Source organism: Perissodus microlepis, chromosome 3, assembly GCF_051167445.1.
Source record: "Perissodus microlepis isolate ML-2025 ecotype Zambia chromosome 3, ASM5116744v1, whole genome shotgun sequence".
In the NCBI taxonomy this organism is placed as follows: Eukaryota; Metazoa; Chordata; class Actinopteri; order Cichliformes; family Cichlidae; genus Perissodus; species Perissodus microlepis.
In genome coordinates, this window is record NC_140463.1 from 48,145,806 (window position 1) to 48,217,894 (window position 72,089).

A 72,089-nucleotide genomic window follows, 5' to 3' on the forward strand; every position below is an offset into this window, starting at 1 on the left:
TTAAATCAGACCTTTCTGTTAAAGCTAATGCAGACTCCACTGATCCACCCGCTCAGTGTGGACGGGAGAATAACCTGAACATGGCCTCTGGGACATCATCGTACTGATGTTATGAAGCGCTCAGTCAGGTTTTCTTCTTGATCAGACTGAGGGGCAGACTGAGTGTGTTTTGGTGCCTCAACATTCAGTCATATTCTGTAAAGCCATTTTCTGTCTGCATGCTGCACATAAACTCTTTGGACCAGAGTGCTGTGACACCTACACCTTACACCTGCAGGAGCTGCTCGGCCATAGAAAGCTGTTCTGTGAAGTGCACGGCTTTTTTGCCAGTGTTGATTTTATGGGTTTAATGTAATAACTAATTTTTCACATCATCGTCTGAGTCGTAATCCCAACGAGGAAACCTGGAATGTAAAACTTGATGGACGCTCCAGCTGAAGAGTGAAGTGTCAGACTTTTAATGGATCTTTCAAGCATTAGCGTACTTACAATGGCAGAAACAGTGCCACGTCTAAAGCATAGGAGCCATCTTCATCTCATTCTTCCCATTTCATGCAAGTTTTTTCTCATCCTCAGATGGACAGAATTTGGTTTGCTGACTTCATTCAGTCACACCATACTAGAGCATAAAAAGTGGAAATAAACTGGTCAGTAAGAAAGTGTGATGCTTGAAAGTATAGCGTAAGGACAGCAGCAGCACTGCATTTACAGCTGATATGATGACTTCAGCATCTTTAAAGAACTGTGAAGGAATTATCAGTGCTAACACAACCTTAAGCACGTGATGTGACCGTATACACTGCTTACACTCTCAGTATCCTTACTTAAAGAGAACATCTCAGAAAAAAGTACAGTTAGCAAGAAGCTTTGAGAACAAGGCAGTGTTATTGTATGCTAACCACCGTGGTGGTGTAGCTTGTCCTGATAAAAAGTGAATGTGGTCACATTATACTTGTTAACTAAAATGAAAAAATGAAATAATTCCACTACATGGGTAAAGATATTTATGATATTTATGGAAAGGATACTATAAAAGTAACACTGGCCTTTCCATGAGAGAAACTTGAAGTACAGTATGCATGTTGAGATTAATGTTTTTTTAATATGTTTTTGCTACTATGTGAAGATGTGATGTTATTAACAACACAGAATAGACAGAAATAAAGATTTTCATATCTCTTGGAGTTTTATGAAGAGTTTGTTGGGTTGTTCTTCTTTGAATGTCTGGATCGATGCTTCTACGATTTATATCTTAATCCTTCAATTTGTAAAAAACATTTTGAATTCCGTTTGAGAAGATAAATGAAGGTTCTTGCGTTCAAGTGGAGGCTCTAGCAGACTGAGAAAGTAACTGCATAACTGTGTTATTCCTGCACCCATAGCAGCAAGTAAGTGAAGGCAGTGATGAGCGCTGATGAGTTCTCAGATCACTCAGTCAGTCTCTGAACGTCACCTTTATTGTGATCGCGCACTTTAAGCTTTCATGCCTGTATTTTTGCACAATTGTGATAATACTGTATTGAAAGAAATCTGTGCACAGACGAACGTGGGGTGGCTTTGCTCAGGTAGTAGAGGAAGGTGCTTCAATCCCCGTCTGCATGCCAAATATCCCTGGGCAAGATACCAACGCAGAGTTGCTCTCCGAATGTGTGTGAACATTACACAGAAAGTGCTTACAGAGAAAAGTGCTTGCGTACACCTGAATGAGGCAAGTTTAGTGCTTTGAGTACTATATAAGAACCAGTCCATTTACGTCGCCAAAGCACTCAATACTCTCTTTACGAAGTTCTCTGTAGTTTGTTTCTCCAGCACCATATTTGACCGCGGTCTAGTGAGCCCTCACTTACGAAGACACAGTCAAGCTAGCCGCACCTAAAATGTTGTTGCACTATTCTTATGCACATTACGGTACGGGTGCCGACTGGCTTAGAAACGCAGTCTTTTGTGTCCTGACACTATTGTACTTCACAATCCACTCCCAGTTTTGGTTCATCTCCACTTTTCACCCTGTGACCCACAGCCCAAATTACTGTACGAGAAAATTTACAGTAAAATTTACCCAATATACAGTACTGTACTTTTAATATCCTCATCTTTGAGCTCAGATTACACAAACACTGTAAGAGGTGACAGAGATATTTCACTGGATTCTGACTCTAGGCCATCTCCACTTTTCACCCAGTGATCCACACACAAAATTACTGTACAGTTTTCCAGAAAATGAATACTAAAATTTACCAAATTTACTGTACTGTACTATATATTTTCTCATCTTTGAGCTCAGATTACAGGAAACTGTAAGAGGTGACACATATCTCGATAGATTCTGACTCTGGGTGACCCCCACTCTTCAGCCTGTGATCCACACCCAAAATTACTGTACTGTTTCTGAGATTGCTGTGTTAACCCTCTCAAGGCAGGCGTTGCAGATTTGCAGCAGTTAAAAGCTAACAACCTGATCACCCCACATACATATTTTATGAGTTTTTTTACTCAGAAGTACCACTGCAGGTATTCTTTTGTGCATTAGCAACAAAAACTTAATTTGAGCCTGAGAGGGTTAAGCATGAGTATGACAAAGGCTAAGAAAATATACTGCCTGAAATAATATCAAATTTAAACAACAAATTACAAAATTGCCACACCTGCTGTTATTGCCAGGTGTTCGATAGAGCATTATTGAGTCATAAAAAATACATATCATTGAAATATCATCAGTAAAAGAAACACTCTCACTATGTAAGACATGTTAGCAAATTCAGTTAATAAATAATGTATCAAATCTATACAGATGTTTGAAGGTATAAAGCAAAGCATGTTTGTTTCTTATGGCTTACAAATGTGTTTGCCTTTAACATAATTTACATTTCATTTATACAGTTTCACAGACTAAACAATGAAATAGGTTTCCTGAACTGTTCTTCGTGGCCCAAATTTTGAATCCTTTTGAGGGTGATGCATTATCCATGAAGGTGGGCAATTTGTTCATTGATCTCTGACCCTCGCTGACTCTGACGCCTCCTAATTCTGCTTCCAGCCTTGCTGATGAATTTGTTGTCACTGATGCTGTCACCAGTTGTACACAACATCTCTGTTTGTCCACCAGTCTAATCTGTAATTCAGGTGAACCCAGAATTACCTGCATCTTTGTAATGTTTCAGAAAATATACACTATATGTTGATGGGCATTGTCCCACTTTTCTTTCCTTTATAAGTAAGAATCTCTGTGGTTTTAATGACAATTCATATACAGATTGTGGAGGACATTTAATTCAACACTCAAAAAAGTTCCTCACCAGCAGACTGTAGCACAATTTCAGCCCACAGTTAATAAACCCATCCAATGCAGCGTTATCAGAGAAATTATGCAAGTGTTATGTTTGTATGTACTGGTAATCTATTTATCATTTATCATGATTCCTGCTCTGATGATTACTTTCTTCTCCTTCTGTAATTTTAATAGATAAAGGATGTTGAACATTAAGCTCCAAACAGGATGAATGAGGAAGACCACAGAGGAGAATCGTGGATGTAGTGAAAGAATACATGCAGATGGTTTTTTTCATGGTGGAGGAGCAACTTCTGATCCCATCTTAAAGAAAAAACACATAAAATTGAAGAGTAAAAATAATGACAACAATATGTCTAAATTTTTTATTAATTCTTTAGAGCAAATGCAGTCTTGTCATGGTCAGAGTTGCCCACTCATATTTAACTAATTCAAATACAATTACTGCATTTAAATGCTTATGTTCTAATAAAAGGCATTGTTTAATACTTCTGCCATGACAACCCAAATAAATCAATGAGAGGGAAACGGGAAGATTAGTCATCAGGCAAGGTTTACTGTTCATTTACCATGCCTTGATAACAGTAAGCTTAACAAAAGAAAAATGTTGGGGAGGAGAAACGGTGTTCTGTCCAAACATCCTACCGTAGCGTAAATTTATAGTCTTGTCTATCAATCCGTGCTAACTTATCAGAATATGCTACCTTACGTGGTTAATGGCTCTGTTGTATAGGTAGCATGTTCAGATGGCCCAATCACACTATTAAAACATGCTTCCTGCTGGGATTTATATAGGTAGGATGTTCAGATGGCCAAATCACACTATTAAAACATGCTTCCTGCTTGGATTTATATAGGTAGGATGTTCAGATGGCCCAATCACACTATTAAAACATGCTTCCTGCTTGGATTTATATAGGTAGGATGTTCAGATGGCCAAATCACACTATTAAAACATGCTTCCTGCTTGGATTTATATAGGTAGGATGTTCAGATGGCCAAATCACACTATTAAAACATGCTTCCTGCTGGGATTTATATAGGTAGGATGTTCAGATGGCCCAATCACACTATTAAAACATGCTTCCTGCTGGGATTTATATAGGTAGCGTGTTCAGATGGCCCAATCACACTATTAAAACATGCTTCCTGCTTGGATTTATATAGGTAGGATGTTCAGATGGCCAAATCACACTATTAAAACATGCTTCCTGCTGGGATTTATATAGGTAGGATGTTCAGATGGCCCAATCACACTATTAAAACATGCTTCCTGCTGGGATTTATTTAGGTAGCGTGTTCAGATGGCCCAATCACACTATTAAAACATGCTTCCTGCTTGGATTTATATAGGTAGCGTGTTCAGATGGCCCAATCACACTATTAAAACATGCTTCCTGCTTGGATTTATATAGGTAGCGTGTTCAGATGGCCCAATCACACTATTAAAACATGCTTCCTGCTGGGATTTATATAGGTAGCGTGTTCAGATGGCCCAATCACACTATTAAAACATGCTTCCTGCTTGGATTTATATAGGTAGCGTGTTCAGATGGCCCAATCACACTATTAAAACATGCTTCCTGCTTGGATTTATATAGGTAGGATGTTCAGATGGCCAAATCACACTATTAAAACATGCTTCCTGCTTGGATTTATATAGGTAGCGTGTTCAGATGGCCCAATCACACTATTAAAACATGCTTCCTGCTTGGATTTATATAGGTAGGATGTTCAGATGGCCCAATCACACTATTAAAACATGCTTCCTGCTGGGATTTATTTAGGTAGCGTGTTCAGATGGCCCAATCACACTATTAAAACATGCTTCCTGCTTGGATTTATATAGGTAGCGTGTTCAGATGGCCCAATCACACTATTAAAACATGCTTCCTGCTTGGATTTATATAGGTAGCGTGTTCAGATGGCCCAATCACACTATTAAAACATGCTTCCTGCTGGGATTTATATAGGTAGCGTGTTCAGATGGCCCAATCACACTATTAAAACATGCTTCCTGCTTGGATTTATATAGGTAGCGTGTTCAGATGGCCCAATCACACTATTAAAACATGCTTCCTGCTGGGATTTATTTAGGTAGCGTGTTCAGATGGCCAAATCACACTATTAAAACATGCTTCCTGCTTGGATTTATATAGGTAGCGTGTTCAGATGGCCAAATCACACTATTAAAACATGCTTCCTGCTTGGATTTATATAGGTAGCGTGTTCAGATGGCCCAATCACACTATTAAAACATGCTTCCTGCTTGGATTTATATAGGTAGGATGTTCAGATGGCCAAATCACACTATTAAAACATGCTTCCTGCTTGGATTTATATAGGTAGCGTGTTCAGATGGCCCAATCACACTATTAAAACATGCTTCCTGCTTGGATTTATATAGGTAGCGTGTTCAGATGGCCAAATCACATTATTAAAACATGCTTCCTGCTGGGATTTATATAGGTAGCGTGTTCAGATGGCCAAATCACACTATTAAAACATGCTTCCTGCTGGGATTTATATAGGTAGCATGTTCAGCATGTTCAGTGTGCGGCTTCGACCTTCCCCGTGGTGCTTACAATTACCCATGGCCGTAATGCAGGTTCATTCAATCTTTGGGAGTGCAGTACCTGGAACATACAACGACATGGTTGATGTAAAGACAATAAATTCAATGAGACAGGGAGGACACAAATTGGCGTTAAGTAATAATTTAGCCGATTATAAATGTGTTCGTTTGCATCTACTTTACAATTATGGGCACATGATATGATAACGATATTTTAGCAGTTCAATGATAAATGTATAACATTAATTATGGTGGGGGGTGGACAATGGCTATTACACTCGATGCACTCCAGCTGACTTACCTTGGTATGAATGACGACGTACTCACAGTTTGGCGGCTTGAAAATAGCCAAATCTTGCACCCAGCCATTTGTAAATTGGATGTGCGCCCCCAGTGACTTGTAATTACGAAACTGGTTCGCAGTGTAAGCGCTTACTCCACAAACAAGATACGTGAAGATATCAGGGTAGGACAGTGGCGGTAAGTCGTCTGGGTCTTTACTCCACTGCCGTATTTCATATGGGTCCAGATTTGCGATGCGCTCTAATTTTTTCAAGTGCTGCTGCTTCGCCTCTGGACGCAATCGGTCTCTATACCGTCTGTTTTCTTTTGAGCTGCTTTTAAGCATGGTTCTTGTCGTCGTCGTTCCAACACGGTGCGTTTGTTTTGATTTGTGGACCCGGAAAATGGCGCAATACATTGCGGCGTGAACCAGGTGTAGGACCGAACTCTCCCACACACATCACATCACTATAAGACTGGGCTCTCACACACATCACATCACCACACACACTCTGGTTTTTCTTCATGTACACTTCCTTATAATCTCTTTCTGCTATTTGCACATTTTTACTGTAAATTTCTAAGTTAAATCTGTAAATTTTGTAATAACCTGTAAACTGTAAATACTGTAAAACCACTGTCATTTAATGGTCGGGCATTGCACAGCTTCAAGCATTTCACCTCATGTCATACTGGGTATGGTTGTGTGTGTGACAAATAAAATTTGAATTTGAAAGTCTTTCCAGGTGAGTTTGATCCAGGAGGGTCTGAAGCCAGAGTCAGACAGAGACTGTGCAGAGACTGTAGAAGGACAGAGCAGCAGCAGAGCAGTCCAGATACACTGATGATCCTCTGTCAGATCCAGAGGGACACACAGGGATGATGCTGGACTCTACATTGTGTCTGACAGTGGAGCTGTTCTCAGAGCAGTTCACTCTGCAGCACTGACAGTCATCTGCACTTCTTCTCATTCCTCTGTCAGTCACTGCTGGATGAAGCTCTCCTCTCCACCTCCCAGTAACATGGCCCAGTCAGAGCGTCTCTACACACAAGCTGCTGCTGCTTCAACCTCTCTGGATCATCAGGACACAGCTCCTCCTCTCTCAGCACACACACCGTCCTGTTTACCATCATCAGCTCCACCTGCAGAGAGAAGGAGGAAGAGCAGAGGAGATAAACGAGTGTTTCCAGAGACTCTTCATCAGCTGTCAGTCAGTGATGCAGCACATCCAGTATAAAGAGCAGCAGGGACTTCAGTGCTGGGACTGTACTAGGACTCATTGTTGCTTCACTTTTTCTAATCTTTGGATTTTTATTGAAGTTGATGAAAATGTTTTTCCCTCCTAGTTTGAGTTTGGACTTTCATTCATTAGAAGAACCTTGGTGTGTCCACTCTGAGCTCTGTAGGAACCCCAACAACAAGCCCAACAATCCAGATGGACGGTTCCAGCTGTTAACTGGAGGAATTCCATCCAAACATCTGCTCTCACTAAATTCTTCCTCACCTACAGACTGTGTTCTTCACTGCTTTAAACTTGGAAATGAATGCAGTCATTGGTCTGCGTGCTGCTTTGTTCAGAGAGCTGATTGGCTGTTGACAGCGTTTGATCAGAGCGTGTCAGCCATTACTATGGTGACCATAAAGGTCAGAAACAGGAAGTGTTTGTGTCCAATCCTGAAGCCTGTCACCATTCTCCTCTCACAGCTTCACTGAGAAGCTGCAGCTTTACAGGAAACTCTGGATCTTTGTTTCATACTGACTGTGTTTAGTACAATACTGCTGACAGCACCACCCACTCACTCCATCACTCTACTGACCTCAGAGTATCCAGTCTGTAGTCTGGACTCTGCTGAAGATCAGACAGCTGCTTCACATCTGGATACTGCAGGTAGTTTTCCCACAGCTCCAGCTGTCTCAGATGGGAGGGGTTGGACTTCAGTGCTGCTGCCAGATAATCACAGCTGATCTCTGACAAACCACAGCTCATTAATCTGTATAAAGAATGAAAGATGTAAGTTTATTAGACAAAGTGTGAGCTTGAAATCATTCAGTGTTTCATCATCTGTTCAGAGCTGAAGAAGGTTCAGAATGTAGAAGTTTAGAAAATGGAAACTCCAAACAGCTGAAGCCAACAGGAAGCAGCTTCAAACAGGAAACTGTGCAGAGTTTCAGACTATATGTCCTGATGCAGCCAGTTGGATTTTGGAGATTTGAATCTCTGTTCTGTGACTAAGTCCTTGAATCATTTCTTCCAGTTGGTCCAACAAGACAGACTAAGTGTTGGACATGTGTTGTGGCTCCATTAGGGGAGCTTCTAAATGTGATGTGATGGCCCCTCTGGGTCTGTCAGGTCACAGGACTGAAGAGAGCTCAAACTGGGCACACAGTTGTTCCAGTCTGGACCAAAGACTCTATACTGGGACTGAGGGACTGCTTTGACTGCACCCACTGGGACTTTTTAAAGGCTCATGTTCTCACTTAGATCATCGATTTCTACTTACATTTCTTTCTGGGGAAAATGGGGATTACTTTGGAAACAGGAAGTATTTTCCCCAATAAGCAGCCCTGGATTAGTAAATCACTCCAACATGTTCTCAGGCAGAAGAAGCTGTCTTGTTACGAGGGAGAGAAGAAAAAGATTGAGGCACAGAAACTTGTTGAAAGAGAGATAAAGCAGCTAAAATCAGGTGTAAAAGTAAAGCAGAGGATGAGCTGAATAAAGGACACTCAAGGCTGGCTTGGAAAGGAATGAAGTCCATGGTGGGGATGCAGAACAAGGAGCAAAGATGAATGTGATGCTGAATCAGCAGAAGACTTGGACTCATTTGATTCCAGCTTTGATATCATTGATTTCAATGAAGAGCTTTGTGATTGTAGCAAAGGGCTGGTAGCTCTGAGAGTCCCACTGATGAGGTGTTTGTGTGGAAATCTCTTAGTGGGACCAAAGAGAGAAAAAGCCCTGGTCCTGATGCTGTGGGAGGGAAATGATTGAAGTGTGCTGTGAGGAACTGACTGGGAGGTTTTCACACATTTTCCAGTCCTCCTTGGAACAACAGGAAGTTCCCAGCATATGGAAACAAAGGTTAAGTGTCCTATGGCACTCAGTGATGATGGTGCTGTGGCCCCACCACCTCCACCTCTTTGTAAAGGAACTAACTGTAATCTGACGCTTCAAATGGAACTAAGACTTCCTCCACTAGGTGGCAGTGTCTGATGAGAAAGTGTTAGTGGAGCTGGCCTGGAGTCAGAAACAGGAAGATGCAGGATTTGGGCTGAAATGGGGAAAAGTGGTTAGCACTAGTGCCTTAAAGCAAGAAGGTTGTAGGTTGAAGCTTGTTGGCCTTTCTGTGGAGGTTGGATGTTCTCCCACAGTCCAATGAAATGCTGCTTAGGTTCATTGGTGCTTCTAAATTGGCTGTAGGTGTGGATGTGAGAGAGTGCTTCTCTGTCTCTCTCTGTTGGCCCTGTGATGGACTGCTCACCTGTGCAGGTGGACCACGCCTCTTGCCCTATGACAGCTAGGGCACAGGCTCCAGCCCTGTGAGCCTAAGCTGAATAAACAGTTAGCAAAAATGATCCATAGATGGCCTGAAATTCCCCAGTTAGCAGTTTGGTAGATAGCTATGACATGCTAATCCCATCCAGCAGCTGTATTCTGCCTGTAAGCTGATCCCTGCTGAGCCAAAGCACTTTTTCATATACAAATTACAACCTTTAATAGAAACCTATTGGTCAGCATCTTATTAGCCTGCTGTTAGCTTCATTCCACAGAAAACTGAGAGAAACTAACAGAGTTGATAAAGAATAAAGAGAAATGTGCTGATTTAAAGCCTTTGAAGTGCTTCAGATGATCTCTGTCCACTTCTGTCCACTCATTCATTCATGTAAGCTTTCTAATGCAGCTTTGATCTTCACAGCCTGCTTTATGAAACTCATTCTAACCCTGAATGTCAGAGTGTTCCTCCTTCTCTTTCCCATCATTCATGCTGGCAGTGGAGGAGATTTGGATGTTGGACTGTGTTTTGGATGATGTGTGTATGTTTGTGTTGGACTGCTGTCTGTAAAGCAAACACACATTTTGCTTTGGATTTCAGTGTCAGACAGACTTTAAGGTGGAATGAAGAGTTTGAGAGTTTCACAGTGAATTATCCAGTGGAGGATTTTTCTTCTTCTTTGAAGGTTTGAAATGTGAACATTGTTCTGCTGCAGTCAATGGACTAAACCAGAGAAGAAGAAAACAGACTTTACCATGAAGATCCTCAGTGTGGATCAGTATAATATCAGCCTGATGTCTGCAGTTTAGTGTCAGCACAACTTTCACATCATATTCATCTCAGCACAACTAAAACATGCTGACTGACCTCAGAGTTTCAAGTCCACATCCTGGACTCTCCAGGAAACCACACAGATGCTTCACTCCTGAATCCTGCAGCTTGTTGTTGGAGCTCAGGTCCAGCTCTCTCAGATGGGAGGGGTTGGACTTCAGAGCTGCTGCCAGATAATCACAGCTGATCTCTGACAAACCACAGAAACTCAATCTGTATAAAGAATGAAAGATGTAAGTTTATTAGACAAAGTGTGAGCTTGAAATCATTCAGTGTTTCATCATCTGTTCAGAGCTGAAGAAGGTTCAGAATGTAGAAGTTTAGAAAATGGAAACTCCAAACAGCTGAAGCCAACAGGAAGCAGCTTCAAACAGGAAACTGTGCAGAGTTTCAGACTATATGTCCTGATGCAGCCAGTTGGATTTTGGAGATTTGAATCTCTGTTCTGTGACTAAGTCCTTGAATCATTTCTTCCAGTTGGTCCAACAAGACAGACTAAGTGTTGGACATGTGTTGTGGCTCCATTAGGGGAGCTTCTAAATGTGATGTGATGGCCCCTCTGGGTCTGTCAGGTCACAGGACTGAAGAGAGCTCAAACTGGGCACACAGTTGTTCCAGTCTGGACCAAAGACTCTATACTGGGACTGAGGGACTGCTTTGACTGCACCCACTGGGACTTTTTAAAGGCTCATGTTCTCACTTAGATCATCGATTTCTACTTACATTTCTTTCTGGGGAAAATGGGGATTACTTTGGAAACAGGAAGTATTTTCCCCAATAAGCAGCCCTGGATTAGTAAATCACTCCAACATGTTCTCAGGCAGAAGAAGCTGTCTTGTTATGAGGGAGAGAAGAAAAAGATTGAGGCACAGAAACTTGTTGAAAGAGAGATAAAGCAGCTAAAATCAGGTGTAAAAGTAAAGCAGAGGATGAGCTGAATAAAGGACACTCAAGGCTGGCTTGGAAAGGAATGAAGTCCATGGTGGGGATGCAGAACAAGGAGCAAAGATGAATGTGATGCTGAATCAGCAGAAGACTTGGACTCATTTGATTCCAGCTTTGATATCATTGATTTCAATGAAGAGCTTTGTGATTGTAGCAAAGGGCTGGTAGCTCTGAGAGTCCCACTGATGAGGTGTTTGTGTGGAAATCTCTTAGTGGGACCAAAGAGAGAAAAAGCCCTGGTCCTGATGCTGTGGGAGGGAAATGATTGAAGTGTGCTGTGAGGAACTGACTGGGAGATTTCACACATTTTCCAGTCCTCCTTGGAACAACAGGAAGTTCCCAGCATATGGAAACAAAGGTTAAGTGTCCTATGGCACTCAGTGATGATGGTGCTGTGGCCCCACCACCTCCACCTCTTTGTAAAGGAACTAACTGTAATCTGACGCTTCAAATGGAACTACGACTTCCTCCACTAGGTGGCAGTGTCTGATGAGAAAGTGTTAGTGGAGCTGGCCTGGAGTCAGAAACAGGAAGATGCAGGATTTGGGCTGAAATGGGGAAAAGTGGTTAGCACTAGTGCCTTAAAGCAAGAAGGTTGTAGGTTGAAGCTTGTTGGCCTTTCTGTGGAGGTTGGATGTTCTCCCACAGTCCAATGAAATGCTGCTTAGGTTCATTGGTGCTTCTAAATTGGCTGTAGGTGTGGATGTGAGAGAGTGCTTCTCTGTCTCTCTCTGTTGGCCCTGTGATGGACTGCTCACCTGTGCAGGTGGACCACGCCTCTTGCCCTATGACAGCTAGGGCACAGGCTCCAGCCCTGTGAGCCTAAGCTGAATAAACAGTTAGCAAAAATGATCCATAGATGGCCTGAAATTCCCCAGTTAGCAGTTTGGTAGATAGCTATGACATGCTAATCCCATCCAGCAGCTGTATTCTGCCTGTAAGCTGATCCCTGCTGAGCCAAAGCACTTTTTCATATACAAATTACAACCTTTAATAGAAACCTATTGGTCAGCATCTTATTAGCCTGCTGTTAGCTTCATTCCACAGAGAACTGAGAGAAACTAACAGAGTTGATAAAGAATAAAGAGAAATGTGCTGATTTAAAGCCTTTGAAGTGCTTCAGATGATCTCTGTCCACTTCTGTCCACTCATTCATTCATGTAAGCTTTCTAATGCAGCTTTGATCTTCACAGCCTGCTTTATGAAACTCATTCTAACCCTGAATGTCAGAGTGTTCCTCCTTCTCTTTCCCATCATTCATGCTGGCAGTGGAGGAGATTTGGATGTTGGACTGTGTTTTGGATGATGTGTGTATGTTTGTGTTGGACTGCTGTCTGTAAAGCAAACGCACATTTTGCTTTGGATTTCAGTGTCAGACAGACTTTAAGGTGGAATGAAGAGTTTGAGAGTTTCACAGTGAATTATCCAGTGGAGGATTTTTCTTCTTCTTTGAAGGTTTGAAATGTGAACATTGTTCTGCTGCAGTCAATGGACTAAACCAGAGAAGAAGAAAACAGACTTTACCATGAAGATCCTCAGTGTGGATCAGTATAATATCAGCCTGATGTCTGCAGTTTAGTGTCAGCACAACTTTCACATCATATTCATCTCAGCACAACTAAAACATGCTGACTGACCTCAGAGTTTCAAGTCCACATCCTGGACTCTCCAGGAAACCACACAGATGCTTCACTCCTGAATCCTGCAGCTTGTTGTTGGAGCTCAGCTCCAGCTCTCTCAGATGGGAGGGGTTGGACTTCAGCGCTGCTGCCAGATAATCACAGCTGATCTCTGACAAACCACAGTTCTCCAATCTGTATAAAGAATGAAAGATGTAAGTTTATTAGACAAAGTGTGAGCTTGAAATCATTCAGTGTTTCATCATCTGTTCAGAGCTGAAGAAGGTTCAGAATGTAGAAGTTTAGAAAATGGAAACTCCAAACAGCTGAAGCCAACAGGAAGCAGCTTCAAACAAACACAACAAGAGAAAAAACTCTGAATGTTTCACATTAAAGTCGTACATTTATCATAAAAACAGGACAAAGACTTGAAAAAGTCGTGTTTTTCCTTCCAGGAACCACAAGGCTTCACTTTTAAAGGTGAAGTGTGAAAGAAATGGACATATTTGAAGTCCAACACCTTTTTCCAGTCACATTATTAAAGCAGACAAACTACAAGCTCATTTTCATTCCAACAAGTCATCTTCTGACCTGGACTAACAACACTGGTCTCTATGTGCAGCTGGCTGTGAGACCAGTGCTCAGGGAGCGTCTACAAAGTGCAACACTGAAAGAACACCACACACTAATTTGCTTCCATCACTTTCACACAAACATCTACTGTCATTATTGTCACCAAACTCTGTGGATCCTTTATTGCAAATTCAAATGGGATCAAATGGTCAGACAAAAGAGGGTTATGAGGAAATATGATGAAATGTTGTGTATTAGCAGCAAGTTATTGAATCATTTTCCTCAGAAACCAAACAAAATGATTGACAAACATGTTTTTACAAACTCAGTGTTGGACTTGGATCAGCAGGATAAGCTGATGTTTAAAGGCATTTGTGTCATGGTCCTGGGTCATTTTGACCCAGTGTTCTTAGTTTTCCTGTGGTTTTGTATTTTGTTCCTTATGTTCATTGGATTGTTTGGTTTGGTATTTGGATCCCCCCTGTGTCCATGCTGTTATTGTGGTGTTTGTTCTGGTACCGTGTTCCCGTCCTTTGTGTTCTGTGTTCTCCTCATCCCCTCGTGTATTCATCCTTGTTCTCTGCCTCTCTCTCTGTGCTCATCTCTGTGTACTGTGTTGTGTTCAAGGTCCACATCTTGGTGTCAGTATTTTCAGGTTCGTGTCCTCCCCGCTCTGTCACGAGTAATTGTCCTCAGCTGCGTTCCCCGTGTGTTCCCACTTCCCTCATTACCTTCTGTGTATTTATGTCAAAGTATCCCTTTGTTCCGTGTTGCGTCGTCCCTCTAGGTTGTGTGCATTTACCGTGTCTTCCCAGCGCCTCAGCTTTAGTTGCTCCCAGTATAGTTTTTGTATGACTTCTTATGTTCCTGTTAATAAAGACCTGCCTTTGAGTTCATCCCCGTGTGTCTAGAGCCGTGCATTTGGGTCCTCTCTTGCCTTCACACAGCCGCTGCATGACAATTTGAGTCTCGCTGTATGAGAGTCCAGTTATTACTCAATATTTATGGATGATGTTCTTTCAGTGTTGCACTTTGTAGACGCTCCCTGAGCCTCACAGCCAGCTGCACATGGACCAGCTGACATTACCCAGCATTAGAGGCGGCTGTAAAAAAATGGATTTTCCTATTTAAATGGTTTTAATTTTAATAAAGCGATGTTGATTCATTCAATCCTGAATCGATGTTTAATATAAATGTATTTTGCCAGAATCTCAGGTTAAAGCTCCCAAAAGTATTTCAACAACAAGCAAACAGATAAAACAGTAAATGAGAGCAGCTAAACACACAAAGATGGAAACACAGAGCGTGGATCGTTCACTCGACGGCACGTACACGGACACGCCGTCGGGGCTGAAAGTGGACAGCTCACAGATCCTGAAGCTGCAGGTTTCATCTGTCTCCAACCAAAACTGACTGAACCAGCAGCAAAAGAAGATCCAAACTACGCTTTACGTTTGATGAACATCGTCATGAATTCTCTCTGACTTTGACGTTTACTTCCTGCACAGCTCTCTCTCTCTCAGTGTACTTCAAGAACAGTTTACCTTCAAAAATCTCTTTCCTGCATTATTCACTGCTTATTACGCACCAGTCTGCTGTTGTGTTCACTGCTGTCGGCCTCCCAAAACAAAGCCTCATTTCTGCTGTTCAATACTGAAGAAATTGAAACCTTTTAAAATGATGACAGATTACAAACTCTCAGCTGTGTCTGTAATCAAACCTCTGTAACTTTGCTTCACTTCAGCAGCATCAGGTCATGTTCACATGTTGATTCATGGTTTGCTTCAGTTTTTGATCGACTGCAGAATATTTTGAAGGTTATCTGCTATAAAAAGCCAGAACAGGAAAATCTGCTTCATGTGTTTCTGTTTGATCCTCAGTGACTTTGACACAAAGGCCTCTGCTGTGATGATCACACCTCTGATCAAGTCTCACAGTGTCAGCTTTGTTTTTATACATATGGATATGTGCTGATAAATGATCAGAATTATAATATTTCCCACTGTCTGCTGTGTGCCGTGACCTTTGACCTGCTAAAGACAGTCAGCTGTGGATTATTCATTGTTGTGTCTGATACTTAGAACTGTGAGGAAGAACACTACACAGTTAATCAGGGTCCCCTCTCTCTGAATCAGGAAAGGTGGGCAGGCCGCGTGTGGGCCGCGGGCCATACGTTGAGTCTCACTGTTTGAAATGTGAACATTGTTCTGCTGCAGTCAATGGACTAAACCACAGAAGAAGAAAACAGACTTTACCATGAAGATCCTCAGTGTGGATCAGTATAATATCAGCCTGATGTCTGCAGTTTAGTGTCAGCACAACTTTCACATCATATTCATCTCAGCACAACTAAAACATGCTGACTGACCTCAGAGTTTCAAGTCCACATCCTGGACTCTCCAGGAAACCACACAGATGCTTCACTCCTGAATCCTGCAGCTTGTTGTTGTAGCTCAGGTCCAGCTCTCTCAGATGGGAGGGGTTGGACTTCAGAGCTGCTGCCAGATAATCACAGCTGATCTCTGACAAACAACAGCCCCTCAATCTGTATAAAGAATGAAAGATGTAAGTTTATTAGACAAAGTGTGAGCTTGAAATCATTCAGTGTTTCATCATCTGTTCAGAGCTGAAGAAGGTTCAGAATGTAGAAGTTTAGAAAATGGAAACTCCAAACAGCTGAAGCCAACAGGAAGCAGCTTCAAACAAACACAACAAGAGAAAAACTCTGAATGTTTCACATTAAAGTCGTACATTTATCATAAAAACAGGACAAAGACTTGAAAAAGTCGTGTTTTTCCTTCCAGGAACCACAAGGCTTCACTTTTAAAGGTGAAGTGTGAAAGAAATGGACATATTTGAAGTCCAACACCTTTTTCCAGTCACATTATTAAAGCAGACAAACTACAAGCTCATTTTCATTCCAACAAGTCATCTTCTGACCTGGACTAACAACACTGGTCTCTATGTGCAGCTGGCTGTGAGACCAGTGCTCAGGGAGCGTCTACAAAGTGCAACACTGAAAGAACATCACACACTAATTTGCTTCCAGCACTTCCACACAAACATCTACTGTCATTATTGTCACCAAACTCTGTGGATCCTTTATTGCAAATTCAAATGGGATCAAATGGTCAGACAAAAGAGGGTTATGAGGAAATATGATGAAATGTTGTGTATTAGCAGCAAGTTATTGAATCATTTTCCTCAGAAACCAAACAAAATGATTGAAAAACATGTTTTTACAAACTCAGTGTTGGACTTGGATCAGCAGGATAAGCTGATGTTTAAAGGCATTTGTGTCATGGTCCTGGGTCATTTTGACCCAGTGTTCTTAGTTTTCCTGTGGTTTTGTATTTTGTTCCTTATGTTCATTGGATTGTTTGGTTTGGTATTTGGATCCCCCCTGTGTCCATGCTGTTATTGTGGTGTTTGTTCTGGTACCGTGTTCCCGTCCTTTGTGTTCTGTGTTCTCCTCATCCCCTCGTGTATTCATCCTTGTTCTCTGCCTCTCTCTCTGTGCTCATCTCTGTGTACTGTGTTGTGTTCAAGGTCCACATCTTGGTGTCAGTATTTTCAGGTTCGTGTCCTCCCCGCTCTGTCACGAGTAATTGTCCTCAGCTGCGTTCCCCGTGTGTTCCCACTTCCCTCATTACCTTCTGTGTATTTATGTCAAAGTATCCCTTTGTTCCGTGTTGCGTCGTCCCTCTAGGTTGTGTGCATTTACCGTGTCTTCCCAGCGCCTCAGCTTTAGTTGCTCCCAGTATAGTTTTTGTATGACTTCTTATGTTCCTGTTAATAAAGACCTGCCTTTGAGTTCATCCCCGTGTGTCTAGAGCCGTGCATTTGGGTCCTCTCTTGCCTTCACACAGCCGCTGCATGACAATTTGAGTCTCGCTGTATGAGAGTCCAGTTATTACTCAATATTTATGGATGATGTTCTTTCAGTGTTGCACTTTGTAGACGCTCCCTGAGCCTCACAGCCAGCTGCACATGGACCAGCTGACATTACCCAGCATTAGAGGCGGCTGTAAAAAAATGGATTTTCCTATTTAAATGGTTTTAATTTGAATAAAGCGATGTTGATTCATTCAATCCTGATTCGATGTTTAATATAAATGTATTTTGCCAGAATCTCAGGTTAAAGCTCCCAAAAGTATTTCAACAACAACCAAACAGATAAAACAGTAAATGAGAGCAGCTAAACACACAAAGATGGAAACACAGAGCGTGGATCGTTCACTCGACGGCACGTACACGGACACGCCGTCGGGGCTGAAAGTGGACAGCTCACAGATCCTGAAGCTGCAGGTTTCATCTGTCTCCAACCAAAACTGAGTGAACCAGCAGCACAAGAAGATCCAAACTACGCTTTACGTTTGATGAACATCGTCATGAATTCTCTCTGACTTTGACGTTTACTTCCTGCACAGCTCTCTCTCTCTCAGTGTACTTCAAGAACAGTTTACCTTCAAAAATCTCTTTCCTGCATTATTCACTGCTTATTACGCACCAGTCTGCTGTTGTGTTCACTGCTGTCGGCCTCCCAAAACAAAGCCTCATTTCTGCTGTTCAATACTGAAGAAATTGAAACCTTTTAAAATGATGACAGATTACAAACTCTCAGCTGTGTCTGTAATCAAACCTCTGTAACTTTGCTTCACTTCAGCAGCATCAGCTCATGTTCACATGTTGATTCATGGTTTGCTTCAGTTTTTGATCGACTGCAGAATATTTTGAAGGTTATCTGCTATAAAAAGCCAGAACAGGAAAATCTGCTTCATGTGTTTCTGTTTGATCCTCAGTGACTTTGACACAAAGGCCTCTGCTGTGATGATCACACCTCTGATCAAGTCTCACAGTGTCAGCTTTGTTTTTATACATATGGATATGTGCTGATAAATGATCAGAATTATAATATTTCCCACTGTCTGCTGCGTGCCGTGACCTTTGACCTGCTAAAGACAGTCAGCTGTGGATTATTCATTGTTGTGTCTGATACTTAGAACTGTGAGGAAGAACACTACACAGTTAATCAGGGTCCCCTCTCTCTGAATCAGGAAAGGTGGGCAGGCCGCGTGTGGGCCGCGGGCCATACGTTGAGTCTCACTGTTTGAAATGTGAACATTGTTCTGCTGCAGTCAATGGACTAAACCACAGAAGAAGAAAACAGACTTTACCATGAAGATCCTCAGTGTGGATCAGTATAATATCAGCCTGATGTCTGCAGTTTAGTGTCAGCACAACTTTCACATCATAGTCATCTCAGCACAACTAAAACATGCTGACTGACCTCAGAGTTTCAAGTCCACATCCTGGACTCTCCAGGAAACCACACAGATGCTTCACTCCTGAATCCTGCAGCTTGTAGTTGGAGCTCAGGTCCAGCTCTCTCAGATGGGAGGGGTTGGACTTCAGTGCTGCTGCCAGATAATCACAGCTGATCTCTGACAAACCACAGAAACTCAATCTGTATAAAGAATGAAAGATGTAAGTTTATTAGACAAAGTGTGAGCTTGAAATCATTCAGTGTTTCATCATCTGTTCAGAGCTGAAGAAGGTTCAGAATGTAGAAGTTTAGAAAATGGAAACTCCAAACAGCTGAAGCCAACAGGAAGCAGCTTCAAACAAACACAACAAGAGAAAAAACTGAATGTTTCACATTAAAGTCGTACATTTATCATAAAAACAGGACAAAGACTTGAAAAAGTCGTGTTTTTCCTTCCAGGAACCACAAGGCTTCACTTTTAAAGGTGAAGTGTGAAAGAAATGGACATATTTGAAGTCCAACACCTTTTTCCAGTCACATTATTAAAGCAGACAAACTACAAGCTCATTTTCATTCCAACAAGTCATCTTCTGACCTGGACTAACAACACTGGTCTCTATGTGCAGCTGGCTGTGAGACCAGTGCTCAGGGAGCGTCTACAAAGTGCAACACTGAAAGAACATCACACACTAATTTGCTTCCAGCACTTCCACACAAACATCTACTGTCATTATTGTCACCAAACTCTGTGGATCCTTTATTGCAAATTCAAATGGGATCAAATGGTCAGACAAAAGAGGGTTATGAGGAAATATGATGAAATGTTGTGTATTAGCAGCAAGTTATTGAATCATTTTCCTCAGAAACCAAACAAAATGATTGACAAACATGTTTTTACGAACTCAGTGTTGGACTTGGATCAGCAGGATAAGCTGATGTTTAAAGGCACTTGAGTCTCGCTGTATGAGAGTCCAGTTATTACTCAATATTTATGGATGATGTTCTTTCAGTGTTGCACTTTGTAGACGCTCCCTGAGCCTCACAGCCAGCTGCACATGGACCAGCTGACATTACCCAGCATTAGAGGCGGCTGTAAAAAAATGGATTTTCCTATTTAAATGGTTTTAATTTGAATAAAGCGATGTTGATTCATTCAATCCTGAATCGATGTTTAATATAAATGTATTTTGCCAGAATCTCAGGTTAAAGCTCCCAAAAGTATCTCAACAACAAGCAAACAGATAAAACAGTAAATGAGAGCAGCTAAACACACAAAGATGGAAACACAAAGCGTGGATCGTTCACTCGACGGCACGTACACGGACACGCCGTCGGGGCTGAAAGTGGACAGCTCACAGATCCTGAAGCTGCAGGTTTCATCTGTCTCCAACCAAAACTGACTGAACCAGCAGCAAAAGAAGATCCAAACTACGCTTTACGTTTGATGAACATCGTCATGAATTCTCTCTGACTTTGACGTTTACTTCCTGCACAGCTCTCTCTCTCTCAGTGTACTTCAAGAACAGTTTACCTTCAAAAATCTGTTTCCTGCATTATTCACTGCTTATTACGCACCAGTCTGCTGTTGTGTTCACTGCTGTCGGCCTCCCAAAACAAAGCCTCATTTCTGCTGTTCAATACTGAAGAAATTGAAACCTTTTAAAATGATGACAGATTACAAACTCTCAGCTGTGTCTGTAATCAAACCTCTGTAACTTTGCTTCACTTCAGCAGCATCAGCTCATGTTCACATGTTGATTCATGGTTTGCTTCAGTTTTTGACCGACTGCAGAATATGTTGAAGGTTATCTGCTATAAAAAGCCAGAACAGGAAAATCTGCTTCATGTGTTTCTGTTTGATCCTCAGTGACTTTGACACAAAGGCCTCTGCTGTGATGATCACACCTCTGATCAAGTCTCACAGTGTCAGCTTTGTTTTTATACATATGGATATGTGCTGATAAATGATCAGAATTATAATATTTCCCACTGCCTGCTGTGTGCCGTGACCTTTGACCTGCTAAAGACAGTCAGCTGTGGATTATTCATTGTTGTGTCTGATACTTAGAACTGTGAGGAAGAACACTACACAGTTAATCAGGGTCCCCTCTCTCTGAATCAGGGAAGGTGGGCAGGCCGCGTGTGGGCCGCGGGCCATACGTTGAGTCTCACTGTTTGAAATGTGAACATTGTTCTGCTGCAGTCAATGGACTAAACCACAGAAGAAGAAAACAGAATTTACCATGAAGATCCTCAGTGTGGATCAGTATAATATCAGCCTGATGTCTGCAGTTTAGTGTCAGCACAACTTTCACATCATATTCATCTCAGCACAACTAAAACATGCTGACTGACCTCAGAGTTTCAAGTCCACATCCTGGACTCTCCAGGAAACCACACAGATGCTTCACTCCTGAATCCTGCAGGTTGTAGTTGTAGCTCAGGTGCAGCTCTCTCAGATGGGAGGGGTTGGACTTCAGTGCTGCTGCCAGATAATCACAGCTGATCTCTGACAAACCACAGCTCTCCAATCTGTATAAAGAATGAAAGATGTAAGTTTATTAGACAAAGTGTGAGCTTGAAATCATTCAGTGTTTCATCATCTGTTCAGAGCTGAAGAAGGTTCAGAATGTAGAAGTTTAGAAAATGGAAACTCCAAACAGCTGAAGCCAACAGGAAGCAGCTTCAAACAAACACAACAAGAGAAAAACTCTGAATGTTTCACATTAAAGTCGTACATTTATCATAAAAACAGGACAAAGACTTGAAAAAGTCGTGTTTTTCCTTCCAGGAACCACAAGGCTTCACTTTTAAAGGTGAAGTGTGAAAGAAATGGACATATTTGAAGTCCAACACCTTTTTCCAGTCACATTATTAAAGCAGACAAACTACAAGCTCATTTTCATTCCAACAAGTCATCTTCTGACCTGGACTAACAACACTGGTCTCTATGTGCAGCTGGCTGTGAGACCAGTGCTCAGGGAGCGTCTACAAAGTGCAACACTGAAAGAACATCACACACTAATTTGCTTCCATCATCCAACCTGAAGAGGAAACAGAGACGCCTCCCCTTCAAAGTAAAAGCTGCTCCTTTTGGACACAGTATCAAAGAAAGTCTACAGTATAACATAGAAAAGACAGAAAAAGGTTCTGGTTGTTTTTAAATTGTGCAGAAATGAAACTACACTAAGCTCAATTATGTGACAGACATTTCATCCCATGTCAGTTTGGCCTCATCCTGGGCCGGATTATCCAGCACACACTCTGACCACAGGCCCAGGGGCCACGCACAGCTGGGCTCCATCCAAGAGACAGGAAACAAACCAACACAATAATAAAAAGCACCATGTGATCTTCTTACATTCAAGACAAACATAGTAAAAACATGAGCATATTTGTTTCCTGATAAAATGATGTGACAGGTAGAACAGAGTAAAGTGGTGGTGTTACAGCCTTTCTCCCCTCTGCTGCCGAGGCTGTTAGTCTCTCCCAAACTCAGCTACAGGACTTCCAAATGAATGAAAGCAGCAGAAGTGGCTTTACAAATGAAAGAGGAAGAGGAGAAGAAGAGGAGAGGGAGGCCACCCTGACCATCACTCCAGCTGAAAACATCACACTTCCATTAAAGTTGGTGAGGAAATGTTGAGCAGGATGAGCTGCTGGCTAATCTGGAGGCTGTAGCAGCAGCTCACAGTCACAGTGGATTTCCACTCATGAAAAAGCTCTGGCTGCTTCATTTCTCATCTCATATCAGAGACTTTAATGCTTCACTGAAGCTGTACTGTGATGCTTCCATATTCCAGTGAGGCCTCCATAATGATTTCAGCTGTTCTGTACACACACTGTGTGCCCTGTATGGCTCAAAGTCTCTGCAGCCTGTTTTTATCTGCTATCATCAGATCTTCATCATCCTCATTCACATCCCTCACACACTCTACAGCCTCATCAGCACTGACTTCATCTTCACTGACTGATGGAGCACAACATGAACCTGTGGAGGCTGAAACACTGTCCTGTCAAACATCTCCCCGTCACCACTCCACTTCTGTCAGCCTTTAAATGAAACGTGAATTAAATAAATACATCATTAAATAATTCATTAAATGTGTCAGTAAAATAATTAAAATAGAAAACAAACCAATAATTGATTAAATTTGTATTTAACTAATTAGAATTGTACATAAATAAATAATGAATTATTTTAAATGAAATTAACTGATAATTCATTATCAATATTTTTTTAATTAATTATGTACATTTTTAATTAATTACTGAAATAAATAATTCATTAGTGATGTATTTATTTAATAAACCATAAAATTATTGCTAGTTTACTCAAAATAATTTTAAGACATCAATATTAAAGGTTAAATTATGATAATGAATACATGCAACTATAACTGATGACATAAGAATTTGGATTTTTTAAGCTAAAGCGAAGGTGCTGACTCACTTGGCAAGTTACTCTCAAATCCTCCCTAATAACAAGAACATAATTACACTTTAGCCACAAGAGGGCAGCAGCATTAATACAAGTCACGTGTATATAAAGGTACAGTGATTATATTACAGTGATTTCGACAAAAACAAAACAGAAGTTGATGGCAGTGTGTTTTTATAACTTACAGAGCTTTTTTAGAGGCTTTGACCACTGGCAGCAGCCTCAGAAAAGCCTCCTCTGAAGCAGAGTATTTCTTCAGGTCAAACACATCCAGATCTTTTTCTGATGACAGTAAGATGAAGACCAGAGCTGACCACTGAGCAGGAGACAGTTTATCTGTGGAGAGACGTCCTGATCTCAGGGACTGTTGGATCTCCTCCAGTAGAGAACGATCATTCAGTTCATTCAGACAGTGAAACAGATTGATGCTTTTCTCTGCAGACAGATTCTCACTGAGCTTCTTCTTGATGTATTGAACTGCTTCTTGATTGGTCTTTGAGCTACTTCCTGTCTGTGTCATCAGGCCTTGCAAACGAGTTTGATTAGTCTTCAGACCCAAGAGAAAACGAAGGAACAAGTCCAGGTGTCCATTGGGGCTCTGTAAGGCCTTGTCCACAGCACACTGGTAGAAGTATTTCTCTGAAGATTTTCTTGTTTGAAACACCTTCCAAGTTGTTTGTTGCTCTTCCAGCAGATTGAGTCCAGAGTTGATGAAGGTCAGGTGGACATGAAGAGCAGCCAGAAACTCCTGAACACTGAGATGAACAAAGCAGAACACCTTGTTCTGGTACAGTTGTTTCTCCTCTTTAAAGATCTGTGTGAACACTCCTGAGTACACTGAGGCTGCTCTGATATCGATGCCACACTCTGTCAGGTCTGATTCATAGAAGATCAGGTTTCCTTTCTGCAGCTGATCAAAAGCCAGTTTTCCCAGAGACTCAATCATCTTCCTGCTCTCTGGACTCCAGTGTGGATCTGTCTCAGCTCCTCCATCATATTTGATCCTCTTGACTTTGGCCTGAACCACCAGGAAGTGGATGTACATCTCAGTCAGGGTCTTGGGCAGCTGTCCTCCCTCTCTGGTTTCCAGCACATCCTCCAGAACTGTAGCAGTGATCCAGCAGAAGACTGGGATGTGACACATGATGTGGAGGCTTCGAGCTTTCTTGATGTGGGAGATGATCCTGCTGGCCTGCTCCTCGTCTCTGAATCTCTTCCTGAAGTACTCCTCCTTCTGTGGGTCAGTGAACCCTCTGACCTCTGTCACCATGTCGACACACTGAGGAGGGATCTGATTGGCTGCTGCAGGTCGTGTTGTTATCCAAAGGCGAGCAGATGGGAGCAGGTTCCCTCTGATGAGGTTTGTCAGCAGCTCATCCAATGAGGTGGACTTTCTTGTTTCAGTCAGGATTTTAGTTTTGTTGAAGTCCAAATTAAGTCGACACTCATCCAGACCATCAAGTATGAACACAACCTGGAAGTCTTCAAGCCTGCAGATTCCTGATTCCTTAGTTTGATTAAAGAAGTGATGAACAAGTTCCACCAAGCTGAACTTTTCCTCTTTCAGCACATTCAGCTCTCTGAAAGTGAATGGAAATATGAACTGGATGTCCTGGTTGGCTTTGTCTTCAGCCCAGTCCAGGCTGTATTTCTGTGTTAAGACTGTTTTCCCAATGCCAGCCACTCCCTTTGTCAGCACTGTTCTGATTGGTTCGTCTCTTCCAGGTGAGGCTTTAAAGATGTCTTCTTGTCTGATTGTTGTTTCTGGTCTGTCTGGTTTCCTGGATGCTGTTTCAATCTGTCTGACCTCATGTTCATCATTGACCTCTGCAGTCCCTCCCTCTGTGATGTAGAGCTCTGTGTAGATCTGATTCAGGAGGGTTGGGCTTCCTGCTTTAGCGATGCCCTCAAACACACACTGGAACTTCTTCTTCAGTTGGACTTTAAGTTCTCGTTTACGGAGTGAAGCAAATATTTCTGAAGGTAAGAAATTCAGAAAAAAATATTATATAATAAATATCATAGCCTTTCAGTACCCTGAAAGGATGAATGTCTATTGGTCCATTTCTTGAGCTATTAGGAAAGATCAATATTCAGTCTTTAGAGAAATTCTCTTACTGCTCTGCAGATGGTCAGCCATCTCATGCTGCTTAAGTCTCCTCAAGAAGTGGAGTGTGATCTTCAGAAATGCTTCTCTGCAGCTCTTTCTTTCATCTTCATCCTCACCTTCAAACATCTCCTCATCCTCCATCTGGCTCTTTAAAGTTTCTGGGTGATCTGGACTCAGAACCTTCTGGATCTTCTTCAGCTCGTTCTTCACAAACATGGTGATGTTGTCCTCCAGCCGCTGGAAAAGAAGACTATATGAATTACCCAGTGGTAAATGGACTGGTTCTTATATAGCTCTCTTTGATACTCTGTGCACACAAAGCATTTTATACAACATGCCTCATTCAACCAAGCACATTGTTCTATGCTTAAATTAGGGCTGCTCGATTATGGCAAAAATTATAATCACGATTATTTGACGATATTTATTTAACCCTTTAAGACCTACCATAGAACCAAGTCCGCCAGAGCTTATATTATTTTTTTACATGCTGTAGTGCCATTTGTGGGAGCATTTCAAGTTGCTATACATCAATACAACTGTTATAGACCATATTTTAATAATATGTATGCATTAAGTCCATAGTAACTACATTAATTGCAAAAAAGTGCAACTAAAAAAAAAAATTGAAAATCGTTTTTGTTTTGTTTTTTTTACATATATTTCTACTTGGAGAAATTTAAGAGGCTTATCCCTCAAAACTTTAAATACAAAAAAATTGCAAAAAATAGTTTACAACAACAGGAAATTTATTTTGAGTGTCTTCATAGTTTTATTTTGGAGATACACCAATTTTTATATACTGTAGGAAAAACAAAAAACAATCCTATGATGCAAATTTGCAAAGAAAACAGCAGGTGCATCAAAATAAACTATTTCCAGCAGTGCAATTCGAGTTCTAAGCATCCCAGAAACTATTCAGAAAAGTCAAACATGACTTATAAAAACACCAGTATAGGCTTTTAAGGCCTACAAGTAAAAAACTACATTTTCCGCGAAATGACGTCACTTCCGGTTTCGGTCAGGAAATGGCGGACGTCTTTTTCAATGTGGGAAGTGTTACGAACAGCTGATCGGATCGGCAAAGCGTGTTTCTGGAATATTATGTTTTTGTTCCTGCAAGCGCTTTTTATGCAGTTTTTGCAAAGCTATATGTGGAAGGAAACCGTGACCTAGGACAAGCTGATGGCATAAGATGTAAGTACAACTCCTCCGGTTTCATATGCAAAAATAATTATTGCGCTAGCTTACGCGGTTCCGGTTTCTACAGGGATTTAAAAATAGTTACGCAAAACGGAGCTTGCCGCTCTGACCGGCTTTAAAGAGTTAACAATAACAATGTATTGAATAATGACTTTTAAAAATAATATAAACTAGTGTGCACATACTGATAACAGTGCAAATGTTTGCAATATAAAAAGTAAATGAAAAATGTAAACATCTATGTTTAGTGAACTTTGCAGTGTTGCTCTGTGGTGCAGCTACGACACCGTAGCAAAGTTTACACACTATGTCTACTTGATCCACGTCTGACTCCGCGAACCCATAATGTTTCCACGCCACTGAAGTTTATTTTACCTCTCTTTTCAACCAACGGCAGTCACTCTCCTCTCCAAATAACTTCTGCTTAGCTTTCCGAGCTTCCCTCGGGTCCTCTTAATTGTTGTGAGGCCTGTTCGAAATGCAGAGAGGTGCGCTCGATTTGCCACACGGAGCAGCGCGAGAGTAAAGCACGAGGGAGGGGCTAATAATCGGCTTAGTCATTTTTAATGATCGTTGAAAGCCCAGATCGTAATCGTGATTAAAATTCGATCAATTGAGCAGCCCTAGCTTAAATACTTTCTTTCACACTCTGATGGATGCATCAGAGGGCAGCTTGGGTTTAGTACGTTACCCAGTACATTTGCCAGCCAGGGTTTGATTCACAAACCTTCTGACTAGTAGCTGACCTGCTCCCCTCCTGAGCTACAGTCACCCCAATCTGACTGAAATCATGGAGCCCAAACTCTGATTTATGTTGGACACACTGACAATCCTCTGGTCCACAAAGTGCAGCATAGAGGTGACTGAAAAGAACAAATGTAAACGTAGTACTACAAACCATAACCACAGAGTCCAGGTGTGTTGGATGTTGCTGTGCAGACTGACCAGTGGAAACCTCTGCTCTCTGCTGGTCCACTCTGTGGAGGAGTAATGAATAATTAGCTCATGTTATGTCTGTCCACACACAGACACAAGCTAAAGGTCCATGAAGTGATGTTTGGATGGGTTCAGTCAATCAGATGACTGTCATGGTGAAGCTTTGCTAGTCCTGGTGATCCCACTGAGAATTAACATCTCAGTTTCCAGATGTCTGTAGTTTTCTGCTCAGTTTCTTTAGTCCCAACAGCTCTTACCATCTCCTGCGTAAAGCTTTCCCTCCATGCTCAGATGCCCTGGAACAAGGTGCTCTCTTTATATCAGTGACTGGTTTAAAGGGACAACTTGCAGTGCTCGCCAAACTTTGTGTCAGCAAAAGTAGTTCTAATGTTTCTTACATTTATTACATTTCTTACATTTTTACACACACAAATCAATGAACGCAAAAACATAAACTTTCCAGATATTTTGTTTTACAATGTTACAAAACTCAGTTCACAACTACACAGTCTGATTTACAAGCACAAAATATTTATGACCACAGTTTGAGCCGATGTATGTCCCGAGTCTGTGGACTCAGTAGTTTTGTTTTGATTGTTATTGTCTTTTGTTACAATTTCATTCTGATTAAGATTTTCTAGTTCTGAGGTTTTGGTTTCTGTGTTCCCTCTGTACTGTGTTAGTATTGTGTCTCTGTGTTCACTTCCTGTTTTATTTTGACAGTGCCATGTCCTATGTTAGTGTGTCTACTTTTGCTTCCCCTTGTCTGGTTATGTCCAATGAATCCTGCTGTGTCTCCCTTTTCTCATTCCCTGATTGCTCTTTTGTGTATATGAGCCCTTTGTTTTCTCCTGCTTGTTGCTGGTTCGTCTGTGTTGTCTCCCCGTGTCTCCGTTTAAGGTTTCAGGTTAGTTTTTTCAGTAGAGGTTATCTTAGCTTCTGCACAGGCCATCTCCACTGCACTTCACCGTTTCAATACAGCTCACTCACGTCACAGCAATGTCTGCATCTTGGGTCCTTTATTAAATTCAACATGGCTCGCCCCGCTAGCCGTGACATAAGATGTGAAAACAATATCCAAAAAACATGAGGGACAAACAGGGAATAGTTTTAAGGTGCAGGGCCAACAAACTGAGTCTAGCCATAAACTCAGAGTTGATTGAATTAGCATTTTGAATTGGCTGATCTGAGTTACTTCAATCAAGTCTATGTTCACTTTGAGTTAAGATTATACGTGATTGATGTAAAAGAAAAAAGCCATCATCAGCAACTGATTCTGATTTAGCAGGTTTTCTAAACAGTACCCATCCCTAGCTGGCTGTAGTTAAACCTTTACTTAAAAAGCATCCCTAGACCCAGCTGTCTTAGCTAATTATATCTCCAACCTGACAATCCTTGAAAGAGTAGTTGGGGGGAGACAATCAGAGGGGCAGTGTGATGATCTTTGGTTACAAACTACCGCAGTCAAGTCCAGAGGTGGGTAGTAACGAGTTACATTTACTCCGTTACGTTTACTTGAGTAAGTTTTTGAAAAAAAATGTTAATGTTAATGTTAGCCATTTAAATATTAGCAGTTAGCTGAGGCCACAAGAAGAAGAGGCCCTAGAAGAACAATGGATGATAAGATTGGATTTTCAAGACTAGGCAGAGACGTGTTTTCCTTTACTGTCTCTTACAGAGGAGGGAGCAGATACCAGACGAGGTCACGGAGGTACGGGGAGGATTCGCAGCAGACAGCAAGACTGCCACGTCCATGCGAGAGAGCGATGGCTACGATAATCTCTGTTTTTGTCTCCCTATATAATGTTGTACAGCCCATTTGAGGGTTATCCTCTCTGTGAACCAGATGCTTGATTTCACACAGAGGTCCACCAACTCAATTTGATCAGTTATGGAACGATTTACCTCGACAGGCTCCTTCACTCGCTGCTTTTAAACCTCCTTTAAAACACACTTTTACTCCCTGACCTTTGACCCAGTGTGACATGTTGACTCACTACCTCAGACAGCTTAAAATAGTCTTTTTGTTTTTTGGTGCTGCCTAAAAGAACCGTAAAATATCTGTCCTATATACAGTTATGTTCATATATTTTTGTACTACATCAGGAAACTCAAAAACATAGTTTTTAATATTTTAATCCTTATTTTTAAAACAGTTTTTGTCATTTTTCTTCTCCCATTGCATCAAAAATCATTATTTACACTGAATAAATGAGTCAGCAGCTCTCTTACATTGTTGCTGCAGGTTCATTACTGAACACTGGAGGTAGTTCTTTGGACCAGTCACTCCTCACAGACACACAGCTGGATGCTGCAGATCCTGCTCCATCCTCTTCCTCCATCTTCTTGATGTCAGGGTGGAGTTAGTCTGGGAGGCAAACACACACACTCAGAGGTGCTGTTGTACTGGAAGCATCACACTGACGGGTTTCTAAAGTTCTCATTGATCATTTCATGGAGTTTCTGTGGTAAACACTGTCCTGTGACGTATGTGTTATGGTGAGGGTCATGAGGGCTAACCAGCCCCACTCCTTACTCCTCATATTTCAGCCTGAAGCACAATAACAGCCTAAACCTAACCAGGAGGCTGTAACCTCAAAGGGACTTCATGGTTAGAAATAAAGGTTCAATGAAATGAAGCAGATCATAAAGACATGAGTTCCAGCTTTAAAAGAAGCATCCACACGATGACGGCACAGCAGAGGAGCACTTTCTCTAACACACTGATTCAGTTCCACTGACACAAGGACACACACAGGAAGGCACACACACACAAGCCTTTATAAGAAACAACACAATCATCTGCGCTTGACTTGTCAATCCAAGTCCTTAGCCCATGAGCCCGCGGTATCAGACCACAGATATTCCCTTACTTTGAAAAAATAAAGCCAGTTTTCAGAGCAGACCTGATGTTTATGCTACAGCCTGTTTACCAATATAATCAATATCAGATATCAGAGCAACAGAAACCTCGGTGATCAGGACGCTGGGACTGAGAACAGGAAGTGGCTCAAACGTCACAGTCTCATAACGTCACCCTGAACTCCACTCACCAAGGGCGTAGATTTGGCATGGACGGAAGGGACGTGTCCCCACCAATATCCAGCGATTATTGAATTGTCCCCACCAATAATTTGATCTCTTCGAGTAAAGAAAAACAAACCCGATAGTAAGAAAAAAACGATCTGTCAGCGTCTCATTCAGCGAGCGGAGCAGAAAAAGTTAAATTACGTTCTCTACTGGAGTCCTACGTCATGTGACAAATATGGCCAATGTGATTGGCTGAGCCTTTCAGGGAGCTCTGTTTAGTTTCAGCAGCGGCAAACCTGCGCTGCGAGGAGGAGAGGAGGACGGCAGCGCAAAGGAAGAACCTGGATATAAGAAATTGTTTTTCAAAGAAACCTGTAAGTCACTTAAAGTCAAGTTCACTCATATAATGTGTCCGTCACAATAACGTTACAGGCTATGCCGGGTTCTCACACAGCTGAATAAACTGCTGTGTGAAAACAGCAGCTTATTCGACCATCTACGCCAGCGTCCGGTTATGTTTTAGACAGCAAGGAACAGACGGCGGGTGACGTAATTCTGAAGGCTAGACCGTCCAATTTCACAGTCGCTCATTTCCGGTCTACCCGGCTTTCGGAGGACCCGGCCCACTTAGACCACTAAGGCCGCGTCCTCAGGTGGACGCAGCCTCTGAAGTTGGACACCCCCGGCCTGTTTCCGGCTGGACAATAATAACAGTGACATTTAACTTATTTTATCCGATAAATAAACACTGTAAGTTTCAAGTTTTTTGTATATATATGTACATGTATTCCCCCCCCAGCCCCTTTCTCCCTAATTCTGAGGTCTCAAGGTTGGCAAGTAGGTGCTAGGCTTGGTCCACATCAGTCTAAAATTGTATGTAACCACGAATAATGTGATTCCATGTCCACCAGGAGAGACTGGACAGTATAGATGTAAAACAAATATGCCAGCAGTTCATTTCAGCTAACGAGAGGAGCAGGCATGTGTTTGTTGTGTGGGCATGTAGTCCATATCTGTTGCTGTAACAGTAGTTCATGTTTAGAGTTAAACATCCCAGCTCACTGATCTGATAGAGGGCAGTAGTGCCTAAAATGTTGCATAATGTTGCTGAGAGATCATTTACTTTGTGGTAATCTTAGATGAGTAGTTTTATGGACAAAACCCACCAGATCATTCAGTGTTCCCTTAGTGCTAATGTATCAGAGATGTTGGTGTACTATAGCTGAAGTAATGTTGTTAAGTCCTTAAAGTCATATTCTTTTATTGTCTTGACTGTATTTGAAGCTATTTTTACTTTTGTATGATACCTGATTTATATGGAATATGGCTGAAGTAAACTAAAGCCTGAAATACTTAGTCAGTCATTTGTTTAATAGTAATTTAACATTATATAATTCACATATAAAACTATGAATTGTAATTTTAAACGGTTTAAAAGCATGTAGAATAGCACATGTAGGCAAGTATATTTCTCCTCTTTTTATCAAGAAGCAAAAACAAAAAGGAAAAAATAAGAAACGGGGCAGGGGTCGATGGTTGAATCATCCGTCCCCACCAATGCCACAACCAAATCTACACCCTTGCCACTCACGGAGTTTCTGTCGCTATTGTAGTTTTTAAAGTCCCGTGATTAAGGCGGGTCTTTCTGTGAATCCGCACGCTCATTGGCTAATAGCTCGAGATTGACACATCGTTATCCAATGAGCGTGCGGGAACTTCCGACATAAAGTTGTTTCCTTTGAAAAACCAAAGTCTGATTATTTTTGCCTCCACTGACGGAGCCTGTTGTTCCCGCCACAGAGACACAGTAATGTCAGAGCGGTGTTAACACTCACCCTGCCTCAGCACAGCTCTCACTCTCCTCCTGCTCTCTCACACTAAACGGAGGCTCAGCTAAACTCACTTCCTCTACTTACAGGAAACCAGTGCTCAGAGGAGCCGACCGGCCTCACATTTCACCCACAGACACGAACAGCGTGGAATTATTTTATGTCATAAGAAGAAACATATTCATGTAAACACTCACCTGCCTCAGCTCCACCTTCCTCCTTCTGCTGCGGAGGCTCAATACTTTCACTTTCACTGCTGCTCCCTAAACACAGAGGATGCTGGGACTTGTAGTTGTTTCCTTCCGGTGCGGTCTTCCTCTTTGTTTGTTTGTGTTCAAGTTATTTCGATCATGTAAACATCAACAGAACACGTGAAGCCACACAGAGTTTGTATGTCGAGGTGGGTAGGAGGGTTTGAGGGTTTGGGGAGGGGTCAGAGGGAAGAGGTCTCTCAGTCTTGACAATCCACATTGATGGCATTGCATCTTTCAACGTGTTTGTGGGTCGATTTGGATGCTCCAGGTGTGAGAGCAGCCACTCAGCCTCTACTGCAGATGTGTGTCACAAGTTCATCTAGTAGTAGGCTATGGCACTTGGCCACAGGTGGCAGCAGTGGACTGGCCTCCATTTGAGACTGCTCCAGCTGCTATGTGATAGTCCAGCTGCAAACTGAAGATCATATGCAAGTTTTGGAAATTAAACTGTACAATATAAAGCGCCTTGAGGCGACTGTTGTTGTGATTTGGTGCTATATAAATAAAATTGAATTGAAATTCAGAATATTCTTAACTTAGCTTTAAAACCAACCCAATCTAACTCTCCTCCACACTCAAAAACAAAGACAAACCAACTGACACATCTGAGTCCCTCACTTTCTTCAATCCACTCACTCTCACAAGCTCCACTTAGTCACACTGGCTCTGTTTATTACTAATTACTATTGTCTCCCCAGAAACACTTCAGTTTTCTTTTTTCCTATTTCAGTTGTGTTTTTTGTGCTTTTGCAGCGTTTTTTTTTTTTATTGCTGGTGTTTTCTTAAGTTGCAGTCCGTTTGGCCTCTCAGGGCCACCGTAGATATAGGCCAAAAATAAATACATAACATCATTTCAGTCAGTTTAAAGGTTTATTTGCAAGACACAAAAACAGAAAAAATTAAAAGTTACAAATGTATTGTGCATGAAACAGGAATTCAAACGTGGCTCAGATGTGTGTCACAAGTTAATCTGGCTGTAGGCTATGGCACTTGACCACAGGTGGCGCTAATTGACTTGACGCCATTTGAGTGCACACAAAGTAAACTGCACACTTTAGTTGTGAAGCGAAAACGCTGAAATCGCAGTAATAACACGTACGAGGGGAACGATAACGAAGACAAGATGCTCCTGATCGTTACTCTTGCTGTCCTGTGAACAGCATCGGCGTGGTGTTAATTGTTTGCTTTTGTTTTGGCGATCGCCCCGTGAATGAGAATATGACCAGGTAAACCCGCGACATTTTTAAATAGTTTGTCGTTCAACAGCAACAAGACTGACGGAGTGTGTTTGAGGAAACCTCACAAATGTCACAGATGAAATATTTGGTGTTTATTTGCTGGTTTGTCGGTAGCAGCTCCTTCAAAGTAAGTCTACCACACATCTGTTTGACCAACACCAGTTGATTTGGATCACCGGTCCAAACAATTTGAACCATTGTTATGTTACCTTTTGTGTTGAGTTTGACTGATATTTGCTGGATAGCAAATGTTTTAAAGCTTTGCAACCTTTATCTGTACATAGCAGTTAAACTGTTTAGATCAATCTTTATTGATAATATACATTATTTATTTATGAATTACTGTGTACACAAGAATAAGTTAATGTATTAAGATAAACTGGCTGAAATTTTTGTATTATTCTTGTGATTTTCTTTTTTTATTGGCCCTGTTTAGTTACAGGCCAGGTGACCCTTTAGGGGTTTAAAATGCCGAGCCAATGAACGGCAGGGAGCAGGAATCTTTCTTCACTGAAGCTTCCACTTCCACGGGTCTGGTAGGAAGTTGTCCAAGCCAACAAAACAAACAGACAAAAAATCCATCTATCAATCACCTGGATCACCTGTTGAGAAAGAAAAAAGAGAAAACAAGCAAACAAAAGAGAGCAATATAATAAACAACATCATCGCGATGATCTATGTGAATATAACTGTAAATACTAAATATTGAATATTATTGTGCAGCACGTAAGATCGACAGCGCACAGTGTGCTTTGAGGTAGCAGCCAAAATGCAAGGCAAGTTTATTTATATCGCACAATTCAACAACAAGGTGATCCCAAGTTCTTTACAGAACATTAAAAAACAAAAACAGATAAAAAGCATGATTTAAACGTGACGTGCCCGTGAGCTCCGCCGGCAGCCAGCTGTGCCTGAGTGACCGAGCCCCAGGCCGAGAGGCCAAAGGCACCCCACCCCCGAAGGAGCCCGAGCGAGCCCCAGGCTCCAGGCCCCGACAAGCAGTACCTGGACCCCCATCCCCGGACACAAAGAACCACCAATGCACCGATGTCTGAAGGCGTCTGCCACTGGCAGGGGGAGTGGTGGGGGGAGATAGGCCTCCATACCTTGGAGGGCCTGAGATGTCCCCAGAGAGGTGGCGTCTGATACCCGACCTGACATATGGACACAGACAAACAGGCACACACAGATACAAACATCCATTCCCACCCTCATGCTCTCATATGCAATTACTCAGCAGCAGGTAAGCGCATAGCCCCTCCTGATAGCCCTCAATGTCTACGTGTATTTAAAATTGAGAGGTGGGCAACGGCGCCAGGGGTGAGGTTGTACACCCTGATGTGATTCTGATCTGGGAAACTTTAAAGACATTCATAGCCAGACTGCTGACTTTGTGTTTTTATTCAGTCGCCTAACAGAAGTGCAGTGAGAAACGATTTACCCCATCCTGATTTCTTAGCTATTTGCATATTTGCCACACTTACGTGTTTCAGATCGTGAAGCAAATTTTTATGATAGATAAAGATGACCAGAGTCAGTATAAAATAAAGCTTTTACATGTATTGCTGGGAGGTCAGCAGCTCCCTCCACTGCTTGGCCCTCTGTGAAAAACAACTGGGATCCAGCTTCCCTGTGATGCTGAATTATATAAGTGGACAAAAATAAATAGATAGAAGGATGGATGATTGTATTTTGTGTACAATCGTTGAAGTGTAAAAAGGGTTGGCCCTCCGTGGTGCCCTAAGCAAAGTTTGATTTTTGGGGCCCTTTAATAGTGCCAATAATAGTGATTAATGATCACCTACTATAAATGTATTTCATTTTCTAATGTTGATGTTGTTGTAATCCACAGTGAAAAATGTCATAAAAACAGATAACAAATTTGCAACTTTCATGAAAAATGTTTTCATTAATATTTAAAAAAAAAACTAAGCAAAACACCTCCCCCTGCTGGCCACACAGAGAAACAATAGATAAAACCTGAGAGCTGCACAGTTGCAGCAGTGTGGTTTACGTCATTCTGTTGTCAGCCTGTTTTACACATCGGTGGTTTCTTATTGAGGTGTAAAAAGATCTGAAATCGTAGTAAATTCAGCTGCTATTGTGGGCTGGGGATGATTTACACTTAACATTTTAATAACTGGGTATTGAATGTCAGAGGCCCAATGTTCCCTCTAATTTTTCACGTGTCTGAGCGAACACACAAACTCCCTGAGCGGTTCCTTGGACCACTGTGAGCGACATCAGACGTGTGCACTGTGGTCACGCCGGCATCGAATCCATCCAAGTTTCATGGTTTATTAAAATAATCAAATTACAGTGTTTACATTTATGTTAGACTACTTTTAATGAACTGCTTCAGCCCATTTACAATGAAAATGTAAAAGAAATCTTGTTCATGACCTGTGTAGTATGTTAACACTATTGGAAGTAAAAATAACTTGAACTCCAATTTCGAAAACACAACTTTTTTTCTTTATAAAGCTCTGACTTGTGTTATGAGTCTGTGGTCTGGGAGAGAGTCTGTAACTCTCTGTCTGCAAAATACAGCATATAATGACCAGCAGCCACGGTCGATCACAGCCCCGGTGCAGAGAGCCCCCTCCGAGGAAACACTGGAGATATGACACAATAGGATATATACAGGGTAAAAAGATAAAGTAAATAAGAACGGGATACAATATAAATAGAAATAGAAATAGAGTAAGAAGATAAAAAATGAATAAGAATAAAATCAATAAATATTAGGTAAAACCTAAATTAATAAATAGAATAACAGGATAGAATAAATAAGCATAAAATAAATAAACGTTAGGTGAAAGCTAAATTAAAAAGGTGGGTCTTGAGCCTGTTCTTACAAACATGTACGTTCTCTGCGGCCCTGAGCTCCTCCGGCAGGCTGTTCCACAGACGAGGACCATACCACTGAAAAGCTGCCTCTCCGTGAGTATGTGTCCTGACTTTGGGAACAGTCAAAAGGCCAGTGCCAGAGGACCTCAAGGTCCGCGAGGGTTCATATGGTAAAAGCAGGTCTGAGAGATAAGCCCAAGACCATTAAGACATTTAAAAACCAATAAAAGAACTTTAAAATCGATCCTGAAACACACGGGGAGACAATGCAGCGATTCTAAAACCGGTGTAATGTGGGCTCGCCCTCTGGTCTTCGTCAGCACACGAGCTGCAGTTTTGTAAAAGTTGTAAGGGTGATATATTCTTTTTGGGGAGACCAGAGAGCAGGGTGTTACAGTAATCAATGCGACTGCTAATAAAAGCATGCATCAACATCTCCGTGTTGGCCCGAGAGAGAATAGGGCGGACTCTGGCTATATTCTTTAAATGATAAAATCCCATTTTGGTTACATGTTTAATATGTGGGATAAAACCAAGCTCAGAGATAAAAATAACACCCAGGTTTTTCACTTGTAGTGAAGGACATAGTGAAAATGCCTGTAATTTAGACAAGAGTTTCTCTCTCTGAGCCTCAGGACCGATGATTAAAACTTCAGTTTGTCCTGGTTAAGCTGTAAAAAGTTTTCTGCCATCCAAGATCTTATATCTAAAATACAGTTAAAAAGGGCATCCATTGGTCTGGTGTCACCGGGAGACACGGAGATGTACAGCTGAGTGTCATCCGCGTAACTGTGGAAGTTCACTCCATGCCTCCTGATGACACCGCCAAGAGGGAGCATATACAAATTAAAAAGTACAGGGCCTAAAACCGACCCTTGGGGCACACCACATGTCATTTTATGGATCTTAGAGGAGCAATTAATTATATAGTTACTTCTTCAAAAAAGTTACTCAGTTTGGCAAACAAAGTTTTTTGCAGCTATTTTTTTAAATGCAGCCAAGGCATTTTTAAATAAACATTTCAAACTATTTACAGAACAATCAGCTGTTCTGCATCAAATCTGATGCCACACAAATTATTTGTGTCACTCCAAAAATTTATTTCTGTCCACTATGAGATGAAGGAGAACAACAGCCTGATACCTGCAGGCCTGACAACAGCAGATGTATCACTCCTGTAACACCTGTAGCATTCAGCAGTCGCCTCATTGTTCTGACACACACAACAAAACTATTGACTACACTACACACTAACTACACACTAACTACACAAGATTTGCGCTAAACGTCGCAAATCTCTCACATCTCAAAGCACCGCCGTCACTCCTAAAACTTCCCCCGTTTCTTAACAACTAGATGCCACGTTGCCATATCATTTTTTGATTGGTCGACATGGTACTTTTTTGGACGAATAGGAAAGGCAGAGGGGGAGGGGTTTGTTTTTGCTCACAGGTGGAGAGCGCTTTCGAGACTTTTTTCTTATAAAACGCCTATTTAACCGTTTCTTCCTGCAGTAAATATAAACAACCAGTATTCAGGAAGAAAACCAAACATTGCATATTTTTTTTATCACAACTCTGGTTTTACGTGGCCGATCAACACAATTTAAAAACTGGTATAAAGTCCCCAATTTTTCCGTCAATTGTTCCGTCTGTCCTGCTCACATCTCCAATGGTTGTACACGTTGTCAGTAACGTGGCTTCACTCCACATCAGCCACGCCGCTTTGCCAGCTAAAACACCGGTGTCGGCACATAAGGACGCTGTCATAGCCTGTCAACAAGGTTGATTGGCTGCGCATATACGCATCATTGGCTGGACTATGTGATAAGGTGGCATCGTTCCCATATGGGAGCAGCCAGTCACTTACTGACTAACACTGCAAAACAGAATTGTTAAAGTATTAATTTTAATTTCAATTCAGGTTAGATTTTTTTTGTGCGCAACGCAGAATTTCTGTGCGCAGAGACTGTGCCAGCAGTGCGCAATTGCGCACGTGCGCAGCTTAGAGGGAACATTGCATAGGCCCACTAAAAGTTACAAAATAAGCTAATGTCAAATACATTTACTGTAAACACATCAGAAGGTTAGTCATGTGGCAAAAAGTTAGATCTATACAAAATGTTGCAGGGAAACAGAGAAGGAGCTCATATAGGTTTGAGTTTTATTCACATCTATTGTGCAGGTACAAATAACAGAGTGGAAAACTATATTTTGTGTTTGCAAACATTAATTTATGAAGATTAATTAACATGAGTAGGGATGGGTATCGTTTAGGTTTTATCCGATACCGGTGCCAAACCGGTAATTTTGAAACGGTGCCGGTGCTTAAACGGTGCTCAAACCGGTGCCTAAAGAATGGAGAACACAAAATTGATCCTAAAACCTCTCATGTTCAGCTGTTTTTTTTGTAAAAAGATAACAATGTTAGCCTTTTCTGCAGCTATGGGGCATATATGGTATCACTCTTGGCTGGAAGCAGTGCTTAAACAATGGAAAAAACACAAACTTTATCCAAAAACCTCTCATGTTTAACTGTTTTCCACTTTTTCTTTGGTCATTTTAGCCTTTTTGGCCAGGGTGAAGGGAGTATCTGCCATCAAACAAGAAGACAGCCGCATGTAACTACGACGGTGTTTGCTAGTTCACCTTACATGCATTAATGTAATAACGTGGTTAGCCTACTCAACGTAAATTACACACGAACAACATTAAGCTACTCACGCAGAGAAGAACGGCTGCTGCTGCCATCATCATCCGTCATCATTTCTGCTACACTGGCAGGGCTAGGGGCCGGGACTCTCCTCTTCGGGTTCTTGGGGGATGTTGCTAACTCCGGGTCCGATAACAGGCACCACACCCGCAGTAGATGTGCTCGGTGTGAGGTCTCGCAGCAAGCTATCAAATACGGCGCATTTCTCGGCTTTTAAAAACAAACGCTAAGCGTCGCCAGGTGTTTCATCGGATTCGAGGTGTTACCTCCTTTGACAGTATCACAGTATCAGCTTAAAGCACTTGTTGCAGGCTGCTGAGTTTGCATCTTTTGCTGTGAAGTACAGCCAGACTTTTGACCGCTTCACTTTGGGCATTTTTAATCTGTAGCTCTGCTCTAAAAGAACGTACGTACCTGGGCCCGCCTACTATCCTTGGAAATGTAAAATGATTGGCTAGAATTCAAAGTGTATCACAGCTCAGGGAAAAAAAGCACCGAAATAAAGCACCGAAATGTGCGCTGTTTTTCGGTCTGGTTACTACCGTTTATGTCAGAACCGGTGCCATCATGGCACCGGATACCGGTACCCATCCCTAAACATGAGTGTAGCACAAAGTAAAGGTGAAAGCAGTATTCTGACACGACAGTGCAATCAAAACACATTTTGCCACTACAATCTGTGAATAATTGTGACAAACAACTGTCATTTTAATATTGGACAAAATAGGTTCCAGAGTGTGGGGGTGCCTACTGGGGTCAGCGGGGGAGCTCGCCCCAGGGAGGGGCCGCTTGCCCCTCCCTTTCTTCCCTCCCCATCCTCAGCTGCCTCCCTATTCCCGCTCTACCACACCCACCCACACACGCAGGGCTTGGGGTGCAGGTATGTCACCAGGGTGCAGGGGAGGCACTCCCCCTCTGTCCCCTTCTGGCCGCCTGTGCCTCAATTTTATTCTGCAACCCAGACATCCACATTACTCACACTCTCACATAACACATACATATAGGGCCTTGGGGGTGGGCACGTTTTACAGCATCCAGAGGATGGTCGGTGTATTCCAACCCACCCCTGGTGCCCTACCCTCAATTTTAAATGCATATAGACACTGAGGGTTTTCGGGAGGAGCCGTGCTTCTCTCTGAGAGGAAGCAGGAACCATGCTCTCCTGTGTTTAAAATGCACTTTAGAACAGCACACAGCAACACTACATATGAGCGGGCGTAGGGAGGTTTGAGGTCTTCACTCACCCCGGTTCTGTTAGCCATCAGGGCTGGGGAGCTGGGAGGAGGTGCTGGCCGTCAGACTGGGGTCTGGGATGCGGGGCCTCCCTGCTACTGCAGATAAGGAGGTGGTCCGCTTGACTCCACCCCAGAGAGAAGGGTTACATCTCCTGGGTTTAGGTGCGGCTTGCCCCTCTGGGGGCGGGGGTACCTGGACCTGGGATATAGAGTATGTTTGGGGAGTGCGACTGTCTGTGCAGTGTCTATTTGTGTCTGTCTACATGTTGGGTGAGTGCCGAGTATTTGGTTGTGCATATGGGGTGGGAATGCACGTTTGTGTCCGCGTGCGCCTGTTCGTCTGTGTCTATATGTCAGGTTGGGTCTTAGACTCAACCTCTCTGGGTACATCTCAGGCCCTCCAAAGTACGGAGGCCTATCTCCCCTCACCACACTCCCTGCCGGTGGCTGATGCCCTCAGACGTTGGTGTGTTGGTGGTCCTTGTCGTCTGGGGCTGGGCGTTCATGTATGTACCGGCTCACTCCTGGTGGCCGATTGGCGGGGCCTGGCGCTTGTGGCCCGGCTGGGCTCCTTCGGGGGGTGGGATACCCTCAGTCCTCTGGCCTCTGGGCCTGAAGCTCGGTCCTCTCTGGCACAACTGGCTGCCGGCAGAGCCCGCGGGCACGCCACTGCAACCCCCTCTGGCCTCTGCTCCGTAGCTGCTGGGTGACCTCTCGTTTGGGGCTCTACTCAGCTCTTCCCTGGAGGGTGGCACGGTTCCCCCCCCTTTTGGTGGTCCTCCTCGGGTCCTTGTACTCTGGGTTCTCTGGATATCTGCGGCCTGGATCTCCTCCATACCTGCTTCATACCCTGGGGGACGGGGCTATGGCTCCCCACACTCCCTAGCAGATCGTTACATGGAGAAACCTTTGGAATACAAGCGTGCTGATCCACACAGGTGTGCACACAGGTGTACACACGGGTGTTCACAGACGTGGACTACACCTTTCTTGGCTGCTGCCTCAAAGCACATTGTGCGCTGTCTATCTTGCGTGCTGCACAATATCGTTTAATATTTAGTATCTACTGTTATCTACTGCGAGCTAGTTTATTGTGATGGTGCTGTTTTTATTATGTTGCTCTTTTTTTGTTTGCTTTCTCTTCTGTTTTTTTTTTTTCTCCATACAGGTGATCCAGGTGTTTTGTTAGTTTTTCTTTCTTTCTTCCCCCTTTCTCACCGTCTCTTCTCCCCTCTGGTTTTCTTTCTCTCCCTCTCTTTCTTTCATTCTTTCTCCCTGTCCTATCCCCCAGTCATGTCTGTCCCGTTTGTAGCAACCGAAAATAAAATAAATTCATAATTATAATAAAGGTCAATCAAATGGACCAATATGGCAAGGCCACGATGATCCACTTGGTAAAATAAATCCGCTTGGCATCTTTCTTGGCCTTAAGACAACAATTCTGATGGCTAAAGATCCAAACGGGACACAAAAAAAAATATATTGGACAAAATAGTTGTGCAGTTGTGTTTGTTCTGAATGAAAAACGTTAGTCTTTGGTAAACATTTTAATCACATTTATAGATGCAATATGTTATTTCAGTTCAGACTAAATGTTACCACACGTTCCCATCATTAGAGCGCATTTAAAGTGTGGAGAAGTCTGTGAAGGTTCTCAGTCATCCAGGTCATCGTAGTCTAAGGAGCTTGGAAAGAAAAGCGTCTGGACTTCTTTGAGTTATTTGAAGACGTTTCACCTCTCATCCGAGAAGCTTCTTCAGTTCTAAGGGTCAAATGGTGGAGAGTCCAAGCTGTATTGAAGAATTTCTAACTTCATGTAGGCTAAACAGCGGCCTAGAATTAGACTCAAAACCCTGCAGTTGCCCAAAATAAAGGGGGCATTAATGTACCAGATTCTACAGAACACCAGAAATAACTGCTAAGATGGGTCCAACACATCTGAGTTCATGCTGGAGGAACTGTGGGACACACTCTGCCAACCATACTTACATATTGTGGCTCTGCCCTAAACTCTGTGTATTCTGGAGGCAGATATTTGATGCTCTCAAAGACATTTTCCAAGGTAAATATTCCACTAATTCCTACAGTAGCAGTGTTGGGAAGGATTGCAGAACATATTGACTGCAAAGCCAAAACTTGCCTGCTAAATATATGACTCACTGCAGCCCTAAAATGCATAACTATCAGATGGTTAAAACCAGAAACTCCCACATATGGATATATGGATCCAGAGAGTGTATGATGTCTGTCTGATGGAACAAATTACACACTACATACTACCTTTACTGTTACAATGAAGAACACCACCTAATTTTGTGAGCTCACTCTCTCTCTACACACACACACACACACACACACACACACACACACACACACACACACACGTGTGCTGGACATTCATGGCTGCTTTGTGTAGTTACAGTTGAATAGAGGAAGTGTAGGATGTATCACTGCTGATTCAAAATAAATAAAAATTTAGTTAAAAAAGAGTAACAATTAAAAAGATGCAACACTGTTGTAATCTTGTTGAAATTTGGACAGCAGGAGGTGTAGTTTCCCTGAATTTGTTTTCCTGAATTTCTCTGTATTTTTTGTCACTAAGAAGTCAGGAGGCAGCATGAAACATGAAGTAGATTCACAACTTTTTTTAAAATTTGATTAATTATCCTTTACATTTGAGAGTAACAGATAGTTAAGTAAACTAGTTATCATACACTCTTTAAAAAAATGGAAATATAAATATTTAACATCAGATTTCTCACAGAAACACAGAATTTATATCAATAACCCTAAAACATAAAAAGCAACTTGTCCACCCAAGTTGTGAATGCAATAACATGAGAACGAAGGGACGTAGGAGTTTCAAACTGATACCACAGGTGTATCTATAATTGGTTTAAAATCAGTAACCTTGACCTTGAGGTCAAATTTTTATGAAAATCTTGTAAATTGATAACTTGAGAACATGGCGACATAGGATATAGAAATTCATTACATAGGTACATCTGCTGGGAGGCTGAGGGGCACTACTGGCTGTTGCTAGTAGTTTTTCTTTGAAATTTTCTGTTTGATTAAAACAATGCAGACTGAGTCATCTACAACAAAGATATGATTACCTGACAAAAGGAATCTCATATACATGTCTATTCAGTAAAAGAAATTAATTGTGTTTAAAGCAAACAGATAAAGGGATCAGTGATGGCAATTATTTGTCATTGTCTTACTTGTCTTAGCCCAGTTAGGTAAACATTAACAATTGTGGTGGCAGATTTCTTTTGTCATGTATTAACTGAGAGCCATGCTAGGCTCAGGGAGACTCTGCTGACCGTCTGTCCCGCGGTCATGCAGGGACTTCATCAAGCTTGCTCGTCTGTTCTTTGTGTGTTTTGATTAAAGAATGTTAGCTACCGCTCACCGCTCGTCTGCAGGCTTTATTTAAATGGAAAACTTCCACAACAGGCAAAAAAAAGCTTTTTGCTAAAAAAAAAAAAAGATTTAGAGCAGAAGTTTTTTGCACTGCATTTTAAAATGAAGATATATTGCATTTATTTACAATTAAAGACACAGAGCAGAAAGTGTGTTACTGTTTTACATCTACAGACACACAAGAAAAGAAGCAGGCAACATGAGGTCAAGTTATGGAGATTTTATTTGTGTATTTCAGTACATGTATTTAGATTAGAGTTTTTAAAAAACAAACAAACGTCCCAAGAAGAAGGATGGGGTGAAAGAAAGGTGGAGAGAGGGGGAAGGAGGAAGAAACTATTGATCTCCTCAAACTTGATGCTGCTGGATCAGTTCTTTCTCAGCAGTCTGCTCCAGAATCCCCTCCTGTCCTCGGCTTGCTTTTCTTTTGCCTTCAGCTCTTTTAAGGTTTTGTTGAGCTGCTCCTCGGCATCTTTAAATTTTTCTTTCAGCTGCTGTTTGGCCAGTTTCCCTTTGTGTTTGAGGAGCTCTTTAGCTTCCTTTTTGTGCTTTTGTATTTCTTTAAGTTCATCTTTGCAGCCTTTCTTGCTCACCGTCGTTTCTTTCTTGAATACCTTCAACTCAATTTTCTCTTCTGCAAGTTCCTCTTGCACTTTCATCAGTTCCTTCTTCATGTTTTGAGTGTAACTCTTTGTATCTTCCATTTCTTTCTTTGCTTCCTGTATTTTAATTTTCTCTTCCTCCAACACTTTTTGAGCTTCCAACAATTCTTTCTTCATATTTTCAATCTCATTTTCTGCCTCGTGTTTACATTTTTTCTCCTCTTCAAGTTGTTGCTTCACATGCAGTAATTCCTTCCTTAGTGTTTCAGCTTCAGCCATTACATTTGCAGCTTCTTGTGTTTCCAACTGCATTTTCCTTTTTTCCTCTTCAAAAGCTTCCTGCACCTCCTGTAATTCCTGCATCACATTTCCTGCCTCCTTCTTTGCAGTTTGATATTTATTTTTGGCTTCTTGTGCTGTGCTTTTCTCTTCCTCCAATGCTTTTTGAGCGTCCAACAGTTCTTTCTTCATGTTTTCATTCTCGTTTTCTGCCTGTTGTTTTCTCATCTTCTCTCCTTTAAGTTTGAGACCCACATGCAGTAATTCCTGCAATACTACTTCAGTTTCAAACTTTGAATTTTTAGCTTCTCCTCTTGATTTTTCTGCCTCTTCTTTTAATTTGACATTTTCAGCCTGTATCATTTGAAATTTAAAATGAATCAGCTGTACTGTATTGTGAGGTGAAGCACTCGCCGATCCTCTTCTCCATCTCCCTTCATTCATTTTGGCCTTTTAAACAAAGGAACCAACGTTTTGTAGAGGAGTGAAGTGAAGTTTTCGATGTTTCTTCGTCAACTGTCGTTTGTCCTGCACAGAGATGCTGCTGTAGATGTGTCTCTAGCTGTGTCTGGATACAATGAAACATGCTGTAACTAAGTGCTTGTGTTGCACAGTTCTACTAAACATTCCATTTCATGCATGCTCCGCCCACATGGTCAGGAATGTCAGGTGCTGCATCTCCAAATGCTGCTCCCGTTGCCTAGCAATGACAGCTGTTTACTTTTTGGGGTCTGGTTCATTGTTTAATAAAGAAAACATGTCCAAGTATTGGGTGCTGAGGCTCAGCGCATATTCTAGCCTGCTGTGTGGGTGGGCAGCTAGAAATCACTGGTGGGCAACATGAGTGAGGAGAAAACTGGAGCAGCCAAGCAGGGAGCTGCAGGTTGCTGGTTTGAGTCTCTGTTCAGATGCTGGTGTCTCCTCTCTCTGAGATGTCTGCAAACAGTCCCAGATAAAACAATAAGGATAATAAACAAACACGTGACTAAAATAACAATTATGACTCTGATGTGTTTCATGTGTAGCAGGATGGCCTCTATACAGCAGTCGCTGCAAGCATCCACATCGCCACACTTACGTTTCTTTAAGCAGGCGTGCTGGGCTCCTCCTAAGGAAAGTTTGAAACTTCATTTCCTTCATGCTGGTGAACTTTTTACCAAATATTTTCATCAAAGCTTCTCCATCACTGACAGGGATTGTTTGGATCTTCACACTCATCTCCACCAACCCTAAAAAATGAGTCTCACTTTGCTCATATAATGCCAGGAGTGTCTCCATATTCCACAAAAGTCTATGCAAACATGTAACAGTATCCCATATTCATAGAAATATTATTGATATTATAACAAAAGCTGTCACCAACACAATTGTCCCAAGTGCTTTTTTAAACAGGATTTTCAACCAGAGGATTTCCCTATAGCTTAATTTTTTTTCAATATTTTGTACACAAGAACAGAATCATTTCAGAAAAACTCAAAATGACTGCTGTCAATATTATTTGCCCCACAAAAAAGGTCAAATATAAAAAAATATTGCAAATATTGCACAGTGAAAAGGCACTACAGCTCAGTTGTTGCCACTCGCCTTTGTCCTCCTGTCTCCCCTCCCTCTCCCCTCCAACGAGGAGTTAAACAGTTTGATGGCGTGTGGGACAAAGGAGTTTTTAAGCCTGTTGGTTCTTGACTTTGAGAGAAGCAACCTGTCGCTGAATAGGCTCCTCTGATTATTTACGAGCACGTGCAGAGGATGCCCAGCATTTTCCATAATGTCCATCAGTTTCTTTAATGTCCTTTTCTCTGCCACTGTCACCAAAGTGTCCAGCTTCATGCCGACCACAGAGCCAGCCTTCCTGATTGGTTTTTCCAGCCTGGATGAGTCCTTTGCTGTGCTGCTCCCCCAGCACACCACAGCATAGAACAGTACTCCTGCAACCACCGACTGATAAAACATCCTCAGGAGCTTCCTGCAGATGTTGAAGGACCTCAGCCTTCTGAGGAAGTACAGTCTGCTTTGGCCTTTTATGTACAGGTGCTGCGTGTTGCATGACCAAACAAAACTTTCAGTGCACTGTGAAAGTAAAACAACAAACAGACAGGAAGGCCTAGTTAGGACATATCTAAGCATGCTCTTCATCTTGGAAGGGTAATTCAAACCAAAACTAATTGGCAGGTTCAACTTGGTAACAAAAGAAAATGCCTCAGCCAGATAAATCCCCAAAACATTCATCCATCAGCCACACACACCACATAACACTGCTGTTCTATTAGATAATGAGTTTCTTCCCATGTAAGCAGGTGTGTGTCATGGTAAAACCTCCCCCACACATCAGAACCCAGAATCTATTAGTGCCACCCATTTTAAACCCTCTCTACAGCATTCTGTTTACACCTGCTATCATTCAATCATCTTTCCTAACATAATACTAGTCCACTAGTTTACATATCACCTCTCATCCCACTAAGTGAACTGGACAAGATGATAAAACAGAAAGGCATGCTTAAGATGTTATCTGGTCTTCATTGCATGTGTATATGTCTTAATAGGATTAATGCATTTTCTGTTTGTGTGTGTGATTTTTGTGTGCCTCTCCTCCTTGCAGTGTTTCAGACACTTTTCAATTCTCCACTCAAAGGCAGTCGCTTTTCCTCCCCAGGTTCCTTAGCCCAATTTGATCTCCCACACTAAACAACAGCGTTCTTCCATGTCTCCTCCCCCTCCTTCCACTGAAGTCTCGTCTCCCCCCTTGCAGCAGTCCATTGCATCTCCATCCATCCAGTCATGATGATGGTGTTTTCTCCTTGCTGATGCCTTTTGCACATACTGCTGTTGCTGCTGGACCCCTCGCTGCTCAGGATACTGCTGTTGTCTCTTGACCTGCCACGTTGTTGCTTTTGGATCTGCATTTCGCGACAGTCAAGTGGAGGGTGCGTCTGTCCTCTCAGTAAGTGAGTGAGACAGTAGACAGTGGTGAGGAGGGCTGTGCGAAAGCAAAAACACATAAATATGCCTGACACCCGTAAACGAAGCAGCATCTGGCTGCAGTTTAAAGACTTTTTTGTCTGTCTTGGTCTTGGTCTTGGTCTTGGTCTCGTCTCGACTTCGTCTCATCTTGGTCTTGGTCTCGGTCTCGGTCTTGGTCTCGACTCGACTTCGTCTCATCTTGGTCTTGGTCTCGGTCTCGGTCTTGGTCTCGTCTCGACTTCGTCTCGACTTGTTCTTAGTCTTGTCTTGGTCTCGATACCCTCTGGTCTTGGTCTTGGTTTAGGCGGTCTTGACTGCAAGTCAAGTTGCACCAGTGGTGCCATGAGCAGTATCTATCTGCTGCTCATCAGCTGCTATGCCGTGGTTATTGTCACAATGTGGTGTATTTGGATCACTCAATCCTAAGTGGATATGGATATGATCCAGGATTGGATGTTTTGTATAAAATTTGAAAGGAACAATTGTTCCTTTCCCCTTTGCTGTGTACTCTGCTGATGCTGTTTTCAAAACCTACCACACTCATGTACAGTATCAGTGTCACACTGAGATATTTCAAAGATAATAATAATACATTTTATTTGAAAGCGCCTTTCAAAACACTCAAGGTCACTGTACACATTAGAATAAAAAGCAACATAAAAGCAAGCAGTTCACACAATGGTAAAAGCATAAGACATAAACTAATAAAAGAGCAGAGTGGAGAGGTTATGTGGGATAAGCTATTTTGAACAAGTGAGTTTTGAGTTGGGACTTAAAGAGAGAGAAGGAAGAGATGTTTCTTAAATCAGGAGGTCGGGAATTCCAGAGTCGTGGAGCAGAGCAGCTGAAAGCCCTGCTCCCCATGGTGGCAAGACGGGGGGAGGGGACGGAGAGTGAAAGGGAAGAAGTAGATCTGAGACAACCAGATGGGGCGGTGATCTTAACCAGATCAGAGAGATATGGAGGGGAGAGATGATGAATAGCCTTAAATGTGTGCAAGAGTATTTTGAAATTGATGCGATATTTGACCGGGAGCCAGTGAAGCTGCTGCAGGACAGGAGTGATGTGGTGGATAGAAGGGGTCCTGGTGATGATACAGGCAGCAGAGTTCTGGACGCGTTGGAGCTTGTGGATGGATTTTTGAGTATAAAAATAACCTGAATAAATGCAAATAAAGGGAAAGAGCTGTCCAAACCTCTGTCTCTGACCATCTGTGTTAACACTTGAAATGGGAAACATGTAAATGTAACAAACATGTTAAAACATAAGAAATCAGGAAGGGGCAAAAAAAGCATTTTGCTAAAAAAAAGATTTAGAGCAGAAGTTTTTAAAATGAAGATATATTGCATTTATTTACAATTAAAAACACACAGAGCAGAAAGTGTGTTACTGTTTTACATCCACAGACACACAAGAAAAGAAGCAGGCAACATGAGGTCAAGTTATGGCAATTTTATTTTTGTATGTCAGTACATGTATTCAGAATAGAGTTTTTAAAAAACAAACAAACGTCCCAAGTAAAGTTTGGGGGGATTTTTGTGAAAGAAAGGTTGAGAGAGGGGGAAGGAGGAAGATGCTGCTGGGTCAGTTCTTTCTCAGCAGTCTGCTCCAGAATCCCCTCCTGTCCTCGGCTTGCTTTTCTTTTGCCTTCAGCTCTTTTAAGGTTTTGTTGAGCTGCTCCTCGGCATCTTTAAATGTTTCTTTCAGCTGCTGTTTGGCCAGTTTCCCTTTGTGTTTGAGGAGCTCTTTAGCTTCCTTTTTGTGCTTTTGTATTTCTTTAAGTTCATCTTTGCAGCCTTTCTTGGTCACCGTCGTTTCTTTCTTGAATACCTTCAACTCAATTTTCTCTTCTGCAAGTTCCTCTTGCACTTTCATCAGTTCCTTCTTCATGTTTTGAGTGTAACTCTTTGTATCTTCCATTTCTTTCTTTGCTTCCTGTATTTTAATTTTCTCTTCCTCCAACACTTTTTGAGCTTCCAACAATTCTTTCTTCATATTTTCAATCTCATTTTCTGCCTCGTGTTTACATTTTTTCTCCTCTTCAAGTTGTTGCTTCACATGCAGTAATTCCTTCCTTAGTGTTTCAGCTTCAGCCATCACATTTGCAGCTTCTTGTGTTTCCAACTGCATTTTCCTTTTTTCCTCTTCAAAAGCTTCCTGCACCTCCTGTAATTCCTGCATCACATTTCCTGCCTCCTTCTTTGCAGTTTGATATTTATTTTTGGCTTCTTGTGCTGTGCTTTTCTCTTCCTCCAATGCTTTTTGAGCTTCCAACAGTTCTTTCTTCATGTTTTCATTCTCGTTTTCTGCCTGTTGTTTTCTCATCTTCTCTCCTTTAAGTTTGAGACCCACATGCAGTAATTCCTGCAATACTACTTCAGTTTCAAACTTTGAATTTTTAGCTTCTCCTCTTGATTTTTCTGCCTCTTCTTTTAATTTGACATTTTCAGCCTGTATCATTTGAAATTTAAAATGAATCAGCTGTACTGTATTGTGAGGTGAAGCACTCGCCGATCCTCTTCTCCATCTCCCTTCATTCATTTTGGCCTTTTAAACAAAGGAACCAACGTTTTGTAGAGGAGTGAAGTGAAGTTTTCGATGTTTCTTCGTCAACTGTCGTTTGTCCTGCACAGAGATGCTGCTGTAGATGTGTCTCTAGCTGTGTCTGGATACAATGAAACATGCTGTAACTAAGTGCTTGTGTTGCACAGTTCTACTAAACATTCCATTTCATGCATGCTCCGCCCACATGGTCAGGAATGTCAGGTGCTGCATCTCCAAATGCTGCTCCCGTTGCCTAGCAATAACAGCTGTTTACTTTTTGGGGTCTGGTTCATTGTTTAATAAAGAAAACATGTCCAAGTATTGGGTGCTGAGGCTCAGCGCATATTCTAGCCTGCTGTGTGGGTGGGCAGCTAGAAATCACTGGTGGGCAACATGAGTGAGGAGAAAACTGGGGCAGCCAAGCAGGGAGCTGCAGGTTGCTGGTTTGAGTCTCTGTTCAGATGCTGGTGTCTCCTCTCTCTGAGATGTCTGCAAACAGTCCCAGATAAAACAATAAGGATAATAAACAAACACGTGACTAAAATAACAATTATGACTCTGATGTGTTTCATGTGTAGCAGGATGGCCTCTATACAGCAGTCGCTGCAAGCATCCACATCGCCACACTTACGTTTCTTTAAGCAGGCGTGCTGGGCTCCTCCTAAGGAAAGTTTGAAACTTCATTTCCTTCATGCTGGTGAACTTTTTACCAAATATTTTCATCAAAGCTTCTCCATCACTGACAGGGATTGTTTGGATCTTCACACTCATCTCCACCAACCCTAAAAAATGAGTCTCACTTTGCTCATATAATGCCAGGAGTGTCTCCATATTCCACAAAAGTCTATGCAAACATGTAACAGTATCCCATATTCATAGAAATATTATTGATATTATAACAAAAGCTGTCACCAACACAATTGTCCCAAGTGCTTTTTTAAACAGGATTTTCAACCAGAGGATTTCCCTATAGCTTAATTTTTTTTCAATATTTTGTACACAAGAACAGAATCATTTCAGAAAAACTCAAAATGACTGGTGTCAATATTATTTGCCCCACAAAAAAGGTCAAATATAAAAAAATATTGCAAATATTGCACAGTGAAAAGGCACTACAGCTCAGTTGTTGCCACTCGCCTTTGTCCTCCTGTCTCCCCTCCCTCTCCCCTCCAACGAGGAGTTAAACAGTTTGATGGCGTGTGGGACAAAGGAGTTTTTAAGCCTGTTGGTTCTTGACTTTGAGAGAAGCAACCTGTCGCTGAATAGGCTCCTCTGATTATTTACGAGCACGTGCAGAGGATGCCCAGCATTTTCCATAATGTCCATCAGTTTCTTTAATGTCCTTTTCTCTGCCACTGTCACCAAAGTGTCCAGCTTCATGCCGACCACAGAGCCAGCCTTCCTGATTGGTTTTTCCAGCCTGGATGAGTCCTTTGCTGTGCTGCTCCCCCAGCACACCACAGCATAGAACAGTACTCCTGCAACCACCGACTGATAAAACATCCTCAGGAGCTTCCTGCAGATGTTGAAGGACCTCAGCCTTCTGAGGAAGTACAGTCTGCTTTGGCCTTTTATGTACAGGTGCTGCGTGTTGCATGACCAAACAAAACTTTCAGTGCACTGTGAAAGTAAAACAACAAACAGACAGGAAGGCCTAGTTAGGACATATCTAAGCATGCTCTTCATCTTGGAAGGGTAATTCAAACCAAAACTAATTGGCAGGTTCAACTTGGTAACAAAAGAAAATGCCTCAGCCAGATAAATCCCCAAAACATTCATCCATCAGCCACACACACCACATAACACTGCTGTTCTATTAGATAATGAGTTTCTTCCCATGTAAGCAGGTGTGTGTCATGGTAAAACCTCCCCCACACATCAGAACCCAGAATCTATTAGTGCCACCCATTTTAAACCCTCTCTACAGCATTCTGTTTACACCTGCTATCATTCAATCATCTTTCCTAACATAATACTAGTCCACTAGTTTACATATCACCTCTCATCCCACTAAGTGAACTGGACAAGATGATAAAACAGAAAGGCATGCTTAAGATGTTATCTGGTCTTCATTGCATGTGTATATGTCTTAATAGGATTAATGCATTTTCTGTTTGTGTGTGTGATTTTTGTGTGCCTCTCCTCCTTGCAGTGTTTCAGACACTTTTCAATTCTCCACTCAAAGGCAGTCGCTTTTCCTCCCCAGGTTCCTTAGCCCAATTTGATCTCCCACACTAAACAACAGCGTTCTTCCATGTCTCCTCCCCCTCCTTCCACTGAAGTCTCGTCTCCCCCCTTGCAGCAGTCCATTGCATCTCCATCCATCCAGTCATGATGATGGTGTTTTCTCCTTGCTGATGCCTTTTGCACATACTGCTGTTGCTGCTGGACCCCTCGCTGCTCAGGATACTGCTGTTGTCTCTTGACCTGCCATGTTGTTGCTTTTGGATCTGCATTTCGCGACAGTCAAGTGGAGGGTGCGTCTGTCCTCTCAGTAAGTGAGTGAGACAGTAGACAGTGGTGAGGAGGGCTGTGCGAAAGCAAAAACACATAAATATGCCTGACACCCATAAACGAAGCAGCATCTGGCTGCAGTTTTTTGTCTGTCTTGGTCTTGGTCTTGGTCTCGTCTCGACTTCGTCTCATCTTGGTCTCGGTCTCGGTCTTGGTCTCGTCTCGACTTCGTCTCGACTTGTTCTTAGTCTTGTCTTGGTCTCGATACCCTCTGGTCTTGGTCTTGGTTTAGGCGGTCTTGACTGCAAGTCTAGTTGCACCAGTGGTGCCATGAGCAGTATCTATCTGCTGCTTATCAGCTGCTATGCCGTGGTTATTGTCACAATGTGGTGTATTTGGATCACTCAATCCTAAGTGGATATGGATATGATCCAGGATTGGATGTTTTGTATAAAATTTGAAAGGAACAATTGTTCCTTTCCCCTTTGCTGTGTACTCTGCTGATGCTGTTTTCAAAACCTACCACACTCATGTACAGTATCAGTGTCACACTGAGATATTTCAAAGATAATAATAATACATTTTATTTGAAAGCGCCTTTCAAAACACTCAAGGTCACTGTACACATTAGAATAAAAAGCAACATAAAAGCAAGCAGTTCACACAATGGTAAAAGCATAAGACATAAACTAATAAAAGAGCAGAGTGGAGAGGTTATGTGGGATAAGCTATTTTGAACAAGTGAGTTTTGAGTTGGGACTTAAAGAGAGAGAAGGAAGAGATGTTTCTTAAATCAGGAGGTCGGGAATTCCAGAGTCGTGGAGCAGAGCAGCTGAAAGCCCTGCTCCCCATGGTGGCAAGACGGGGGGAGGGGACGGAGAGTGAAAGGGAAGAAGTAGATCTAAGACAACCAGATGGGGCGGTGATCTTAACCAGATCAGAGAGATATGGAGGGGAGAGATGATGAGTAGCCTTAAATGAGTGCAAGAGTATTTTGAAATCTGCGAAAAGCAGAGATACGATTCGGAGATTCGGAGGCCCTGGGGCAGACCCAGGACACACTGGAGAGATTATATCTCTTAGCTGGCCTGGGAACGCCTTGGTGTTCCCCCAGACAAGCTGGAGGGGGTGGCAGGGGAGAGGGAAGTCTGGGCTTCTCTGCTTGGGCTGCTGCCCCCATGGTCCTGGATAAGCGGGAGAAGTTGGATGGATGTATGTATGGATGTATGTTATATTTGAAGTGCTTACAACTCATAAACAATGATGTCTGGAGACCAGAGCTCCCTCACAGGTAGAGAAGTCTTAGTGACACCATCACACTCCTTGGGGTCCCAGACCAGGAACTAATTGTGCCAGTACTGCCACAGAAGTAATTGTAATTGTTTTTAAATCTCCAGTGTAACATTTAAATATGTGAGCAGCTTTTTACAGTGTCCATGGTTATTCCTGTTATACATTTTACATTTAGTGAGTACTTACCAGTCTCAGCCACAAGAAAGTAGTGAGTATCTGTGTTTTGTCATTCTGAAATACAGTGAATATTAGTAATCCTGTTACAGATTGAATTGAGCCTGGTTTGATGGAGATAAATGAGTAGGAAGCAGCCTCTCTGTTGCCAGAGAGCTCTAGCTTTAGTATTATATTAGAATTTCTTTAATTTCATCCATCTCTTTGAGGGGACTCCTGCAGATGGGTGAGCTGTAGCTAACCTGTATACAGTCATGGGGAGTTTTTTGTCTGGCTGAGGAGGGGAACGCCTGCCGACACCGGAGGCAAAGTCCTGGGTGTTTGATTCCCCAGGCCTGTGTTCGAGTCCACTGTCTGGAACCATTTCTGCGTACCACAATGTTCGTGGAGTGGCGGTGTTCAAGCAAGGAACCTCACGGGGGACGCCTCGTGTAGCAAAATGGGATCTAGATCCAGTAAAGCGGCGGACGTTCCACTGGGCAGCCGGATGACAAACTCCTGTGTGACTGTATGGCAAGAACTGTGGGTAAAAGTATGTTGTGTTAGATGGCAGAGAATGGTTGTGTGGGAAAGGGTTCACTCAGCATGAGTCAGTTGAAAGTTAGAAGAGCAGTTGGAGAGAAAGGAAAAGAGATGTTGAAGAAGTGAGTTAATAGGTTGACGTGTGGTAGAGTTGGATGTCTCGAGACCACTTTTACGTGGTCTTGGTCTCGACAGACTTTGGTCTCGGTCTTGCTTTCTCAGATCGACATAGTGTTCGGGAGATTTGGAGTCAACCATCGGCGGAGCGGATTTGATGTTACAATTTGATGTTACACTGTTAGCCTTTGCAGTAATTTCCATAGCTTAGTACTGCAAAATCAACAGTAAAAAACTCTAAAGGATGTTTGCAGTTTGGTACTGTAATTTGCATGTAATTGTGGGAAAATTCCATGAGATTACATTATTTTTACGGTAACTCACCGTACTCATGGAAACAGCTGTAAAATACAGCAAATGTAACAATTGGTGATGTTACTGAGATTATACTATTACACCATCCGGATTTCTGTTGTTTTCTACTGTAGATCTAAGAGTAATTACTTAAATCCTCATTCAGAGTGTATTACCATAAAATGCAATTCATTGTGAGAGTAGTATCACATGTAAACTACAATATGCAGCATCATTTTTAACTTAAGGAGTAAGTTGCAGCTACACTATTTGAAGTATTTGAAGTATACCTGAAGTATACTAAGAAGTACAACGAAATACCCAGCAAGCATTGCAGTGCTTTAACTGTAAAATTAAAACAACTATGAAACAAATAATTGATGTTTTAAACAAGAATTTGTCACAAATTCTTGTGTAATGTCTTTTACCTTTTGAACAGAGTAACAGAGTGGCAAAAAATGTTTAAACCGTGAGTGAAAAGGGTTAATAGTTAATACACCTCAACTCTCAAATCATTTTCTCACCTGTTTGCAATATAATTCTGGTACGTGAACTATGAGTGTAGTTCTCTGCAAAGGAAGCCTTCTTGACAGGGACTAGAAAGAGAGAGCAGATTTCTCCTGTTTTGGCTTCCCTTCATTGGCTTCCTGTTAAATCCAGAATTCAAAATCCTGCTCCTCACATACAAGGTCTTAAATAATCAGGCCCCATCTTATCTTAATGACCTTGTAGTACCATATCACCCTATTAGAGCACTTCGCTCTCGCTCTGCAGGCCTACTTGTTGTTCCTAGAGTATTTAAAAGTAGAATGGGAGGCAGAGCCTTCAGTTTTCAGGCCCCTCTTCTGTGGAACCAGCTTCCAGTTTGGATTCAGGAGACAGACACTATCTCTACTTTTAAGATTAGGCTTCAAACTTTCCTTTTTGCTAAAGCATATAGTTAGGGCTGGACCAGGTGACCCTGAATCCTCCCTTAGTTATGCTGCAATAGACGTAGGCTGCCGGGGATTCCCATGATGCATTGAGTTTTTCCTTTCCAGTCACCTTTCTCACTCACTATGTATTAATAGACCTCTCTGCATTGAATCATATCTGTTATTAACCTCTGTCTCTCTTCCACAGCATGTCTTTTGTCCTGTCTTCCTTCTCTCACCCCAACCGGTCGCAGCAGATGGCCCCGCCCCTCCCTGAGCCTGGTTCTGCCGGAGGTTTCTTCCTGTTAAAAGGGAGTTTTTCCTTCCCACTGTCGCCAAAGTGCTTGCTCATGGGGGGTCATATGATTGTTGGGTTTTTCTCTGTATCTATGGAGCGCCTTGAGGCGACTTTTGTTGTGATTTGGCGCTATATAAATAAAATTGAATTGAATTGAAATTGAATTGATAGTTGGAACTATTATCTGACTGTCTGGGGAATGGAGTGATTTGTTACATGTGAAAAATATGTTTCAACTGGATTTTAATTACTATGTGTTAATCAGAAGTAAGCCAAATATAAACTAAAAAGTAAATCAATAGTATACTTGTAAGTTTAGTATTGTGTTAGAGTAGAGTATATTTTAAGTATACTCTTATAGACTGGAAAGGACATTATGCTAGTACAGTTATAGTGAACAAAAAGTACATCTAAAAGTTAATTTCAAGTATACTTCTATATACTAAAACGGGGGCCAATGTAGTCCCAAGAAGCATTTGTAGTATACTTACTAGGTAAAGTATACGTAGACTGATTTCCTTTCTATATGTTACATTTAGAGTAATGTTTAAAAGTTACTGCATTTAGCAGGGTGTAGCTTTTTCTCTTCTTATTCTTTTTTATACTGGAACTTCATTTTATTTTTTATAAGGTGGTACTTTTAAGACACCTCTGCTTAACTCCAGTGAACTAACCAGAAATCCCGGAATATGCTCTGGTGGTCATTTTACACAAGTTCAGGTGTCACATCCATGAAACCTACACCACTAACCAGCATCAGTCCTACAACTTCACTCTCAAATTTAATAAATTCTGGGACAAGCAGAAACTGTATTTTTAGCGGTGCATTTTGTGGCAGGACAGACTGCTATTAAATGCTCTCCTATAGAAATAATTCCCTTGTAGCACCACTTCGTCTCGGTTCAGAAGAGATGTCCTGGATATACATGATAATGTAACACGGGTGTTTTTGTTTGTTCATGTTTAGCGCGTTGGGTTGTGTTTTTAAAGCGAATGTTACGTTTTTAAAGCGTTTTATGCGACAGGTGTGTGTAGCACTTGTTACACATCTCAATGGGAGAGCCATAGTCGACACCACACCTTTACCTGACGTACAACGTGACGTATGGCGCACACTTTCAAAACAACAATGGCGGATAGAAGATATTGATCGAGGCGGTTAATGCTCCTTTCGCTGGTTGCCAACCACCATTAAATAACAACAAGAAGAAAATATTGATCTGCTTTTCTTAGTTGTGCGTGTTTAAGACGCGATTCAGACTCAAACAAAGCTGCAAAGCAGGAGAACAACATGGCCATCAACTATTCTGTGCCACAGTCCCAGTTTGCTGCAGCACATAGAGATGATGAGATGGTGGAAGAACAACAGAGACAATTTACGGACCGTTAAGATGTGCAACTTAGAAGCAGTCAGAGGTAACTGGATGGAGTTCAATCAGGTCAAATGCACAGTTGGTTGGATTATATCTGAAGATCGTATGCTATTCGTGCTAACTCTGCTAGACTCCAAATTTCTCATCCAATTAATGCGGGAGTATCTCAAAGTAAATGAAACATCTAAACTTAACACTTTTTCCCTAAGACTGACTGACATGGGAAACATTGAAGTTGAATTGGAATCAGCGAATCAGTCTGAAGGTAAGTGTTTTTTCACTTATTCGAGAGAAGTCAGAAATGTGTTCTCATTACTGTTTGGTTTGATTTTTCAGCTACCGTGCCAGGTTATTTTCCAATCAAATGCTAAGACAAAATGTCAATAGATGATAGAAACATGGATGCTTGCAACAGGTAAATCGGCAAACTAACGAGGTTACGCCCATTTACCATGCTTAAAGGTGGTAAATGGTCGGTGTTTTCAGGTGTACTTGTACTACCTGTACAGTGCGGGGTGCTGACTAAGTCAGGCTAAACTCATTCAAGCGTCGAGCTCAAATTTTTTTTCATTTTTGTGGACTGCTCACTTGTCTTTACTGTGCTTTTTGTCGGCACACATTTTGTGTTCATTGAAGCCTTTTGTGAATCATTTTGATCATGTCAAAACTGGGAATTGGTCCCTATTGACAATACTCTTATTTTGTTTCGGGTTGTTTTTTTTTGCATTGCATATGTCTTTTGGATAGGTAATTTGTCATTGAAGTTTTTGCAACTATGTTTATTTGTAAATTTTGTGGCTTCCGTGCACGGAAATTTATATTGTTCAGTTTGCATGTTAAAAGCCACAAACATGTAGCTAACTATAGGTTTTCCTGTGGAACTGAGAACTGCCCTGCCACTTTCAGAACATTTCCTGCCTTTCGTTCACATATGCATAGGAATCACAGAACCAGAAGGGAGGCCACTGAGGAGGAGTCCTGTAAGTTCACTGGTGACCTCAGCTGTCAAGTTCCTGGATGTGGGTATGCTGCACAAAACTTCACAACTCTTTGTGCCCATCTCAGATTTCACATGAAAGATGGGAAAAAAGTATTATGTCCATTTGAAGGTTGCTCTAAATACTTCAGTGTCCGAACATCATTTTCCAGCCATATTTCTCGAAAACATAAGCAGACAGTTCAGCAGTCAAGGCAACAAGAAATTGGTGAAATTGCCATAATACAAGGACAGGACACAGTTAATCTATTAGAAGACAGGGATTCACAACACAATACTACTTATGAAGATTGATTTCTAGATCGATTGGCTTTATTTTATTTAAAAATGCAGGCTAAAATGCTCTTGCCAACCAGCACTATACAGTGCATCATAGAGGAATTTCAGGATCTTCACAGCTGTGCAATGCACGATGTTGTGGCAAAACTGTCTGACAAACTGTCTGCATTTAATATTCCACAGGCAGAAGTGGATAACATCATTCAAGAACTTTCACAGAATGATCTCTTAACACTGTACAATAAAGGTGTGTTGAGATCTGACAAAACAAGGAAGACATTTTTCAAAGAAAATTTCAGTTATGTGGAACTCACTCAATTTTTTTTAGGATCTGACAGTACAGGCAAACAGCGTTATTTTCAGTATGTGCCAATTAAAGAAACACTGAAGTCTCTCTTGAGACAACCCACAATACGGGAACAGTACAAACAGTCAAAACTACGCCGATCACCAGACATGGTTTTAGAGGATGTCTCAGATGGTCAAAATGTCAAGGATAATGCACTTTTACAGCACTATCCATCATCTCTTTCACTCATTCTCTACCAAGATGCATTTGAAGTGGTTAATCCATTAGGGTCTGGCAAAAAGAAACATAAAATCCTGGCAGTGTACATGACTCTAGGTGAGATCTTGCCACACAACCGGTCCTCTGTTGATGCAATGCAACTTGTTCTGCTTTGCAGGAACACTGACTTCAAAACTTTTGGCCATAACAAAGTTTTTTCCAGTCTTATTGCAGACCTTAAAGATATGGAAGAGACAGGTGTTCTGGTAGAGGATGGAACCATAATGAAGGCAGCTTTGATAGCCATCTTAGGAGACAATCTGGGCTCCCACTGCATAGGTGGTTTCACTGAGAATTTCAGCTGCAGCAAACATTTTTGCAGATACTGCTTAATTGACAGGGAAAACTTTATCAATGATCCACTATCACTTGGACAAAAAAGAACAGCTGATAACTATAAAGACAGTGTTGAGGTCCTCTCTACAAGTGACCACTCGGTTGTGAATGGCATTAAATTTGACTCTGTGTTTAATTCACTGAAGTATTTCCATGTGTGCTCTGGGTTACCTCCATGTTTGGGCCATGATTTATTTGAAGGAGTGGTTTCCAGTGACTTGTCGCTATATATTGATACCCTTGTGCAAGTGGAAGGGCATTTCACATACAACCAGTTAAACAGAGCAATTGTACAGTTCAAACACGTAGGAAGTGGCAGCACAGAACTGGTGTCTTCTACGACTTCTGCATCTGTACATTGGTGAAAAGATAAAACATCCTGTGGATAGTGAGGTTTGGCAGTTATGCCTTAAACTTAGAGACATTGTTGATATTGTATGTGCCCCCAAAATAAGTCACAATGACATTGCCTACCTAAAGATACTGATAGAGGACTATATACATCTGAGACACAGTAGGTTTCCTGACAAAGCTTTAAAAGCTAAACATCACTATTTGTTACATTATGCAGAGCTTATCCTTCACTTTGGACCACTCATTCGTTTGTGGACCCTTAGGTTTGAGAGCAAGCACTCGTATTTCAAAGCATGTACAAGAACAGTGCACAACTTCATCAACTTATGCAAGACTCTGACAGAAGGAGAAGCAAGTGATTACAATCATCATCTTTACAACGCTGTCATTCAAGAAGCTGTGGCAAAAGCCGGCTGCACTAATCAGACCACTTTGGATGTGTCAGCAGTTGTCCACAAAGGTACCAAGTATGTGAAAGGCTATGTTTCCATTGTAGATGACACTGATGATGGCTTGGTTTTTTGGGAAGATAGCTGTTATACTTGTTAACGATTCTGGATTGTACTTTGTGCTCGAGTTGCATCACTCAGTACTTCTCATTGACCTTGGACTTCACTGCTTGCGTTGCCCTACAGAAAGAAGTGTGTGTGTAAATGCTGACAGTCTGATGGATTATTACCCACTACCACTTTATAACATGGCAGGCCTTTTTCTTGTCTCCCTACACCATTCAGTTTCCTCTTAATTCTTTTTCAGGGATGGAAATTGAAGAGGAACTCACAAGGCTCCTGCCGGCACTAGACAGAGAGAAAATAATCTGCATTGTAGAACATCTGACGGACGTTATTGGTGTACAACAAAAAAGTGATCTTTTGTTTGTGGAGGCAGAAGATCTCAAACCCTTTCTCACACCAATTCAAATACGTAAACTACTTCTTGCATTTAAAGGAGGTTTGTGTAGGTTCTGTATAAATCATAGACTTGAGTCTATGATTTGAAGGTCACTCATAGACTCGTATGTCACTGATTAGCTTGATTAGCTTTTTTTTTTCTCTTCACCATACTACACATGTACTTTGACAGTATAATAGTGAAGAGCGTTTTGGGGCTCACATTGTCCGGTAGATAATTAACACGGAAAACATAAACAAAAGTAGACACTAAATCTAACACCATTGACCTTTCATTGGTAGTGGTACAACTAAGGGTTTGAAATTGTGACATACTGTAAAATATATTGACTCAAGGTCTTTTCAATGCAAGACCTTGAGTTTGTAGTTCTTTTGCAGTCCTGGGATTGCTTCTTTTCATCTTCAGACAAGGTCCCCAAAACTGCCTTGCCGTTGCTACTCAATCCTAATTGAAGGGTTCATCTTTTAGTGAGGACATATTTGTTGACATAGTAGCTTTTTAAGGTAGCTTTTCCAATGATCTTTATTTATTTATTTTTTTAGATGGCAACAGACCAGAGAACCTGAATGACACCATTACTCTGGAGCCTTGCCCTGCTGCATCAGCTGAAACATCAAGCCATCCACCTCACCCCTCCTCCTCCACGTCCACCACTATGTACAACCATTACTCCAGCTCTTGGGTCTCACACTTACAGATTCCTTGGGAAAGATTTCCACTCCGACTGTCGCATGCAATCACAAGAGGAGACAGAGCTCATCCAGAGGACAGGAGAAGTATGGTCAGAATTGTTGTGGAGGCCATGCAAGTTCACTGCAGAAACCCTAAACGTGCATCATGTGAAGAAGTTGCTAAAATCATTGTAAGCAGATACCCTCAAACATCTGCAGATCTTACTGAAAAGGGAGAAAGACTGGGTTGTGGACATTATTCACTACTAAGAAGCATCAAATCGTCTTCGTCAAACAAAGAGAACCAGGAATGAGGAAGACTGCAGTCCCAACAGTAGTGCAACCCCACCTAAAAAAGTTAGATGCCTTGTTGATAGCTGACCCACACTGATCACAGAGATGCTTTTTGACCCCACTGTGAAAGAGTTCATGTCGTTTTAAGTCACCTGACGTGGGGAAGCTTCTCCCACATTCTTTGCAGTATTTCAGTTTGTCGCCAGTGTGTTTACGTTGATGTATTTTTAGGCCGGCTTGCTGACTGAAAGTCTAAAATACTTAGTCATTTGTTTAATTGTAATTTAGCATTATATAACTCACATATAAAACTATCAATTGTAATTTTAAATGGTTTAAAAGCATGTAGAAGAGCATATTTAGGCAAGTACATTTCTCCTTTTGTTATCAAGAAGCACAGACAAAAAGGAAAAAACAAACTGAATCATTGGTCATTGGTCCCCACCAATGCCAAAACGAAATCTACGCCCACTGTCTCTTCCATTGCCGTTTCACTCCAAACGTAACAAATGTCCAACTCAGACACTGTTCTCAATTTGCATTCACACACAGTGAAGTTGCAGCTTGTTGGAAACGCATCTCCATCCATCCAGTCATGATGATGGTGTTTTCTCCTTGCTGATGCCTTTTGCACATACTGCTGTTGCTGCTGGACCCCTCGCTGCTCAGGATACTGCTGTTGTCTCTTGACCTGCCATGTTGTTGCTTTTGGATCTGCATTTGGCGACAGTCAAGTGGAGGGTGCGTCTGTCCTCTCAGTAAGTGAGTGAGACAGTAGACAGTGGTGAGGAGGGCTGTGCAAAAGCAAAAACACATAAATATGCCTGACACCCGTAAACGAAGCAGCATCTGGCTGCAGTTTAAAGACTTTTTTGTCTGTCTTGGTCTTGGTCTCGTCTCGACTTCGTCTCATCTTGGTCTCAGTCTCGGCCTTGGTCTCGTCTCGACTTCGTCTCGACTTGTTCTTAGTCTTGTCTTGGTCTCGATACCCTCTGGTCTTGGTCTTGGTTTAGGCGGTCTTGACTGCAAGTCTAGTTGCACCAGTGGTGCCATGAGCAGTATCTATCTGCTGCTCATCAGCTGCTATGCCGTGGTTATTGTCACAATGTGGTGTATTTGGATCACTCAATCCTAAGTGGATATGGATATGATCCAGGATTGGATGTTTTGTATAAAATTTGAAAGGAACAATTGTTCCTTTCCCCTTTGCTGTGTACTCTGCTGATGCTGTTTTCAAAACCTACCACACTCATGTACAGTATCAGTGTCACACTGAGATATTTCAAAGATAATAATAATACATTTTATTTGAAAGCGCCTTTCAAAACACTCAAGGTCACTGTACACATTAGAAGAAAAAGCAACATAAAAGCAAGCAGTTCACACAATGGTAAAAGCATAAGACATAAACTAATAAAAGAGCAGAGTGGAGAGGTTATGTGGGATAAGCTATTTTGAACAAGTGAGTTTTGAGTTGGGACTTAAAGAGAGAGAAGGAAGAGATGTTTCTTAAATCAGGAGGTTGGGAATTCCAGAGTCGTGGAGCAGAGCAGCTGAAAGCCCTGCTCCCCATGGTGGCAAGACGGGGGGAGGGGACGGAGAGTGAAAGGGAAGAAGTAGATCTGAGACAACCAGATGGGGCGGTGATCTTAACCAGATCAGAGAGATATGGAGGGGAGAGATGATGAATAGCCTTAAATGTGTGCAAGAGTATTTTGAAATTGATGCGATATTTGACCGGGAGCCAGTGAAGCTGCTGCAGGACAGGAGTGATGTGGTGGATAGAAGGGGTCCTGGTGATGATACAGGCAGCAGAGTTCTGGACGCGTTGGAGCTTGTGGATGGATTTTTGAGTATAAAAAGAACCTGAATAAATACAAATAAAGGGAAAGAGCTGTCCAAACCTCTGTCTCTGACCATCTGTGTTAACACTTGAAATGGGAAACATGTAAATGTAACAAACATGTTAAAACATAAGAAATCAGGAAGGGGCAAAAAAAGCATTTTGCTCAAAAAAGATTTAGAGCAGAAGTTTTTAAAATGAAGATATATTGCATTTATTTACAATTAAAAACACACAGAGCAGAAAGTGTGTTACTGTTTTACATCCACAGACACACAAGAAAAGAAGCAGGCAACATGAGGTCAAGTTATGGCAATTTTATTTTTGTATGTCAGTACATGTATTCAGAATAGAGTTTTTAAAAAACAAACAAACGTCCCAAGTAAAGTTTGGGGGGATTTTTGTGAAAGAAAGGTTGAGAGAGGGGGAAGGAGGAAGATGCTGCTGGGTCAGTTCTTTCTCAGCAGTCTGCTCCAGAATCCCCTCCTGTCCTCGGCTTGCTTTTCTTTTGCCTTCAGCTCTTTTAAGGTTTTGTTGAGCTGCTCCTCGGCATCTTTAAATGTTTCTTTCAGCTGCTGTTTGGCCAGTTTCCCTTTGTGTTTGAGGAGCTCTTTAGCTTCCTTTTTGTGCTTTTGTATTTCTTTAAGTTCATCTTTGCAGCCTTTCTTGCTCACCGTCGTTTCTTTCTTGAATACCTTCAACTCAATTTTCTCTTCTGCAAGTTCCTCTTGCACTTTCATCAGTTCCTTCTTCATGTTTTGAGTGTAACTCTTTGTATCTTCCATTTCTTTCTTTGCTTCCTGTATTTTAATTTTCTCTTCCTCCAACACTTTTTGAGCTTCCAACAATTCTTTCTTCATATTTTCAATCTCATTTTCTGCCTCGTGTTTACATTTTTTCTCCTCTTCAAGTTGTTGCTTCACATGCAGTAATTCCTTCCTTAGTGTTTCAGCTTCAGCCATTACATTTGCAGCTTCTTGTGTTTCCAACTGCATTTTCCTTTTTTCCTCTTCAAAAGCTTCCTGCACCTCCTGTAATTCCTGCATCACATTTCCTGCCTCCTTCTTTGCAGTTTGATATTTATTTTTGGCTTCTTGTGCTGTGCTTTTCTCTTCCTCCAATGCTTTTTGAGCTTCCAACAGTTCTTTCTTCATGTTTTCATTCTCGTTTTCTGCCTGTTGTTTTCTCATCTTCTCTCCTTTAAGTTTGAGACCCACATGCAGTAATTCCTGCAATACTACTTCAGTTTCAAACTTTGAATTTTTAGCTTCTCCTCTTGATTTTTCTGCCTCTTCTTTTAATTTGACATTTTCAGCCTGTATCATTTGAAATTTAAAATGAATCAGCTGTACTGTATTGTGAGGTGACGCACTCGCCGATCCTCTTCTCGATCTCCCTTCATTCATTTTGGCCTTTTAAACAAAGGAACCAACGTTTTGTAGAGGAGTGAAGTGAAGTTTTCGATGTTTCTTCGTCAACTGTCGTTTGTCCTGCACAGAGATGCTGCTGTAGATGTGTCTCTAGCTGTGTCTGGATACAATGAAACATGCTGTAACTAAGTTCTTGTGTTGCACAGTTCTACTGAACATTCCATTTCATGCATGCTCCGCCCACATGGTCAGGAATGTCAGGTGCTGCATCTCCAAATGCTGCTCCCGTTGCCTAGCAATGACAGCTGTTTACTTTTTGGGGTCTGGTTCATTGTTTAATAAAGAAAACATGTCCAAGTATTGGGTGCTGAGGCTCAGCGCATATTCTAGCCTGCTGTGTGGGTGGGCAGCTAGAAATCACTGGTGGGCAACATGAGTGAGGAGAAAACTGGAGCAGCCAAGCAGGGAGCTGCAGGTTGCTGGTTTGAGTCTCTGTTCAGATGCTGGTGTCTCCTCTCTCTGAGATGTCTGCAAACAGTCCCAGATAAAACAATAAGGATAATAAACAAACACGTGACTAAAATAACAATTATGACTCTGATGTGTTTCATGTGTAGCAGGATGGCCTCTATACAGCAGTCGCTGCAAGCATCCACATCGCCACACTTACGTTTCTTTAAGCAGGCGTGCTGGGCTCCTCCTAAGGAAAGTTTGAAACTTCATTTCCTTCATGCTGGTGAACTTTTTACCAAATATTTTCATCAAAGCTTCTCCATCACTGACAGGGATTGTTTGGATCTTCACACTCATCTCCACCAACCCTAAAAAATGAGTCTCACTTTGCTCATATAATGCCAGGAGTGTCTCCATATTCCACAAAAGTCTATGCAAACATGTAACAGTATCCCATATTCATAGAAATATTATTGATATTATAACAAAAGCTGTCACCAACACAACACAATTGTCCCAAGTGCTTTTTTAAACAGGATTTTCAACCAGAGGATTTCCCTATAGCTTAATTTTTTTTCAATATTTTGTACACAACAACAGAATCATTTCAGAAAAACTCAAAATGACTGGTGTCAATATTATTTGCCCCACAAAAAAGGTCAAATATAAAAAAATATTGCAAATATTGCACAGTGAAAAGGCACTACAGCTCAGTTGTTCCCACTCGCCTTTGTCCTCCTGTCTCCCCTCCCTCTCCCCTCCAACGAGGAGTTAAACAGTTTGATGGCGTGTGGGACAAAGGAGTTTTTAAGCCTGTTGGTTCTTGACTTTGAGAGAAGCAACCTGTCGCTGAATAGGCTCCTCTGATTATTTACGAGCACGTGCAGAGGATGCCCAGCATTTTCCATAATGTCCATCAGTTTCTTTAATGTCCTTTTCTCTGCCACTGTCACCAAAGTGTCCAGCTTCATGCCGACCACAGAGCCAGCCTTCCTGATTGGTTTTTCCAGCCTGGATGAGTCCTTTGCTGTGCTGCTCCCCCAGCACACCACAGCATAGAACAGTACTCCTGCAACCACCGACTGATAAAACATCCTCAGGAGCTTCCTGCAGATGTTGAAGGACCTCAGCCTTCTGAGGAAGTACAGTCTGCTTTGGCCTTTTATGTACAGGTGCTGCGTGTTGCATGACCAAACAAAACTTTCAGTGCACTGTGAAAGTAAAAAAACAAACAGACAGGAAGGCCTAGTTAGGACATATCTAAGCATGCTCTTCATCTTGGAAGGGTAATTCAAACCAAAACTAATTGGCAGGTTCAACTTGGTAACAAAAGAAAATGCCTCAGCCAGATAAATCCCCAAAACATTCATCCATCAGCCACACACACCACATAACACTGCTGTTCTATTAGATAATGAGTTTCTTCCCATGTAAGCAGGTGTGTGTCATGGTAAAACCTCCCCCACACATCAGAACCCAGAATCTATTAGTGCCACCCATTTTAAACCCTCTCTACAGCATTCTGTTTACACCTGCTATCATTCAATCATCTTTCCTAACATAATACTAGTCCACTAGTTTACATATCACCTCTCATCCCACTAAGTGAACTGGACAAGATGATAAAACAGAAAGGCATGCTTAAGATGTTATCTGGTCTTCATTGCATGTGTATATGTCTTAATAGGATTAATGCATTTTCTGTTTGTGTGTGTGATTTTTGTGTGCCTCTCCTCCTTGCAGTGTTTCAGACACTTTTCAATTCTCCACTCAAAGGCAGTCGCTTTTCCTCCCCAGGTTCCTTAGCCCAATTTGATCTCCCACACTAAACAACAGCGTTCTTCCATGTCTCCTCCCCCTCCTTCCACTGAAGTCTCGTCTCCCCCCTTGCAGCAGTCCATTGCATCTCCATCCATCCAGTCATGATGATGGTGTTTTCTCCTTGCTGATGCCTTTTGCACATACTGCTGTTGCTGCTGGACCCCTCGCTGCTCAGGATACTGCTGTTGTCTCTTGACCTGCCATGTTGTTGCTTTTGGATCTGCATTTCGCGACAGTCAAGTGGAGGGTGCGTCTGTCCTCTCAGTAAGTGAGTGAGACAGTAGACAGTGGTGAGGAGGGCTGTGCGAAAGCAAAAACACATAAATATGCCTGACACCCGTAAACGAAGCAGCATCTGGCTGCAGTTTAAAGACTTTTTTGTCTGTCTTGGTCTTGGTCTCGTCTCGACTTCGTCTCATCTTGGTCTTGGTCTCGTCTCGACTTGTTCTTAGTCTTGTCTTGGTCTCGATACCCTCTGGTCTTGGTCTTGGTTTAGGCGGTCTTGACTGCAAGTCTAGTTGCACCAGTGGTGCCATGAGCAGTATCTATCTGCTGCTCATCAGCTGCTATGCCGTGGTTATTGTCACAATGTGGTGTATTTGGATCACTCAATCCTAAGTGGATATGGATATGATCCAGGATTGGATGTTTTGTATAAAATTTGAAAGGAACAATTGTTCCTTTCCCCTTTGCTGTGTACTCTGCTGATGCTGTTTTCAAAACCTACCACACTCATGTACAGTATCAGTGTCACACTGAGATATTTCAAAGATAATAATAATACATTTTATTTGAAAGCGCCTTTCAAAACACTCAAGGTCACTGTACACATTAGAATAAAAAGCAACATAAAAGCAAGCAGTTCACACAATGGTAAAAGCATAAGACATAAACTAATAAAAGAGCAGAGTGGAGAGGTTATGTGGGATAAGCTATTTTGAACAAGTGAGTTTTGAGTTGGGACTTAAAGAGAGAGAAGGAAGAGATGTTTCTTAAATCAGGAGGTCGGGAATTCCAGAGTCGTGGAGCAGAGCAGCTGAAAGCCCTGCTCCCCATGGTGGCAAGACGGGGGGAGGGGACGGAGAGTGAAAGGGAAGAAGTAGATCTGAGACAACCAGATGGGGCGGTGATCTTAACCAGATCAGAGAGATATGGAGGGGAGAGATGATGAATAGCCTTAAATGTGTGCAAGAGTATTTTGAAATTGATGCGATATTTGACCGGGAGCCAGTGAAGCTGCTGCAGGACAGGAGTGATGTGGTGGATAGAAGGGGTCCTGGTGATGATACAGGCAGCAGAGTTCTGGACGCGTTGGAGCTTGTGGATGGATTTTTGAGTATAAAAAGAACCTGAATAAATACAAATAAAGGGAAAGAGCTGTCCAAACCTCTGTCTCAGACCATCTGTGTTAACACTTGAAATGGGAAACATGTAAATGTAACAAACATGTTAAAACATAAGAAATCAGGAAGGGGCAAAAAAAGCATTTTGCTAAAAAAAGATTTAGAGCAGAAGTTTTTAAAATGAAGATATATTGCATTTATTTACAATTAAAAACACACAGAGCAGAAAGTGTGTTACTGTTTTACATCCACAGACACACAAGAAAAGAAGCAGGCAACATGAGGTCAAGTTATGGCAATTTTATTTTTGTATGTCAGTACATGTATTCAGAATAGAGTTTTTAAAAAACAAACAAACGTCCCAAGTAAAGTTTGGGGGGATTTTTGTGAAAGAAAGGTTGAGAGAGGGGGAAGGAGGAAGATGCTGCTGGGTCAGTTCTTTCTCAGCAGTCTGCTCCAGAATCCCCTCCTGTCCTCGGCTTGCTTTTCTTTTGCCTTCAGCTCTTTTAAGGTTTTGTTGAGCTGCTCCTCGGCATCTTTAAATGTTTCTTTCAGCTGCTGTTTGGCCAGTTTCCCTTTGTGTTTGAGGAGCTCTTTAGCTTCCTTTTTGTGCTTTTGTATTTCTTTAAGTTCATCTTTGCAGCCTTTCTTGCTCACCGTCGTTTCTTTCTTGAATACCTTCAACTCAATTTTCTCTTCTGCAAGTTCCTCTTGCACTTTCATCAGTTCCTTCTTCATGTTTTGAGTGTAACTCTTTGTATCTTCCATTTCTTTCTTTGCTTCCTGTATTTTAATTTTCTCTTCCTCCAACACTTTTTGAGCTTCCAACAATTCTTTCTTCATATTTTCAATCTCATTTTCTGCCTCGTGTTTACATTTTTTCTCCTCTTCAAGTTGTTGCTTCACATGCAGTAATTCCTTCCTTAGTGTTTCAGCTTCAGCCATTACATTTGCAGCTTCTTGTGTTTCCAACTGCATTTTCCTTTTTTCCTCTTCAAAAGCTTCCTGCACCTCCTGTAATTCCTGCATCACATTTCCTGCCTCCTTCTTTGCAGTTTGATATTTATTTTTGGCTTCTTGTGCTGTGCTTTTCTCTTCCTCCAATGCTTTTTGAGCTTCCAACAGTTCTTTCTTCATGTTTTCATTCTCGTTTTTCTGCCTGTTGTTTTCTCATCTTCTCTCCTTTAAGTTTGAGACCCACATCCAGTAATTCCTGCAATACTACTTCAGTTTCAAACTTTGAATTTTTAGCTTCTCCTCTTGATTTTTCTGCCTCTTCTTTTAATTTGACATTTTCAGCCTGTATCATTTGAAATTTCAAATGAATCAGCTGTACTGTATTGTGAGGTGAAGCACTCGCCGATCCTCTTCTCCATCTCCCTTCATTCATTTTGGCCTTTTAAACAAAGGAACCAACGTTTTGTAGAGGAGTGAAGTGAAGTTTTCGATGTTTCTTCGTCAACTGTCGTTTGTCCTGCACAGAGATGCTGCTGTAGATGTGTCTCTAGCTGTGTCTGGATACAATGAAACATGCTGTAACTAAGTGCTTGTGTTGCACAGTTCTACTGAACATTCCATTTCATGCATGCTCCGCCCACATGGTCAGGAATGTCAGGTGCTGCATCTCCAAATGCTGCTCCCGTTGCCTAGCAATAACAGCTGTTTACCTTTTGGGGTCTGGTTCATTGTTTAATAAAGAAAACATGTCCAAGTATTGGGTGCTGAGGCTCAGCGCATATTCTAGCCTGCTGTGTGGGTGGGCAGCTAGAAATCACTGGTGGGCAACATGAGTGAGGAGAAAACTGGAGCAGCCAAGCAGGGAGCTGCAGGTTGCTGGTTTGAGTCTCTGTTCAGATGCTGGTGTCTCCTCTCTCTGAGATGTCTGCAAACAGTCCCAGATAAAACAATAAGGATAATAAACAAACACGTGACTAAAATAACAATTATGACTCTGATGTGTTTCATGTGTAGCAGGATGGCCTCTATACAGCAGTCGCTGCAAGCATCCACATCGCCACACTTACGTTTCTTTAAGCAGGCGTGCTGGGCTCCTCCTAAGGAAAGTTTGAAACTTCATTTCCTTCATGCTGGTGAACTTTTTACCAAATATTTTCATCAAAGCTTCTCCATCGCTGACAGGGATTGTTTGGATCTTCACACTCATCTCCACCAACCCTAAAAAATGAGTCTCACTTTGCTCATATAATGCCAGGAGTGTCTCCATATTCCACAAAAGTCTATGCAAACATGTAACAGTATCCCATATTCATAGAAATATTATTGATATTATAACAAAAGCTGTCACCAACACAATTGTCCCAAGTGCTTTTTTAAACAGGATTTTCAACCAGAGGATTTCCCTATAGCTTAATTTTTTTTCAATATTTTGTACACAACAACAGAATCATTTCAGAAAAACACAAAATGACTGGTGTCAATATTATTTGCCCCACAAAAAAGGTCGAATATAAAACAATATTGCAAATATTGCACAGTTGAAAAAAAAAGCACTACAGCTCAGTTGTTCCCGCCCTCCTTTGTCCTCCTGTTTCCCCTCCCTCTCCCCTCCAACGAGGAGTTTGATGGTGTTACGGATTCAAATATTGGGGATGGATACAAGAGGAAAAACCAAAATAACAACACTGGTCCGGCCGGGTTGAGTCAAACGATGATTTTAATGATCACACATGTGGGAGATGGACACCGTACGCAGACAGCATCAGATCTCAAAATGGTGGAGCATTGATCAAACTCTTATAGCCTCTAGTGGCCCCCACCTAATCATAAAAGCCTAAACATTCACATCCTTTCTCTCACACGGCGCCTAAGCTACGACCTTGGCTCCCTGTTTATCTGCTCCTGCTGAGATGGGGCAGAAAACCTC

General features: G+C 41.9%; 1 protein-coding gene across 10 annotated transcripts; it reads right to left on the reverse strand.

Annotated features, from left to right (window-relative positions):
* Positions 1-3,628: 3,628 nt before the first annotated feature.
* On the reverse strand, positions 3,629-32,715 carry LOC146391717 (protein NLRC3-like). 10 transcript variants are annotated; one of them, XR_014798598.1, is made up of 12 exons: positions 29,798-30,590; positions 27,528-27,606; positions 25,435-25,663; positions 23,502-25,293; positions 21,231-21,407; positions 18,900-19,076; positions 15,978-16,154; positions 13,055-13,231; positions 10,509-10,685; positions 7,965-8,138; positions 6,166-7,289; positions 3,629-5,925 (listed from the first exon to the last, which is right to left on the reverse strand). XR_014798598.1 is itself a non-coding variant. In XM_084914773.1 (12 exons), the coding sequence occupies exons 2-12, from the start codon at positions 29,905-29,907 to the stop codon at positions 7,280-7,282; spliced, it is 3,279 nt and encodes a 1,092-aa protein (XP_084770899.1). In that variant the 5' UTR covers positions 29,908-29,933; positions 32,622-32,715; the 3' UTR covers positions 3,629-7,279. The 10 variants fall into 10 exon arrangements, 9 of the variants coding, with proteins under 9 accessions (XP_084770899.1, XP_084770909.1, XP_084770889.1 ...); XM_084914773.1 differs by adding an exon at positions 32,622-32,715 and having other exon boundaries at positions 3,629-7,289; positions 29,798-29,933; XM_084914783.1 differs by having other exon boundaries at positions 3,629-7,289; positions 29,798-29,933; positions 30,439-30,590.
* Between the last annotated feature and the right edge of the window lie 39,374 nt (positions 32,716-72,089).

What these genes read in the sequence shown, in the direction of transcription:
- LOC146391717 (XM_084914773.1), bottom strand. Translation starts at nt 29,907, where the DNA reads ATGGAGGAAGAGGATGGAGCAGGATCTGCAGCATCCAGCTGTGTGTCT. An exon ending in AATGAACCTGCAGCAACAAT is followed by an intron (nt 27,607 to 29,797) that starts GTAAGAGAGCTG and finishes ACTCCTCCACAG; the next exon opens with AGTGGACCAGCAGAGAGCAG. An exon ending in TGTGGACTTGAAACTCTGAG is followed by an intron (nt 13,232 to 15,977) that starts GTCAGTCAGCAT and finishes TTCTTTATACAG; the next exon opens with ATTGGAGAACTGTGGTTTGT.